Genomic DNA, 72,089 nt, shown 5'->3' on the forward strand with positions numbered 1-72,089 from the left:
GCCCTGGCCGCGGCGTTCTGCACCACTTGAAGGCGCTGCAGCAAGTACTCTGGAAGGCCCAGGTAGAGAATGTTGGAATAATCCAACCTGGACCCAATCAGAGCCTGAACTGTCAGCGTCCTATGTTCCACGGATAACAAAGGAAGGAACCTCCGCAGCATCCTGAGGATGCCAAAGCACATACCCGACACCCCCAGGATCTGAGATTTCAGGGTTAACCTGTTATCCAACTTCACCCCTAAATTCTTTGCAACCTGAGAGGAGCAGGATGGAGGGAACATATCCCGTGGCCACCAAGTCTGCCAGTCAGGTTCGATGTCACACCCAAAGAAAAGTACTTCGGACTTGTCGGAATTGCACTTAAGGCTGTTTAGATGGAACCAATGAAAAACAGCCCCAAGGCAATCCCGAATACTCTCCCCATCAAAGTCGCCTCCTCTCGTACAAGAGAAGAGGAGCTGGGTGTCATCCGCATAAGATACGATCTGGGCACCATGCGACTCCACCAGTGCCGCCAACGGGGTCATAATGATGTTAAAGAGGGTCGGGCTCAAAATAGAGCCCTGAGGGACCCCGACTCCCAGAGGCGGCATCACGGCGGAATCAGGCGGGGCCCAGATCGTTTGCCGGCGGTCGGCAAGAAAGGAGGAAAACCAGTCGAACACCGTCCCCCGTATGCCTTGCGAGAAGACCATCATGGGGAACGGTGTCGAAAGCCGCCGACAGGTCTAACATCACCAGCATGACTTTGCCCCCAGAGTCCAGAACCCCCTTAATGGTTTCCGAAACCTCCAGGAGCGCAGTCTCCGTGCTAAGATGGGGACGAAAGCCCGATTGGGTGGCGTGCAAGATCTCATTAGATTCAAGGAAATTGGAAAGCACGCCTTGAACGTGCTTTTCCAGAATCTTCATGAGGGCCGGCAGCAGGGAGATGGGCCTATAATTGACTGGGGCCTTCGGGTCTAGGCCAGATTTTTTTAGCAAGGGAATCACCATCGCCTGCTTCCAGGTTTGCGGGACCTCACCTAGCCTCAACGAAAGATTCAAAAGCGGATTAGCCAACGGGTTGATCACATCCGCGACTTTCGCTAGAAATTTAGCCGGGCATGGGTCAAGGGGAGAACCCGATTTTAAATTGCCCATTAGAGCCAGGGAGTCCGGAGCAGAGATTGGAGGAAACACACTCAACGTCGCCCTAGGCCCCGCCTGTGGCAGTGTGATGATGTCACGTTCAATTTGACCCACAGACGTTGGTACCAGGAATGACTCCTGGATGCGTTGGATTTTGCTCGTAAAGAAGTCAGCAAGATCCGCAGCCCAGGTACCAGATGGTTTTTGGTCCGAAGTGTTCGACCAAGGTGAGGTGAATTCTCTCACGATGGAGAATATCTCCTTGCAGGAGTTGGAAGCAGCGTCAATTCTCCTGGCTAAATACGCTTTTTTTTCCAGGCGAATGTCCCGGTGATAAGCCTTTACCACCGTTTTATAGGTCAGCTTGGCAACAGTGTCATATTGTGCCCGCCAAGCTCTTTCGGCTACCTTGCACTGCTGCCTTGAATCTGCACTCACAAACTGCACTCTGCACTCACAAACTGCACTCTGCACTCACAAACTGCACTCTGCACTCACAAACTGCACTCTGCACTCTGAATCTGCACTCTGCACTCTGAATCTGCACTCACAAACTGCAATCTGCAATCTACCCTCTGAATCTGCAATTTTCCCTATGAATCTGCACTCTTCCCTCTGAATATGCACTCTTCCCTCTGAATCTGCACTCTTCCCTCTGAATCTGCACTCTTCCCTCTGAATCTGCCCTCTTCCCTCTGAATCTGCCCTCTGCAATCTGCACTCTGCACTCTGAATCTGCACTCTGAATCTGCACTCTGCACTCTGAATCTGCACTCTGCACTCACCACTCACAATCTGCACTCTGCACTCTCAATCTGCACTCTGCACTCTCAATCTGCACTCTGCACTCTGAATCTGCACTCTGAATCTGCACTCTGAATCTGAACTCTGCACTCACAATCTGCACTCTGCACTCTCAATCTGCACTCTGCACTCTCAAACTGCACTCTGCACTCTGAATCTGCACTCTGAATCTGCACTCACAAACTGCACTCTGCACTCGCAAACTGCACTCTGCACTCACAAACTGCACTCTGCACTCACAAACTGCACTCTGCACTCTGAATCTGCACTCTGCACTCTGAATCTGCACTCACAAACTGCAATCTGCAATCTACCCTCTGAATCTGCAATTTTCCCTATGAATCTGCACTCTTCCCTCTGAATATGCACTCTTCCCTCTGAATCTGCACTCTTCCCTCTGAATCTGCACTCTTCCCTCTGAATCTGCCCTCTTCCCTCTGAATCTGCCCTCTGCAATCTGCACTCTGCACTCTGAATCTGCACTCTGAATCTGCACTCTGCACTCTGAATCTGCACTCTGCACTCTGAATTTGCACTCTGCACTCTGAATCTGCACTCTTCCCTCTGAATCTGCACTCTTCCCTCTAAAACAGCACTCTTCCCTCTGAATCTGCACTCTTCCCTCTGAATCTGCACTCTTCCCTCTGCACTCTGCACTCTACCCTCTGAATTTACACTCTTCCCTGCACTCTTCCCTCTGAATCTGCACTCTTCCCTCTGAATCTGCACTCTTCCCTCTGAATCTGCACTCTTCCCTCTTCCCTCTTCCCTCTTCCCTCTGCACTCACATTCTCCGGTTGATGCCATCATTGATATCATCAAGGATGTCACTTGAGATGTCATTAGTGATGTCATTGACGGGGGGCATCTTGTCACTAGGTGCAAGATGGCCACCACCTAGTGAGGCTCTGCTGGCTGGACGGATCATCCACCATTTATCCTGCAGATCGGGCCACTGACAGCACCTGAAAAAGACAGGAAATGTAATTGACCTGTCAGTGAAGCGGCTGATAGCAGGTTTGTCGATGGTGGCGGACTGAGGAGGGCAGAATTCACAGGAGAGCTGAACAGCGAGTGTGGCCTCTGGCACCAAGATGGCGGACTGGAGTGCCTAAGCTGAATGGGGGATACTGCACTGTCTGCGGATCGGTGAAGTGTGCAGTGAGCCTGCTGGATGGCGGTTCAGAGAGGAGCGAAAGGACATGTATGGCGGCCAGGGATCCGACCCACCTGGCCCGTGGGGAGCAGCCGCGGCCATGCTCTGCGCTGGGCCCCCGGTGGAACTGTGAGCCGCAGTGAGCCCTGAGAAGTGGGAGGACTGTGGCCGAGAGTCACGCCAGATGATGTGGTGTGGTGTGGTGTGCCTCCCTGCGAGACAGGGGTGAGGGTGAGTGAGTGTCTGCCTGGCTGAGAGGATTTCGTGGGAGGCCGTTGTTAGACGGGGTTATCTCAGAGGGCCAGGTTGTGCTCACCCAACCACCCCGGGACCCACCTCTCCCACAGATCTTGCCGAGTCTTATCGTGAGGTCCTCACCGGGGAGGACTTCGGGTCTAGGATCGTACACACTGAGCTCACACCACACTTACGAATGGACACCACACTGATGGATTTCAGTAACAAGTTCTTTATAAGTAGTAAAAAGAAAGTAGCACTTTTATGTACAAAAGTATCGAGGGATCACCAAGTCTTTGTGGATTCAGGAAGAGGGAAGCGGGACAGTCTTTAGCCTTTGGGCCAGTACGAGACGTACCCTGCGCACAGCTCTCAATCCTCGAGCCGGGGGATACGGGAGGTGATGGTCGTACTGGCTGCTTCACTCACGTCGGGTCGACTCGGTCGTGATGGTGATCTCGATGGTCCAGCCGGACCAGAGTACTCCTCGAGCCGCGACGAGGTCAGCAGGGCTCGATCCGGAGAAGTTCTTGAGGAGCCGCGACAGCGTCAGCAGGGCTCAGGTGGTCACAAGTTCAAGCTCGAGCCGCGACAGCGTCAGCAGGGCTCCGATGGTTACAAGTTCAGCTCCAGCCGCGACGGCGTCAGCAGGGATCTGAGGTCTTAGAGAGGACGAGCCCCAACAGCGTCAGCAGGGCTCCGATAGTTCCGAGTTCAGCTCGAGCCGCGACAGCGTCAGCAGGGCTCCGAGGTCTTAGAGAGGATGGGCCGCGACAGCGTCAGCAGGGCTCCGATGGTTACGAGTTCAGCTCGAGCCGCGACAGCGTCAGCAGGGCTCCGAGGTCTTAGAGAGGACGAGCCGCGACAGAGTCAGCAGGGCTTCGATGGTTACGAGTTCAGCTCGAGCCGCGACAGCGTCAGCAGGGCTCAGGTGGTTCAGTTCCTTGTTGCGAAGAGGGAGCCGCCACAGCGTCAGCAGGGGTCAGCGATGCGAGGTTGAGTTCTTCTCAGGGTCAGCCGCGATCAGATCAGCAGGCTTCAGGTCCAAGATACAACTGCCCGCTAGTTGTCGGGCGATCCCAGATATAGTCCATTGGCACTTTAATGTCCGGACCCTCGCAGGCGGAGGTCTCATGCCTTGGGGGCTGGTCATTGGCGAGGTCTGGCGGTTGGCTCTTTGATCTCTTTGAAAGTTGGGTCTGGGAATCCCCAGACGCCCAGCGGGTCTGGAGCCAGCACTCGGGGAGGCCAGAGGTGCGATCGAAACTGGCCCACAGGGGGAGGCCAAAGGTGTGACTGAAACCAGTCTCTCAGGGGAGGCTGGAGGTGCCATCGAAACTCCCTGGCTTATCTCACTCGGGGAGCCCTTTACCCCCCAGCCGGGACTGGCGCACCTTTGTAGTCTGGGTTTCGCTGGGGCCGGGGTCACGCTAGGCCCAGGGAGACAGGGTTCTCGGGACAGGAAAATGGCTGCCGGGCCTTGTGGGGCATGCCAGGTTAGGCGCTCGGAGCCGGGAGTGGAACGGGATAGGCTGGCCTGGTCGTTGGTTACGGGGGTCTGGGCTTATCGGGAGTGGGACGACCAGGCCTCGGGGTGCAGGCTACACTAACGTGGATGCTGCGCAGGGGACTCAGGGTGCAGGCCTACGCTCACAGGGGCCGGAGGGACGGAGGCGAACCACGCCACGAGGCCGGGTCCAACACGCGTCCCCCCCAGCTGAAGGCGGGGAGAACTACCCATCCTCTTGGGGGTTCTCTTCGCTGAGGCGGAAGAATTGGGACAGGCCGTCTGCGTTGGCGTGGTCAACACCGGGCCGGTGCTCCACAGTGAAATCCATCCCCTGGAGGGAGATGGACCAGCGCAACAGTTTGGGGTTCTCCCCCCGCATCTGCATTAGCCACCGGAGGGGTCGGTGGTCGGTGTGAGAAGTTGGCCTGATGTGCAGTGCTCACTATTCTAGTGATCACTATATATCAGTCCAAACAACCCTTATTGATGATTGGTTGTAAGTCAACCTTATAGACCAGCTATCCTAGTAGCATGGATACGAGCAGTCTAAGGCTAAGACTCTAGAGGGCGTGTTAAGCCAGCTGTTTTACCATCACATTACCCCTTGAACACCCAGTGAAAGGACACCACACAAGTTGTTATGAAAATAAACAGTGTATTTATTTATAACAAGACTACCCTGGCTTTTTATGAGACAGGGAGCTAAGCACACAACAAAACTCTTATAAAAATACTTCAAGTCGCACAATTTACACAAATGCCCGAGGGGCACGAAAAACCATATACTACAAAAGTGGAATGCGAATTACTAGCAGGTAAGTAACGATTCTCAGAGGCTTTGGGATCGCTAGGACTGGACTACTGAACCTTTAGATTACTAGCAGGAGGCCTAGGGAACTCGGGTGCAGAGTGTGCACTCTCACGCGTGATGCGGGACAAAGTCTATGGAAACTAGAATTCACAAAGTTACTGTTCTCGGGCGAACCCGACTAGCTGGGACAAAAACGGGAGTGGATCCGAACACTTGGAGTGTTGGACTATGCTGGGGCACCGGAGTGCTGGATTTACCTAGCCCAGGGGCTGCGGCTGCATAGGGTTCAAGTTGCGTCGGAAACCCACGTTGACGGACCAGGAGCCTGAAGAAGAAGTTGCTGGCAGGCGGCCAGTGAAGAAAAGTTCGAAGAGATCCAAGCCTGGATCAGGGAAGAAGAAAACCTGAAAGCAGAGGGGACCAAGTTCTGAATCACTAGCCAGTGATTAAGTGGGCACCAGGATGGCACCGGGCGAAGTCACCGCAGTCAGGTGAGTGGGCGCTGCTGGGCTCTGCAGTCTCTCGGACCAGGAGGCGTTGTCGGCGACCAGGATGGAGGTGCGAGCTGTCCCACGAAGGTTCTTGCTGTCGACGTCGCTGGACCCAGGATTGGGCAACAAGTCTTGGCAAATGCAAGGCCCACGCGGTGGACCTAAAATGGCGTCTTGAGTGGATCAGGAGGGTCCAGGGTGCTCCTGTTTTGGAGGGGAGCATGGGCTAGTCTGGAGCAACCAGACCAGCAGTGTTAGTTGTCGTGGAGCGTCGTGAGGGGGCCACTAGCCAACGGGCAAGCGACCTGGACAACGTGGTGAGCAGCAAAAAGCAGAAGGGCCCCACGCCGATCTCGTGGATGCAGGGGGGCTGGACTTCGGTGCTGGAGCTGCTCAGGGTCGGGGCTTCTCTTACCCCAAGGCACTCAGTCGAGGGTTACTCAGGCGTCGTGCTGGACAAGCGTCGTGCAGTTCTGAAGATGGCCGGTCCCTCGAGGTCTCGTCACACCCACGGATCACAGCTGGGCTGATGATGTAGGTTGAGGTCAGAGGTGCCAGGGAAGCCGGTTCTCGTCGTGCTGGATCAGTCTTGATCCGAAGGAGAGACTGGCAACAAACCGCGATGCTTGGTTGGTACCTGCTGCTGCAGGGTGACTACTCCTTAGTCACAAGGGAGAAATCTTAGGAAGAGTCTTGAGTTCCTTCTTGAAGAAAGTAGTTTCAGGATTCAAAGATGATCTGATTTGGAAGGGGGCCAGGTCCTACCTTTATCCTGCAAAAAGGGGCTGGCACGCGACTAAGTCCTGCCCTATGGGTGGGACTAGGAGGGGGGTGGTTACACCCCTCTCCTTTGGCGGGCTTTCCCCAGGCCAGGGGCTGGAGTGCCCCTGGAACTGGTTTCAGCCGGCCTATGCACAGTGAACACCGGGGTGCCACTTGCAGTCACCTTCCTCTGAAGCCCTGCCTACCTAGGATACACAAAATCCTGTCTGGGACGGTGCTAGCACCGCCCCTGGCCTCCTGCTCTGGGAGGACTCCCAGCAGCAGGGGGCAGACTTGTGTCTCGGTGGCAGCATCCATTTTGTGGAGCTAAGGCTCTGTTTGACTTTAACCGGGGTTACAGGTTACATCCATGTCGTGTCCCTTTAGAAGGGTGGAATGCTAACCCCGTCGCCAGAATTGGCGAGGGGTTAGTATTCCAATTCGTATGACACCTTACTCGACATGTTTTGATAAAGCGATACCAGAGTTGGCATATAACCGCGAGGATTATAATGCACTTAAGAGTATATGGTATGCGATATCATGGAAACGGCTAAGGGATGGATCCCGAAAGCCGCAGACAGGCTCAGCTCATGCCAGAGCACTATCTCACACGATTCCAAGCACTCTGCCTTCAGGATTGTTAAGGCCTGCCATAGGAGTGACTGATAGGAGATCTGTGTGTCCATTTAGGTTTAGATATAGGAATACTATATCTACAGCAAAGGGTGATTACACCACCTTGCCCCAGCTGTCGTGCAGCCAGTTGTGTCAGATTTAGTTAGTCAGTCCAGGGGTGGCATAATACATGCTGCAGCCCCTGGGAGACTTCTGGGTGCACCTCAGCCCTGGGTACAGGGACTTGAGAGGGCCCAGTGCCAATTCAGTACCTGGGTACAATTTGGATTAGAGAGAACAGCTAGGCTGTGGGTCTGATTAGCAGGCCCACAGCCAGGGAATGTCGTAAACCAGTGAAGCAAAAAGCAAAAATCTGGGTGATCATAGGATTGCAGACCCTACTCTCCTACATGACCCCCCCCCCAAACTTTGGGACAATAAACTAACCTTGACCAGGTGAGTCTTCTTGCTCTAAGTGGAAATACCTGGAGAGCCCATCAGCATTGCTGTGATCAGTACCAGGTCTATGCTCCACTGTAAAATCCATCCCCTGTAGGGAAATGGACCACCTAAGCAGTTTGGGGTTTTCACCCTTCATCTGATTTAGCCACAAGAGGGGCTTATGGTCGGTCTGAATGGTGAAGTGAGTGCCAAACAAGTAGGCCCTCAGCTTCTTCAGGGCCCAAACCACAGCAAAGGCCTCCCTCTCAATAGCTGACCAATTTACCTCTCTGGGGGTCAGCCTCCTGCTAATGAAAGCAATAGGCTGGTCATTACCATCAAAATTCAGCTGAGACAGAACAGCTCCCACACCCAACTCAGAAGCATCTGTTTGGACAATGAATGGCTTGGAGTAATCTGGACTCTTAAGGATAGGTGCTGTGCACATGGCCTGTTTTAGGTCATTGAATGCTTTTTGACAGCTTGCTGTCCACTGAACTTTCTTTGGCATCTTCTTGCTTGTCAGGTCATTAAGAGGGGTCACTATGGACCCATAATTTCTGACAAACTTTCTGTAATAACCAGTCAGGCCCAAGAAAGCTCGAACCTGAGTCTGGGTGATTGGAGGAGCCCAGTCCTGGATGGCCTGTATTTTACTCTCCAATGGCTGAACCTGGCCTCCACCTACAAGGTGGCCCAGGTATACAACCTGTGTCTGCCCTATCTGGCACTTAGTGGCCTTGATAGTGAGGCCTGCCTTTTGCAGGGCCTCTAACACTTTCCTCAGGTGGACCAGGTGATCCTCCCAGGTGGAGCTAAAGACAGCAATATCGTCAAGATATGCTGCACAGAAGTCATCCAGCCCAGTGAGGACTTGATTCACCAACCTTTGGAAGGTGGCAGGTGCATTTTTCAAACCAAAGGGCATTACCACTAATTGATAAATCCCACCAGGGGTAGAAAATGCTGTCTTGGGTTTGGCCTCCTCAGCTAACCTGATTTGCCAATACCCAGCTGTCAAATCAAATGTACTTAAGAATTTGGCAGAAGCCAATCTATCTATAAGTTCATCTGCTCTTGGTATTGGGTGGGCATCAGTCTTAGTGACTGCATTGAGGCCTCTGTAGTCTACGCAAAACCTCATCTCTTTCTTACCACCCTGGGTGTGAGGCTTTGGCACTAGAACTACTGGGCTAGCCCAAGGGCTATCTGAGGGCTCAATGACTCCCAGCTCCAACATTTTCTGCACTTCTGTTTTGATGCAGTCTCTAACATGATCAGGCTGTCTGTAGATTTTACTCTTGACAGGCAGACTGTCTCCAGTGTCAACATCATGGGTACACCAATCAGTTTGGCTGGGTGTCAGAGAGAACATATGTCTGAAGGATTGCAGAACTTGCCTGCAATCCTGTTGCTGATGCTCAGTGAGGCTGCCACAAAAGACAACACCCTCTACTGATCCATCATCAGGATTCTGAGTGAGCAGGTCTGGGAGAGGGTCACTCTCTTCCTCCTGTCCCTCATCTGTGGCCATGAGCAAGCTCATGTCCTTCCTGTCAACATATGCCTTGAGCCTGTTTACATGGAGCACTCTGAGAGGGCTCCTGGGAGTTCCAAGGTCCACCAAGTAGGTAACCTCTCCCTTTTGCTCAATGATGGTGTGGGGCCCAGACCATTTGTCTTTGAGAGCTGCTGGGGCCACTGGCTCCAGCACCCACACCTTCTGTCCAGGCTTGTACACAGTCAGGACAGCCTTTTGGTCATGCCAAGCTTTTTGAAGTTCTTGGCTGGCCTCCAGGTTTTTAGATGCCTTTTCCATATACTCAGCCATCCTGGAGCGGAGACCAAGTACATAGTCCACTATGTTGGTTGCAGGCTTTTTGAGAGGTCTCTCCCATCCTTCCTTCACCAAACACAGGGGTCCTCTTACAGGATGCCCATACAGAAGCTCAAAGGGGCTGTAGCCAACCCCCTTCTGTGGGACCTCTCTGTAAGCAAACAAGAGGCAGGGGATCAGGACATCCCATTTTCTCCTAAGAGTTTCAGGTGGTCCATGAATCATCCCTTTGAGGGTCCTGTTGAATCTCTCAACAAGCCCATTGCATTGTGGGTGGTAGGGTGTGGTGAACTTGTAGTTCACACCACACTCCTTCCACATTGCAGTCAGATATCCTGACATGAAGTTTGTACCTCTGTCAGAAACGACCTCCTTAGCGAAGCCCACTCTGGAGAACACTCCAACTAGGGCCCTTGCCACTACAGGTGCTGTAGTGGTCCTAAGTGGAATAGCTTCAGGATACCTGGTGGCATGGTCCACCACCCCCAGTATAAACTTGTGCCCTGATGCTGTCTGGGGTTCCATTGGACCAACAATGTCAATCCCCACTCTTTCAAAGGGAACCCCCACCACAGGTAGTGGTATGAGGGGGGCCTTTGTTGTGCCACCTGACTTACCACTGGCTTGGCAAGTGACACAGGAGCGACAAAACTCCTTGGTATTCTCATTCATGTGGGGCCAGTGAAAGTGTGAGACAAGCCTGTCCCACGTCTTTGTCTGACCTAAATGACCTGCAAGGGGAATCTCATGGGCCAAGGTGAGAAGGAAACCTCTCAGAGACAAGGGGATGACCAGCCTCCTGGTTGCACCAGGCTTGGGGTCTCTTGACTCAGAGTACAGGAGTCCATCTTCCCAGTGTACCCTGTGGGCACCTGTGGCATTCCCTGCAGCCTCAGCAGCAGCCTGCTGTCTGATGGGTTCAAGGGAAGGGCAGTCTAACTGTGCCTTCCCCAGGTCTTCTCTGGAGGGTCCCCCTGAGCCCAGAAACTCAACTTGATCAAGTTCAAGCTCTTTAGGCTCAGTTTCCCTCAGCTCTCTCGGATCAGCCTCCTCAGAGACTTGATCCTCAACCTGGGGCAAGGGGGAAGGCAAAGCCTTAACCCTACTGCTCTTCTTCTTGGAAGGTGTCTGGTCCATTCTTTCAGGATCCAGCACCTGTTCAGTGGGGCATCTTCTGCCCTGTGACCTAGTCACAGCAAGCACATGTGCTGGCAACCCTAACATTTCCATGTGAGTCCTCTGCTCCACTTCTGACCATAGTGATGACTCCAAATCATTGCCCAACAAACAATCAACTGGGAGGTCTGAACTGACTACAACTTTCTTTTGACCCTTCACTCCACCCCAGGAGAAAGCCACAATCGCCATACTATGACTGGTAGTGACGTTGCTGGCATTGGTCACCAGGAAATCTGTACCTGGCATGATCTGTCCAGGGTCCACAAAGTTAGGTGTCACCATGGTGACACTGGCACAAGTGTCCCTATAGGCCTGAGCCATCTTGCCATTAATCAAAGGTGTCTGCCTGTATTTGCCCAAAGTATTGGGACTTATATCAGGGGATATATCCATATCCCCTGTACAGACAAGGACAGCCTGAGTGAGTGTGCCAACTAAGTTGTCAGACCCCTCAGTTCCCAAGGTTAACCCAACTAATGCCTTGGGAGGTACACTACCACTACTGACTGTACTAGGGGGTGCAGTTGCCTTAGGGGCTGTAGTGGTAGGAGTTTGTCCTCCTCTTTTGGTGCACTCACTAAACCAGTGAGACTTACTTTTACAGTACTGGCACCACCTTTTTGACTGGCCTTCTTGAGTCTTCTTCTTCTGGGAAGCCTGACCCCCACCCTCTTTGGTTTGTTGGGGACCTGGTGAAGACTTCTGGTCATTATGTTCACTCTTAGCATTACCCTTCTGGTCTGCTTTCTTCTGACCACCCTGGTTCTGGTTCTGGTTCTGCTTGATCCTTGTTCTGACCCATTTGTCTGCCTTCTTTCCCAATTCTTGGGGAGAGGTCAGATCTGAATCAACAAGGTGCTGGTGCAACAACTGGTTCTGACAATTATTTAAAATTTGTTCTCTCATCATGAGATTGTACAACCCTGTGTAATCAGTAACCTTGCTACCCAGCAACCAGCCCTCCAAAGCCTTAGTGGCACTATCCACAAAGTCAGACCAGTCCTGAGACTGAGTTTTCTGGGTGTCTCCGAACAGCAACCTGTACTGCTCAGTGGTTAAACCAAACCCATCAACAGTGTATTTTTCAGGACCTGGTAATCATTAGCATCCTCCACTCTTGTAGTGAGGAGCTTATCTCTACCTTTACCATCAAAGGAGAGCCACAGTATAGCTGCCCACTGACTCTGGGGAATGCACTGCACAGTGCAGGCCCTCTCCAAAGCAGCCATCCATTTCTGGATGTCATCCCCTTGCTTAAAGGGGGGCACTATCTTAGTCAGGTGTTTAGTATCTAAACCCTTCTCTCTATCTCTTGGGAGATTGCTGCCACCAGTGGGAGCTAACCCACTCATCTGCTGCTCTCTAGCAAAGGCAAGCTTCTCTTTGGCCAGGGCAAGTTCTTCCCTTTCAATCCTCAGAGTAGCCTGTCTCATCCTAGCTTCATGCTCTATTCTCTGGGGGGAAGTCAATCTCCTCTGGGGAGAGTTCCTTCTCCTCTGAGAAGAGGCATTAGAGTGCAGAGATCTATTGGAGTCCCTAGAAAGAGATCTATCTCTCCTAACTCCAAGGTTAGGCCTACTCAGGGTCAGTACTGGGGGTCCCCCAGATCCTAGCCCAAGCAAGTCTAAGTTGGCCCTAGTTAGCCTTCTGACTACCTCAAGACCTTTGTCTACCTCGTCCCCAGAGAGTTCCTCTTGATCCTCCTCCTCAACTGCATTGGCAGTGTTGGGGAGGTCTGGATCCCCAGAGGTACCCTCTAAGGCTGGCATATTCCCATCTGGTTGAGAAATCTTTCTCGCATCATAAGTCTCTAAGAGACCTATTAAAAAGGGAATGGTGGGGTTAGACCCCTGTTTCATTTTCCTGGAGGTACACACTTGTCTCATCTCCTGGAAACTGAGAGCTGCATATCTTGATTTGACCTGTGGGGGGTCAATATCCACAAGGGGAGTCTCAGTAGATTCTCCTTGGGTAGACATGCTTTTCTAGTGAGGTGTAAGTGGTGCACTTACCTACACTATATGTTTGCCTACTGATCCCTTGCTAGAGTTGTAGTTTAGGGTGTGCTAGGCCCTAGGAGCTACAACAGCTGGTTCAGTAGAACTCAGAGTATTCTAAGCTAAGTTATATGTACCTTAGTACTTATGTGATCTTTCACAAGATATTCTTAGGATATGTGTGGTAAAACAACAGCAAGCTCAAATCCCAACCGCTGCTCACCAATGTGAGAAGTTGGCCTGATGTGCAGTGCTCACTATTCTAGTGATCACTATATATCAGTCCAAACAACCCTTATTGATGATTGGTTGTAAGTCAACCTTATAGACCAGCTATCCTAGTAGCATGGATACGAGCAGTCTAAGGCTAAGACTCTAGAGGGCGTGTTAAGCCAGCTGTTTTACCATCACATTACCACTTGAACACCCAGTGAAAGGACACCACACAAGTTGTTATGAAAATAAACAGTGTATTTATTTATAACAAGACTACCCTGGCTCTTTATGAGACAGGGAGCTAAGCACACAACAAAACTCTTATAAAAATACTTCAAGTCGCACAATTTACACAAATGCCCGAGGGGCACGAAAAACCATATACTACAAAAGTGGAATGCGAATTACTAGCAGGTAAGTAACGATTCTCAGAGGCTTCGGGATCGCTAGGACTGGACTACTGAACCTTTAGATTACTAGCAGGAGGCCTAGGGAACTCGGGTGCAGAGTGTGCACTCTCACGCGGGATGCGGGACAAAGTCTATGGAAACTAGAATTCACAAAGTTACTGTTCTCGGGCGAACCCGACTAGCTGGGACGAAAACGGGAGTTGATCCGAACACTGGAGTGTTGGACTATGCTGGGGCACCGGAGTGCTGGATTTACCTAGCCCAGGGGCTGCTGCTGCATAGGGTTCAAGTTGCGTAGGAAACCCACGTTGACGGACCAGGAGCCTGAAGAAGAAGTTGCTGGCAGACGGCCAGTGAAGAAAAGTTCGAAGAGATCCAAGCCTGGATCAGGGAAGAAGAAAACCTGAAAGCAGAGGGGACCAAGTTCTGAATCACTAGCCAGTGATTAAGTGGGCACCAGGATGGCACCGGGCGAAGTCACCGCAGTCAGGTGAGTGGGCGCTGCTGGGCTCTGCAGTCTCTCGGACCAGGAGGCGTTGTCGGCGACCAGGATGGAGGTGCGAGCTGTCCCACGAAGGTTCTTGCTGTCGACGGCGCTGGACCCAGGATTGGGCAACAAGTCTTGGCAAATGCAAGGCCCACGCGGTGGACCTAAAATGGCGTCTTGAGTGGACCAGGAGGGTCCAGGGTGCTCCTCTTTTGGAGGGGAGCACGGGCTAGTCTGGAGCAACCAGACCAGCAGTGTTAGTTGTCGTGGAGCGTCGTGAGGGGGCCACTAGCCAACGGGCAAGCGACCTGGACAACGCGGTGAGCAGCAAAAAGCAGAAGGGCCCCACGCCGATCTCGTGGATGCAGGGGGGCTGGACTTCGGTGCTGGAGCTGCTCAGGGTCGGGGCTTCTCTTACCCCAAGGCACTCAGTCGAGGGTTACTCAGGCGTCGTGCTGGACAAGCGTCGTGCAGTTCTGAAGATGGCCGGTCCCTCGAGGTCTCGTCACACCCACGGATCACAGCTGGGCTGATGATGTAGGTTGAGGTCAGAGGTGCCAGGGAAGCCGGTTCTCGTCGTGCTGGAGCAGTCTTGATCCGAAGGAGAGACTGGCAACAAACTGCGATGCTTGGTTGGTGCCTGCTGCTGCAGGGTGACTACTCCTTAGTCACAAGGGAGAAATCTTAGGAAGAGTCTTGAGTTCCTTCTTGAAGAAAGTAGTTTCAGGATTCAAAGATGATCTGATTTGGAAGGGGGCCAGGTCCTACCTTTATCCTGCAAAAAGGGGCTGGCACGCGACTAAGTCCTGCCCTATGGGTGGGACTAGGAGGGGGGTGGTTACACCCCTCTCCTTTGGCGGGCTTTCCCCAGGCCAGGGGCTGGAGTGCCCCTGGAACTGGTTTCAGCCGGCCTATGCACAGTGAGCACCGGGGTGCCACTTGCAGTCACATTCCTCTGAAGCCCTGCCTACCTAGGATACACAAAATCCTGTCTGGGACGGTGCTAGCACCGCCCCTGGCAGGAAACCCTTTGTCCTTGCCTCCTGCTCTGGGAGGACTCCCAGCAGCAGGAGGGCAGACTTGTGTCTCGGTGGCAGCATCCATTTTGTGGAGCTAAGGCTCTGTTTGACTTTAACCGGGGTTACAGGTTACATCCATGTCGTGTCCCTCTAGAAGGGTGGAATGCTAACCCCGTCGCCAGAATTGGTGAGGGGTTAGTATTCCAATTCGTATGACACCTTACTCGACATGTTTTGATAAAGCGATACCAGAGTTGGCATATAACCGCGAGGATTATAATGCACTTAAGAGTATATGGTATGCGATATCATGGAAACGGCTAAGGGATGGATCCCGAAAGCCGCAGACAGGCTCAGCTCATGCCAGAGCACTATCTCACACGATTCCAAGCACTCTGCCTTCAGGATTGTTAAGGCCTGCCATAGGAGTGACTGATAGGAGATCTGTGTGTCCATTTAGGTTTAGATATAGGAATACTATATCTACAGCAAAGGGTGATTACACCACCTTGCCCCAGCTGTCGTGCAGCCAGTTGTGTCAGATTTAGTTAGTCAGTCCAGGGGTGGCATAATACATGCTGCAGCCCCTGGGAGACTTCTGGGTGCACCTCAGCCCTGGGTACAGGGACTTGAGAGGGCCCAGTGCCAATTCAGTACCTGGGTACAATTTGGATTAGAGAGAACAGCTAGGCTATGGGTCTGATTAGCAGGCCCACAGCCAGGGAAAGTCGTAAACCAGTGAAGCAAAAAGCAAAAAATCTGGGTGATCATAGGATTGCAGACCCTACTCTCCTACAGTCGGTCTGGACCCGGAAGTGAGTACCGAACAGGTAGGGTGTTGGAAAGGCGATCCCAGGGGAGACAGAAGATGTCTGACTGCCCACCCCGAGACCCACCTCTCTGTATGTAATAGGCCGAGCGACGTAGGGAGGCCTCCTTGGTGAGGCTCCTCTCCTACAATCGTAACAGCGGAGTAATCACACTACTACAGATGGACACCACACGAAGGAATATTCTCAAGAATCTTTATATAAGCAATGAAGGCACGGTTCTCATAGCAGCATAACACAGGGATCGAGGGATCCGTAAAGTCTTGGTTTCGGGGGAAAAGGGGGTAGCGGGACAGTCTTGGCACCAACTGGTGCGGGGATAGTTCAAGGGTTCAGGCCGCGACCGCGTCAGCAGGGCCTCGAGATAGTTCAGCGTTGAGCAGGCCGCGACAGCGTCAGCAGGGCCTCGAAGATGGTTCAGTTCGGTCAGGCCGCGACAGCGTCAGCAGGGCCTCAAAGGTGGTTCAGCTTGGTCAGGCCGCGACAGCGTCAGCAGGGCCTCGAAGGTGGTTCAGCTTGGTCAGGCGTCGACAGCGTCAGCAGGGCCTCGAAGGTGGTTCAGCTTGGTCAGGCGTCGACAGCATCAGCAGGGCCTCGAAGGTGGTTCAGCTTGGTCAGGCCGCGACAGCGTCAGCAGGGCCTCGAAGGTTCCAGGTGCAAGAGTTCGGATCAGGATCAGCCGCGACGAGGTCAGCAGGGCTTCGACTCCAAGATACAACTGCCGCCCTAATCTAGGGCTGGCCCAGATATAGGACTGGAGGCCTTTGATGTCCGGACCCTCGCGCCTGGGGGTCAGAGGGGCCGGGATGAAGGTGTCCAGACACCCCGCAGGGGGGTGGAGCCAGCGCCCAGGGAGGCTGGAGGGCGATTGATACCAGGCGTCCGGGGACGGCTGGAGGGCCATCGAAACTCCCCTCCTCCGGGATCCGCCAAGTGGCCACTCTACCACCTGGGAGGATCTTGGTGCCTCGATGTCGGGGCTTCGCTGGGGCCGGGGCCAGGGGCGGCTGCGGCCACGTGCTCGTGACGTGATGGGCCCAAGATGGAGTCGGGCCGGAGATGGTGGCCTGGCATGGTCGCCAGACCGGCAGCGTTGGCGAGCCGGGTCCGCCGGGGTACCAGGAAGGGGGAGAGCCATAGGTTGCCAGGGGGGCTGCTCTCATCGAGGGTTCGTGAATGTTCATGTCAGGTGGGTCGACAGCAGGTCGATGGAGGGCCGATGTCGTCCTGGGCCCGCCATGCGGGAGGGGTCGGACCACGCCACGAGGCCGTGTCCAACACACGTCCCCTCCAGCTGAAGGCGGGGAGAGTCACCCATCTTCCTGGGGACTCTCTTCGTCGAGGCGGAAGAACCGGGACAGGCCATCAGCGTTGGCGTGGTCATTGCCAGGGCGATGCTCCACAGTGAAGTCCATCCCTTGGAGGGAGATGGACCATCGCAGCAGCTTTGGGTTCTCGCCACGCATGTGCATCAGCCACCGCAGTGGCCGGTGGTCGGTCTGTACCCGGAAGTGGGTGCCGAAGAGGTAGGGCCTGAGTTTCTTGAGGGCCCACACGACTGCGAAGGCTTCTCTCTCAATGGTGCTCCATCGCTGCTCTCTGGCCAGTAGCCGCCGGCTGATGAAGGCCACTGGATGGTCAATCCCCTCGGGGTCAACCTGAGATAGGACCGCCCCGATGCCGTGCTCCGAGGCATCCGTCTGGACTACAAACTCTTGGCTGTAGTCAGGGGCTCGGAGCACAGGGGCGGCGCACATGGCTGATTTCAATGTCTCGAAGGCCACCTGACACGCGGGTGTCCATTGCACTTTCTGTGGCCGGTTCTTCGAGGTCAGTTCTGTGAGGGGCCCCACAATACTCCCATAGTTCTTGATGAAGCGCCGATAGTACCCAGTGAGCCCCAGGAAGGCGCGGACGGCGGTCTGGGTGACTGGGGGCTCCCAGGCTATGATGGCGTCAATCTTTGGTTGGAGGGGAGCCACTTGGCCGCTCCCCACTTGGTGACCCAGATAGGTCACGGACCCCTGGCCGATCTAACATTTGCTGGCTTTCACAGTTAGTCCGGCCCGTCGGAGGGCCGTCAGTGTAGGAGAGTAGGGTCTGCAATCCTATGATCACCCAGATTTTTGCTTTTTGTTTCACTGGTTTACGACTTCCCTGGCTGTGGGCCTGCTAATCAGACCCACAGCCTAGCTGTTCTCTCTATTCCAAATTGTACCCAGGTACTGAATTGGCACTGGGCCCTCTCTAAGTCCCTGTACCCAGGGCTGAGGTGTACCCAGAAGTCTCCCAGGGGCTGCAGCATGTATTATGCCACCCCTGGGCTGACTAACCAAACAGACACAACTGGCTGCTTGACAGCTGGGGCAAAGTGGTGTACTCACCCTTTGCTTTAGATATAGTATACCTATATCTAAACCTAAATGAACACACAGATCTCCTATCAGTCACTCCTATGGCAGGCCTTGACAATCCTGAAGGCAGAGTGCTTGGAATCGTGTGAGATGGTGCTCTGGCATGAGCTGAGCCTGTCTGCGGCTTTCGGGATCTATCCCTTAGCCGTTTCCATGATAACGCATACCATATACTCTTAAGTGCATTATAATCCTCGCGGTTATATGCCAACTCTGGTATCGCTTTATCAGAACATGTCGAGTAAGGTGTCATACGAATTGGAATACTAACCCCTAACCAATTCTGGTGACGGGGTTAGCATTCCACCCTTCTAGAGGGACATGACATGTTGGTAACCTGTAACCCCGGTTAAAGTCAGACAAAGCCTTAGCTCCACAAAATGGATGCTGCCACCGAGACACAAGTCTGCCCTCCTGTTGCTGGGAGTCCTCCCAGCGCAGGAGGCAAGGACAAAGGGTTTCCTGTCAGGGGCGGTGCCAGCACCGTCCCAGACAGGATTTTGTGTATCCTAGGTAGGCAGGGCTTTAGAGGAAGGTGACTGCAAGTGGCACCCCGGTGCTCACTGTGCATAGGCCGGCTTGAACCAGTTCCAGGGGCACACCAGACCCTGAGCTGTGGAAAGCTCGCCAAAGGAGAGGGGTGTAACCACCCCCCTCCTGGTCCCACCCATAGGGCAGGACTTAGTCGCGTGCCAGCCCCTTTTTGCAGGATAAAGGTAGGAGCGGGCCCCCTTCCAAATTAGATCAATCTTTGAATCCTGAACCGACCTTCTACACGAAGAACTCAAGACTCTTCTCAAGATTTCTCCCTTGTGACTAAGGAGTAGTCACCCTGCAGCAGCAGGCACCAACCAAGCATCGCGGTTTGCTGCAAGTCTCTCCTCCGGATCAAGACTGCTCCAGCACGACGAGAACCGGCTTCCCTGGCACCTCTGACCTCTACCTACCTCGTCAGTTACGCTGAGATTCGTGGGTGTGACGAGACCTCGAGGGACCGGCCATCTTCAGAACTGCACGACGCTTGTCCAGCACGACCACCGAGTGACCCTCGACTGAGTGCTTTGGGGTAAGAGAAGCCCTGACCCTGAGCAGCTCCAGCACCGAAGTTCAGCCCCCCTGCATCCACGAGATCTGCGTGGGGCCCTTCTGCTCTTTGCTGCTCACCACGTTGTCCCGGTCACTTGCCCGTTGGCTAGTGGCCCTCTGACGACGAACTTCGACGACAAACACCGCTGGTCTGGTTGCTCCAGACTGGCCCTTGCTCCCCTCCAACAGAGGAGCACCCCGGACCCTCCTGGTCCACTCCAGACTCCATTTTAGGTCCACCGCGTGGGCTTGAATTTGCCAAGACTTGTTGCCCCAATCCTGGGTCCAGCGACGTCGACAGCAGACACCTTCGTGGGACAGCTCGCACCTCCATCCTGGTCGCCGACAACGCCTCCTGGTCCGCGAGACTGCAGAGCCCAGCAGCGCCCACTCACCTGGTCGAGGTGACTCCATCCGGTGCCACTCTGGTGCCCACTTAATCACTGGCTAGTGATTCAGAACTTGGTCCCCTCTGCTTACAGGTCTTCTTCTTCCCTGATCCAGGCTTGGATCTCCACGAACTTCTTCACTGGCCGCCTGCCAGCAACTTCTTTTCTTCAGGCTCCTGGTTCGACAACGAGGGTTTCCGACGCAACTTGAACCCTATGCAGCCGCAGCCCCTGGGCTAGGTAAACTGAGTACTCTGGTGCTCCAGCATAGTCCAACACTCTAAGTGTTCGGATCCACTCTTGTTTTCGACCCACCTAGTCGGGTTCGCCCGAGAACAGTAACTTTGCAATTGCTAGCCTCCATAGACTTTTTCCCGCCTTACGCATGAGAGTTCCCACTCTGCACATGACGTCCTCAGGCCTCCTGCTCCTAATCTAAGGCCTAGATGTATCAAGATTCCATTTTGCGAATCTTAAATAGCGATTTTTAGCGAATCGCTATTTAGAATTCGCAAAATGGAATGTATGTAAAAAATCGCTTTTTTTTAGAGAATCCTTATTATTCCTTATTTGCGAATTCGCATTTTGCGAATTCGCAAATAAGGAATAATTTCCCATGCATTCCTATGAGCCAGGAGGCCCATAGGAATGATTGTTAAGTAATTCTCAAATTGCGAATTCGCAATTTGCTAATCGCAATTTGAGAATTATTTCAAGGGTGCAGGGGTGTCTCATGGACACCCTGCTGCACCCCTGAAACTTACATGTGTGTGCATATGGCACACATACATGCCCTTTGGGCATGTATGTGTGTCACATGCCACCTTCAAAATTGTCATATTTTGGTTTTTGAAAGGATATCGCAAATTAACACAAACCTCAAATTGGTGTTAATTTGCGATTCCTTAACCTGAATTCGCAATGTAAAAATGTTTCATACATGGCATTTAAGAAATCGCAAAATAGCGATTCCTTAAATGCTTATGCAAAATAAGGAATCGCAATTTTTTGCGATTCCTTATTTTGCTAATTTCTCATACATCCCAAAAGATGCAAAATGTCCGTTTGCAATTCGTTATGGCCGAAATTCTGCGAATTTCGGCCATAACGAATCGCAAAAAGCTTGATACATCTAGGCCTAAGTGTTTAGTATTGTAGGCCTAGCGATTCTAAAGTCTATGAGAATAGTTACTTACCTGCTAGTAATTCGCATTCGACTTCTTGTGTATATGGTTTTTCGTGTCCCTCTGGCATTTGTGTAAATTGTGCGACTTTCAGTAATTCTTTAAGAATTTTGTTGTGTGCTTAGCTCCCTGTCTCATAAAGAGCCAGGGTAGTCCTGTTATAAATAAATATACTTTATTTTTTATAACAACTTGTGTGGTGTCCTTTCACTTGGTGTTCAAGGGGTAATGTGATGGTAAAACAGCTGGCTTAACACGCCCTCTAGAGTCTTAGCCTTAGACTGCTCGTATCCATGCTACTAGGATAGCTGGTCTATAAGGTTGACTTACAACCAATCATCAATAAGAGTTGTTTGGACTGATACATAGTGATCACTAGAATAGTGAGTACTGCATATCAGGCCAACTTCTCACAGTCAGGACCTCCCAGAGGTACTTCAGGTGCTCGGCCCATTGGAGGCTGTAGACTGCAATGTCGTCTAGATAGGCGGCACTGAATTCTTCTAGCCCCGCCAGCACTTTATTCACTAGTCTCTGGAAGGTGGCCGGGGCGTTTTTCATGCCGAAGGGCATCACCTTGAATTGAAAGTGACCATCGGGTGTTGAGAAGGCCGATCACTCCTGGGCGCCGGGGGTGAGGCCGATCTGCCAATACCCGGCTGTGAGGTCGACGGTACTGAGGTACTTGGCGGCTCCCAGGCGGTCGATGAGTTCGTCGGCCCGGGGGATGGGATGTGCGTCGGTTCGGGTAACAGCATTCAGTCCCCTGTAGTCGACGCAAAACCGGAGTTCTGGAGGGGTGCCAGGTGTGGCGGCCTTGGGGACCAGGACAACTGGGCTGGCCCAGGGACTGTTAGAGGGTTCGATCACCCCCAGGGTCAGCATTTTGGTCACTTCCATCTGGATGCATGCCCGAACTCGGTCGGGGACCCGGTAGGCCCGGTGTCGCACTGGCTGGCTGTCCCCGGTGTCGACATCGTGGACGCACCACTGGGTAACCCCGGGAGGGAGGGAGAACAGGTCTGTGAATTGCCCCAGCAGCTCTTGGCAGTCTCTGCGCTGTGCGGGGATTAGGTCGGGGGAGAGAGAGATCCCCTCGACGGAGCCGTCCTTCTCAGCGCACTTTAGGAGGTCGGGCAAGGGCTCGGAGTCGTCTTCCGCTCCATCGTCGGTAGCTAGCAGCAGGCTCAGTTCGGTGTGAGCAAAATGGTGTTTGAGCCGATTGGCGTGCAGAACCCGGAGGGGGTTCCGTGGGGACTCCAGGTCCACGAGGTAGGTGACGGGGCTCTTGCGCTCAATCACTTTGAAGGGGCCCGACCATTTGTCCTGGAGGGCACAAGGTTCGACCGGGGACATGACCCAGACCTGCTGGCCCGGCTCGAACTCGATGGATGAAGAGTTCTGGTCATACCAGCGTTTCATGTGCTCCTGACTGGCCTCCAGGTTGGCCTCATCAAGGGCCCGGAACTTCCGAGTCTGGTTTCGGAGGGTCAGGAGATACGGGTAGACATCCGGCGGTGCGTTTTGGACTGTAGTTTCCCAGCCTTCTTTGACCAGGCTGAGAGGGCCTCGGACAGGGTGCCCGTACAAGAGTTCGAAGGGGCTGAACCCCAGGGACTTCTGGGGCACCTCTCGATAGGCAAACAGGAGGCAGGGCAGCAGGACATCCCATTTGCGGCGGAGGGGCTCTTCTAGGCCCTGGATCATCCCCTTGAGTGTTCGGTTAAAACGCTCCACAAGTCCATTCCCTTGGGGGTGATACGGGGTGGTAGTTTATACGTGACCCCGCACTGTTGCCACAGGGACCGCATATACTTCGATATAAAGTTTGTGCCCCGGTCGCTCACGACTTCCCGGGGGAACCCCACTCTGGAGAAGATCCCCATCAGCGCCCGGCCCACCACGGAAGCCGTGATGGTTCGGAGGGGGATGGCTTCAGGATAGCGGGTGGCGTGGTCCACCAGGACAAGGATGAAGCGATGCCCTTGCGAGGTTTGGGGGTGGATCCCCACTTGCTCGAAGGGGGTGGTCACCACGGGAAAGGGTTGGAGCGAAGCCTTCACCTTCCCCCCGCTCTTTCCGCTGGCTTGGCATGTCGGGCAGGTGCGGCAGTGGTTGTGCACATCGTTGCGCATCTTTGGCCAATAGAAGTGGGTCACCAGGCAGCTGTACGTTTTGTCCTGCCCCAGGTGCCCGGCGAGGGGCACTGTGAGAAGTTGGCCTGATGTGCAGTGTTCACTATTCTAGTGATCACTATATATCAGTCCAAACAACCCTTATTGATGATTGGTTGTAAGTCAACCTTATAGACCAGCTATCCTAGTAGCATGGATACGAGCAGTCTAAGGCTAAGACTCTAGAGGGCGTGTTAAGCCAGCTGTTTTACCATCACATTACCCCTTGAACACCCAGTGAAAGAACACCACACAAGTTGTTATGAAAATAAACAGTGTATTTATTAATAACAAGACTACCCTGGCTCTTTATGAGACAGGGAGCTAAGCACACAACAAAACTCTTATAAAAATACTTCAAGTCGCACAATTTACACAAATGCCCGAGGGGCACGAAAAACCATATACTCTAAGGGGCAGATTTATGTTAACTGGCGCATCCCCAGGGATGCGCCAGTTAATGTGCGCCACAGTGCGCCACAGCTCCGCCACCCATGGTGCGCCGCATTTATAATGCGGCGCACCATGGGGCAAAAACGGCACAGATGCGTGACGCATCTGTGCCGTAAAGGTGGCGCATTGCTGGAGTTGCGTCGCAAGTGCGACGCAGCTCCAGCAAGGCTCGGGGGTGCCCCATCTTAACAATGCTGCGTCAAGACCTACGCCTGCTTCAAGCAGGCGCAGGCTTTTGACGCAGCATTGGCCTGAAAGTGACTGAGTGAAATCTTATAGATTTCACTCAGCCACTTTTGCGAGGCGCACCTGCCCCGGAACGCCCACCCTGCGCCGGAACGCCCACAAGAGGCGCAGGGCTTTACAACATGACGCATCTGCCTAGATGCGTCACGTTGTAAATCTTTCGTAGGGATGCGCCACGTTTACGCCGCCTTGCGTGACGCAACAGCGGCGTAAACGTGGCGCAAGTGCCTCATAAATCTGCCCCTAAAAGTGGAATGCGAATTACTAGCAGGTAAGTAACGATTCTCAGAGGCTTTAGAAACGTTAGGCCTACAATACTGAACACTCAGGTTAGGAGCAGGAGGCCTAGGGACACCACGTGCAGAGTGGGAACTCTCACGCGTAAGGCGGGAAAAAGCCTATGGAAGCTAGTGTTCACAAAGTTAGTGTTCTCGGGCGAACCCGACTAGGTAGGTCAAAAACGAAAGTGGATCTGGACCCTTGGATAGTGAGGCTATGCTGGGGCACCGAAATGCCGAAGTTACCTAGCCCAGGGGCTGCAGCTGCATAGGTCTGAAAAGACGTCGGGATTCTTCGTTGACGAACCAGGAGCCTGAAGGAAAGAAGTTGCTGGCAGGCGACCAGTGAAGATTGTTCGAGTGATCCAAGCCTGGATCGAAGATGGATGACACCTGAAAGCAGAGGGGACCAAGTTCGTGACTACTAGCCAGTAGTCAGGTGGCACCAGGAGGGCACCGGATGGTAGTCACCTCGACTAGGTGAGTGGGCGACGCTGTGCTCTGTAGTCTCACGGACCAGGAGGCGTTGTCGGCGACCAGGATGGAGGTACGAGCTGTCCCACGATGGATGATGCTGTCGACGTTGCTGGACCCAGGATTGGGGCAACAAGTCTTGGCAAATTCAAGCCCATGCGGTGGACCTAAAATGGCGTCTGGAGTAGACCAGGAGGGTCCGGGGTGCTCCTCTTCTGGAAGGGAGCAAGGGCCAGTCTGGAGCAACCAGACCAGCAGCAGTGATGTCGTCGGGCGTCGTTAAGAAGGCCACAAGCCAGCGGGCTAGTAGCCAAACAACGCGGTGAGCAGCAAAAAGCAGAAGGGCCCCACGCAGATCGTGGAGATGCTGGGAGGCTGAACTTCGGTGCTGGAGCTGCTCAGGGTCGGGGCTTCTCGGACCCCAAAGCACTCACCAGAGGATCCCTCGGCGGTCGTGCTAGAAAGAAGTCATGCAGTCTTGAAGATGGCCGGTCCCTCGAGGTCTCGTCGCACCCACGGTTCTCCGCTTAGCTGTAGAGGTGGGTAGAGGTCAGAGGTGCCAGGGAAGCCGGCTCTCGTCGAGCTGGGCAGTCGGATTCCGGAGGAAGGACTTGCAGCAGACCGCAGTGTTCTTAAGATGGTGCCTGCGGATGCAGGGTGACTACTCCTTAGTCACAAGGGAGAATCTTGAAGAAGAAATCTTGATGTCCTTTCGTAGAAAGTCGTGTCTTGATTCCAAAGATGATATAATTTGGAAGGGGGCCTGCTCCTACCTTTATCTGGGAAAAGGGGGCTGGCACGCGACTAAGTCCTGCCCTATGGGTGGGACCAGGAGGGGGGTGGTTACACCCCTCTCCTTTGGCGGGCTTTCTCCAGCCCAGGGTCTGGTGTGCCCCTGGAACTGGTTCAAGCCGGCCTATGCACAGTGAGCACCGGGGTGCCACTTGCAGTCACCTTCCTCTGAAGCCCTGCCTACCTAGGATACACAAAATCCTGTCTGGGACGGTGCTGGCACCGCCCCTGACAGGAAAACCTTTGTCCTTGCCTCCTGCTCTGGGAGGACTCCCAGCAGCAGGAGGGCAGACTTGTGTCTCGGTGGCAGCATCCATTTTGTGGAGCTAAGGCTCTGTTTGACTTTAACCGGGGTTACAGGTTACATACATGTCGTGTCCCTCTAGAAGGGTGGAATGCTAACCCCGTCACCAGAATTGGCGAGGGGTTAGTATTCCAATTCGTATGACACCTTACTCGACATGTTTTGATAAAGCGATACCAGAGTTGGCATATAACCGCGAGGATTATAATGCACTTAAGAGTATATGGTATGCGATATCATGGAAACGGCTAAGGGATAGATCCCGAAAGCCGCAGACAGGCTCAGCTCATGCCAGAGCACTATCTCACACGATTCCAAGCACTCTGCCTTCAGGATTGTTAAGGCCTGCCATAGGAGTGACTGATAGGAGATCTGTGTGTCCATTTTTAGGGTTAGATATAGGTATACTATATCTAAAGCAAAGGGTGATTACACCACCTTGCCCCAGCTGTCGTGCAGCCAGTTGTGTCAGATTTGGATGGCCAGCCAGGGGTGGCATAATACATGCTGCAGCCCCTGGTAGGCCCTGGGTACACCTATGCCCTGGGTACCTAAGGTACACTGTACAGGGACTGATAAGGTGACTCAGCATCCAATGAGATATGTACCTAAGGTACATGGAATCCATTTTAAAGAGAGAGCAGTAGGCCTGGGGTCCTGAATAGCAGGGCCACAGGTCAACTAAGTCAGAAAACCAGCAAAACACCAGGCAAAAAGTTGGGGGCAACCATAGTCAGGGATCTACCTTCCTACATAACCCCCCCCCCCCCCCCCCCCAAACGAAAGGAGATAAGGCTATCCTTGCCAGGTAAGCCTATATTGCCTGAGTGGCCATATAAGGAAGTACCAGCACTGGCATGGTTACCCCCTATCTCATGGTCCACTAAGCAATCCCTCACCCTAAGGGTGTCTGAGGGTCTTCACCATAGGGAATCTCTACCTGTGGTGTGCTTTGGCAAAGTAAAAGGCTGGTGCTGAAATGGAGTACTGAAGTGAGGCTCCACTAATTTTGGGCTCAGCTTCCTCCAATCATTTTCCACCATAGAGGCCTTTCTTTCAAAGACTGAGTTGTTTTGGGCTCTCAGGGTCAACCTCTGGCTACCTACAGCTGGAGGTTGGGTCCCTCTGTTTGGCTTACTGGAGGGACAGGTCAGGTTTGGGGCCCTCAGGTCCCAGGTTTGGCTGTGCCCAACAGTGTCCATCTGTGGGAGGTCCCTAACTAAATTTAAGGGGGATCCCTCAGGAGTCTGTTTTATTTTCACTTGGCTAGGATTACTAGCTTCAGTGCCCTTAATCTGTTGATTGGGAAGTTCTTTTGGACAGGGGGCCCTTTGGGGTCCACCACTGGCCTCCCTGACCTCTACAGCCCTGGGCTGACTGAGGCAGGGTAGAGAGGGGCAGGTTACCTGCTCCAGACTGGGTCCCACCTTGGAAGGGTCCACTGACATCAGGGGTTCTGCCAGGCTAGGCTTGACTACCTCTGTGGCAGTTTCTTCACAAGGGGTCAGATCAGTTCCCTGAGGAGGCTGATCCTTTCCTAAAGTCTGGTGGGAGGGAGATTTCTCTTCCTCCTCCATGCTCTCTGTCTGAGTGGAGTGATCCATAGTTTCAGGCTTCACAACACTATCATCTGTCTGAGTTTGAGCTGTGGCCATCACAACTCTCCCAACCTTTTCAGGAGGGGGCTCAGTTTGGGTGTGGGCTGTTACCATTACAGCCTTGACAACCTGTTCTGGAAAGGAAGTTGTCTGAGATTGGGTTGTGACTGGCACAACCCTCCTGACCTGTTCAGGGAGGACATCTTGGACTGGGGCTGTGGCTATCACTGCCCCACTACCCTTACCATGGAGGTTTACCATTTTAGAATGGGGTTCTTGCTCTACTTCAGCCCAGGCTGAGAGCTCTAAATCATTCCCCAGTAGGCAATCTACAGGCAAGTTTGGTGACACTGCCACTCTCTTCTGGCCAGTGACACCTCCCCAGCTGAGATTGACCACTGCCATGGGATGATCTCTCTGTACTCCATCAATATTGGTCACCTGGTATGTGGCACCAGGTAAAAGTTGCCTTGAGGGGACTAGACTCTCAGTCACCATAGTGATGCTAGCCCCTGTATCTCTATAGGCCTCAACTTTTATACCATTGATGAGGGGCTCTTGTCTGTACTTGCCCAAAGTGTTGGGACATGTTGTGAAGTTGGCAAACCCCATGCCAGTCTCACAGACAAGAGTATCTAAGGTTGGGGACCTGGTTAGGCCAGAGTCCCCAGGAACTCCCAAAGTAAATGCACCCAAATTCTTGGGGGCACTCCCACCACCTGGGGGATTACTACTAGTAGTAACAGGAGGCTTGGGAATGTTACTTGGGGGTATGTTCTCCTTGTTGTTATTCTTTGGGCAACTGCTGTCAGTTTTCAAATGACCCACCTGTTTACAGGGATAACAATAAGGTTTCTTCTGGTTATTAGAAGGATTCTGGGACCCACCCCCCTCAGAGGATTTTTGGGGCCCTGATGTGGTTTGATCTGGAGATTTATTCCCACCCTTCTCTTGAGGCTTGGTTGATTCCTTTTTCTGGTCACCACCTTGGTTCTTGGGCCTAATCCTGGTTCTGACCCATTTGTCTGCCCTCTTACCCAATTCTTGTGGAGAGGTCAGATCAGAGTCTACCAGGTGCTGGTGTAATAACTGGTTCTGACAATTATTTAAGACTTGCTCTCTCATAATAAGATTATACAATCCTGTGAAGTCAGTAACCTTCCTACCCAGTAGCCAGCCTTCCAAAGCCTTAGTGGCACAATCAACAAAGTCAGACCAGTCCTGAGACTGAGTTTTCTGGGTGTCTCTGAACAGCAACCTGTACTGCTCAGTGGTTAAGCCAAACCCATCAACCAGTGCATTTTTCAGGACCTGGTAATTGTTAGCATCCTCTACTCTAGTAGTGAGGAGCTTATCTCTACCTTTACCATCAAAGGAGAGCCACAGTATAGCTGCCCACTGACTTTGGGGGATGCACTGTACAGTGCAGGCCCTCTCCAAAGCAGCCATCCATTTCTGGATGTCATCCCCTTGTTTAAAGGGGGCACTATCTTTGTCAGGTGTTTAGTATCTAAACCCTTCTCTTTTTCTCTTGGGAGATTGCTGCCACCAGTGGGAGCTAACCCACTCATCTGCTGCTCTCTAGCAAATGCAAGCTTTTCTTTGGCCAGGGCAAATTCTTCCCTTTCAATCCTCAGTCTAGCTTGTCTCATCCTTGCTTCATGCTCTCTTCTCTGAGGGGAAGTCAATCTCCTCTGGGGAGAGTTCCTTCTCCCCTGAGAAGAGGCATTAGAGTGCAGAGATCTAATGGAGTCCCTAGAAAGAGATCTATCTCTCCTAACTCCAAGGTTAGGCCTACTTAGGGTCAGTACTTGGGGTCCCCCAGATCCTAGCCCAAGCAAGTCTAAGTTGGCCCTAGTTAGCCTTCTGACTACCTCAAGACCTTTGTCTACCTCATCCCCAGAGAGTTCCTCTTGATCCTCCTCCTCAACTGCATTGGCAGTGTTGGGGAGGTCTGGATCACCAAGGTGCCCTTCTAAGGCTGGCATATTCCCATCTCCCTGAGATGCTTTCCTAGCATCATAAGTCTCTAAGAGACCTAACAGAAAGGGAGTGGTGGGGTTAGACCCCTGTTTCAATTTCCTGGAGGTACACAAGTGTCTCAACTCCTGGAAATTGAGAGCTGCATATCTTGAGCTGACCTGTGGAGGGTCAATAACCACAAGGGGAGTCTCTGAAGACTCTCCATGAGTAGACATGCTTTTCTAGTGAGGTGTAAGTGGTGCACTTACCTACACTATATGTTTACCTACTGATCCCTTGCTAGAGTTGTAGTTTAGGGTGTGCTAGGCCCTAGGAGCTACAACAGCTGGTTCAGTAGTACTCAGAGTATTCTAAGCTAAGTTATATGTACCTTTAGTACTTATGTGATCTTTCACAAGATATTCTTAGGATATGTGTGGTAAAACAACAGCAAGCTCAAATCCCAACCGCTGCTCACCAATGTGAGAAGTTGGCCTGATGTGCAGTGTTCACTATTCTAGTGATCACTATATATCAGTCCAAACAACCCTTATTGATGATTGGTTGTAAGTCAACCTTATAGACCAGCTATCCTAGTAGCATGGATACGAGCAGTCTAAGGCTAAGACTCTAGAGGGCGTGTTAAGCCAGCTGTTTTACCATCACATTACCCCTTGAACACCCAGTGAAAGGACACCACACAAGTTGTTATGAAAATAAACAGTGTATTTATTTATAACAAGACTACCCTGGCTCTTTATGAGACAGGGAGCTAAGCACACAACAAAACTCTTATAAAAATACTTCAAGTCGCACAATTTACACAAATGCCCGAGGGGCACGAAAAACCATATACTCTAAAAGTGGAATGCGAATTACTAGCAGGTAAGTAACGATTCTCAGAGGCTTTAGAAACGCTAGGCCTACAATACTGAACACTCAGGTTAGGAGCAGGAGGCCTAGGGACACCACGTGCAGAGTGGGAACTCTCACGCGTAAGGCGGGAAAAAGCCTATGGAAGCTAGTGTTCACAAAGTTAGTGTTCTCGGGCGAACCCGACTAGGTAGGTCAAAAACGAAAGTGGATCTGGACCCTTGGATAGTGAGGCTATGCTGGGGCACCGAAATGCCGAAGTTACCTAGCCCAGGGGCTGCAGCTGCATAGGTCTGAAAAGACGTCGGGATTCTTCGTTGACGAACCAGGAGCCTGAAGGAATGAAGTTGCTGGCAGGCGACCAGTGAAGATTGTTCGAGTGATCCAAGCCTGGATCGAAGATGGATGACACCTGAAAGCAGAGGGGACCAAGTTCGTGACTACTAGCCAGTAGTCAGGTGGCACCAGGAGGGCACCGGATGGTAGTCACCTCGACTAGGTGAGTGCGCGACGCTGTGCTCTGTAGTCTCACGGACCAGGAGGCGTTGTCGGCGACCAGGATGGAGGTACGAGCTGTCCCACGATGGATGATGCTGTCGACGTCGCTGGACCCAGGATTGGGGCAACAAGTCTTGGCAAATTCAAGCCCACGCGGTGGACCTAAAATGGCGTCTGGAGTGGACCAGGAGGGTCCGGGGTGCTCCTCTTCTGGAAGGGAGCAAGGGCCAGTCTGGAGCAACCAGACCAGCAGCAGTGATGTCGTCGGGCGTCGTTAAGAAGGCCACAAGCCAGCGGGCTAGTAGCCAAACAACGCGGTGAGCAGCAAAAAGCAGAAGGGCCCCACGCAGATCGTGGAGATGCTGGGAGGCTGAACTTCGGTGCTGGAGCTGCTCAGGGTCGGGGCTTCTCGGACCCCAAAGCACTCACCAGAGGATCCCTCGGCGGTCGTGCTGGAAAGAAGTCGTGCAGTCTTGAAGATGGCCGGTCCCTCGAGGTCTCGTCGCACCCACGGTTCTCCGCTTGGCTGTAGAGGTGGGTAGAGGTCAGAGGTGCCAGGGAAGCCAGCTCTCGTCGAGCTGGGCAGTCGGATTCCGGAGGAAGGACTTGCAGCAGACCGCAGTGTTCTTAAGATGGTGCCTGCGGACGCAGGGTGACTACTCCTTAGTCACAAGGGAGAATCTTGAAGAAGAAATCTTGATGTCCTTTCGTAGAAAGTCGTGTCTTGATTCCAAAGATGATCTAATTTGGAAGGGGGCCTGCTCCTACCTTTATCTGGGAAAAGGGGGCTGGCACGCGACTAAGTCCTGCCCTATGGGTGGGACCAGGAGGGGGGTGGTTACACCCCTCTCCTTTGGCGGGCTTTCTCCAGCCCAGGGTCTGGTGTGCCCCTGGAACTGGTTCAAGCCGGCCTATGCACAGTGAGCACCGGGGTGCCACTTGCAGTCACCTTCCTCTGAAGCCCTGCCTACCTAGGATACACAAAATCCTGTCTGGGACGGTGCTTGCACCGCCCCTGACAGGAAACCCTTTGTCCTTGCCTCCTGCTCTGGGAAGACTCCCAGCAGCAGGAGGGCAGACTTGTGTCTCGGTGGCAGCATCCATTTTGTGGAGCTAAGGCTCTGTTTGACTTTAACCGGGGTTACAGGTTACATACATGTCGTGTCCCTCTAGAAGGGTGGAATGCTAACCCCGTCACCAGAATTGGCGAGGGGTTAGTATTCCAATTCGTATGACACCTTACTCGACATGTTTTGATAAAGCGATACCAGAGTTGGCATATAACCGCGAGGATTATAATGCACTTAAGAGTATATGGTATGCGATATCATGGAAACGGCTAAGGGATAGATCCCGAAAGCCGCAGACAGGCTCAGCTCATGCCAGAGCACTATCTCACACGATTCCAAGCACTCTGCCTTCAGGATTGTTAAGGCCTGCCATAGGAGTGACTGATAGGAGATCTGTGTGTCCATTTTTAGGGTTAGATATAGGTATACTATATCTAAAGCAAAGGGTGATTACACCACCTTGCCCCAGCTGTCGTGCAGCCAGTTGTGTCAGATTTGGATGGCCAGCCAGGGGTGGCATAATACATGCTGCAGCCCCTGGTAGGCCCTGGGTACACCTATGCCCTGGGTACCTAAGGTACACTGTACAGGGACTGATAAGGTGACTCAGCATCCAATGAGATATGTACCTAAGGTACATGGAATCCATTTTACAGAGAGAGCAGTAGGCCTGGGGTCCTGAATAGCAGGGCCCCAGGTCAACTAAATCAGAAAACCAGCAAAACACCAGGCAAAAAGTTGGGGGCAACCATAGTCAGGGATCTACCTTCCTACAGGCACATCGTGTGCCAGGTTCAAAAGGAAGTCTCTGAATCGTAGGGGGACCACTAACACTCGGCTGGCCCCTAGCTCGGCAATTTTCTGTTCACTGTATAGGAGGCCGTGGTCCCAGTAGACCCAGTGGGACCCCGAGGCGTCCCCGGTAGCTTGGGCGGTGGCTTGCTGTCGGGTCCCCTCGAGGGAAGGGCAGGCCTTCTGCTCCTGCCGGAATTGTTCTCGGGTGGGACCACCCTCCTGGCGCCATTGGGCTAGTTCGGGTATGTCGCGGAGCTCGTGGCTGTCTTCGCGGTCGGGCTCCGATGGCCTGGGCTCGGAGTCGGAGTCTACATTGACTGCGGGTGGTGGTGGCTCGGGCCACTCTGGCTCTTCGGTCGGGGCGGCCTCGGTCGCCGCCGAGGCTCGGGCTGCCATAGATCGGGTCGTCGCGCAGACCCACTCGGGTAGTCCCATCATGCCGAGATGTTCTCTCCGCTCGACTTGGGCCCAGGGAGAACTCTCGAGGTCGTTTCCGAGGAGGCAGTCCACGGGGGCGTCGTCCCGGACGGTCACCTTGAGGGTACCCGACACCCCCCCCACTCGAAGGGGATTCGGGCCATCTGGCACAGGGTCTCGGAATTGTCGGCGGCCCTCACGGGGCATCGTACGTTTGGTATGATCTGTTCAGGGGTCACCAAGTGGCAGCGGACGGCCGTCACACTGGCTCCTGTGTCTCGGAGGGCTTCTGTCCGTCGTCCGTTGATGTGGATCCACTGACGGTATTTTCGAGTGTTGCTCGGTAGCGGGTCCTGGGGGACCATGTCTCTTTTGCCCAGGCAGGCTAGGGCCATGGCGGCCGGTTCATATTCGGTCTGATCTTCCTCGTAGACCTCTTCGTCTTCTTCTCCCCCATCCCCCAGGGCTGCAGCAGCGAACTGGCGGGTCGGAGGCCCAGTGGTGCCGGGGCGCTGGTTCATGGGGCAGAGGGGGTCACTGGCATAGTGACCTGGCCGCTGGCATCTGTGGCAAGTAATGTTTGGGCGGGGCCCCGGCCGTGCTGGGGGGGGTCCCTCTTCTGATCATGGAGGGCGAAGTGTTATTCAGGGGGGACCCCCGAGGTGGACTCCGGCCCGGCCCCGGCGGGAAGTCTCGGTTCCGGTTCTGGCCTCCTCCGCCGCCACGTTGGCGGGAATGCCCCTGGCCGTTCCGTCCCGTCTCTCCGATCGGGATCCGGGGGACCCGAGTGCTCACCCATCGATCGGCCTCGATGGCGAGTTTCCGTGGCTCGGTCAGCTTGCTGTCGAGGAGATGCTGTCTGAGCTCGACAAAGCAGTTGTTGGAGAGGTGCTCCCAAACTATGAGGTCAAACAGCTGCTCGTAGGTGGACACCTTGCTGCCCTTTATCCATCCTTCCAGGGCCCTGCTATAAAGTTCACGTACTCGACCCACGTGGTACCGGGGATTTTCTTGCAGTCTCTGAATCTCTGCCGGTACATCTCGGGGGTGAGGCCATACCGGATGAGCAGGGCGTCCTTCATGTGGTCATAGGAGGACATTACGTCGTCGGCCAGGTCCAGCAGGGTGTCTCTTCCTTCGCTGACAAATCTCCCCCATAAGCCGGCACCCCAGTCTTTTCGCGGGATGCGGTGCGCGGTCATGGCCACTTCGTACGCCTTGAACCATTGCTGGATGTCGTCATTCTTGTAGTACTCCTTGACGACATCCTTTGGGATGTGGACCTTCGGGTCGGCAGGAGATGGAGGGTTCCGGGTTACCGCGGCGCCCGCCTCTTCGATCTTGGCTTTGATCTCTAGCTCCTTGAGGCCACGCTCGTGTTCGTACGTGAGTTTTTTTTCTTCCAGTTCTCTTTGCCTTCGCCTCTCTTCCAGGTCACCCTCTAATCGCAGTTGTTCAAGGGCCATCTTCTTTTCTGCTAATTGAAGTTCCCCGTCCAGCCGGAGTCGGGCGAGCTCTAGTTCATGGAGCCGACTCCTTTCTCGCTCTCGGGCGTCTGCGTGCGAGAGACCCGGTTCTCTGTTGGCGGTTATTTCTTCCACGGGGACTATGACGGTACTCACGGGTACTTCTATGGCAATGTCATCATTAGTTTGGGGTGGTGTCTCTCTGGTCTCCACCCATGTTTGCAGCGCTTCTTTAAAATCGTCTTTTGTGCTTAGTCCGGTGGTAGCGATACCCAAGTCTTTGCAAAATTGTTTCAGTTCTTTATGGGTGTACTCCTCTAATAGGTCCTTCTGGAACTCTGTAGTCGTTCCGGCTTCCTTAGTACTCATGGTTGCTGTGTGCCTCTGTTAGTAGTGACGAGTTACTCGCTGTACGATTTGCGCGGGCTCGGATCCCGTCGCTTGCCACCAATGTTGGAAAGGCGATCCCAGGGGAGACAGAAGATGTCTGACTGCCCACCCCGAGACCCACCTCTCTGTATGGAATAGGCCGAGCGCCGTAGGGAGGCCTCCTTGGTGAGGCTCCTCTCCTACAATCGTAACAGCGGAGTAATCACACTACTACAGATGGACACCACACGAAGGAATATTCTCAAGAATATTTATATAAGCAATGAAGGCACGGTTCTCGTAGCAGCATAACACAGGGATCGAGGGATCCGTAAAGTCTTGGTTTCGGGGGAAAAGGGGGTAGCGGGACAGTCTTGGCACCAACTGGTGCGGGATAGTTCAAGGGTTCAGGCCGCGACTGCGTCAGCAGGGTCTCGAGATAGTTCAGCGTTGGGCAGGCCGCGACAGCGTCAGCAGGGCCTCGAAGATGGTTCAGTTCGGTCAGGCCGCGACAGCGTCAGCAGGGCCTCAAAGGTGGTTCAGCTTGGTCAGGCCGCGACAGCGTCGGCAGGGCCTCGAAGGTGGTTCAGCTTGGTCAGGCCGCAACAGCGTCAGCAGGGCCTCGAAGGTGGTTCAGCTTGGTCAGGCCGCGACAGCGTCAGCAGGGCCTCGAAGGTGGTTCAGCTTGGTCAGGCCGCGACAGCGTCAGCAGGGCCTCGAAGGTGGTTCAGCTTGGTCAGGCCGCGACAGCGTCAGCAGGGCCTCGAAGGTTCCAGGTGCAAGAGTTCGGATCAGGATCAGCCGCGACGAGGTCAGCAGGGCTTCGACTCCAAGATACAACTGCCGCCCTAATTCAGGGCTGGCCCAGATATAGGACTGGAGGCCTTTGATGTCCGGACCCTCGCGCCTGGGGGTCAGAGGGGCCGGGATGAAGGTGTCCAGACACCCAGCAGGGGGGTCGAGCCAGCGCCCAGGGAGGCTGGAGGGCGATTGATACCAGGCGTCCGGGGACGACTGGAGGACCATCGAAACTCCCCTCCTCCGGGATCCGCCAAGTGGCCACTCTACCACCTGGGAGGATCGTGGTGCCTCGATGTCGGGGCTTCGCTGGGGCCGGGGCCAGGGGCGGCTGCGGCCACGTGCTCGTGACGTGATGGGCCCAAGATGGAGTCGGGCCAGAGATGGTGGCCTGGCATGGTCGCCAGACCGGCAGCGTTGGCGAGCCGGGTCCGCCGGGGTACCAGGAAGGGGGAGAGCCGTAGGTTGCCAGGGGGGCTGCTCTCATCGAGGGTTCGTGAATGTTCATGTCAGGTGGGTCGACAGCAGGTCGATGGAGGGCCGATGTCATCCTGGGCCCGCCATGCGGGAGGGGTCGGACCACGCCACGAGGCCGTGTCCAACATAGGGCCTCAGCTTCTTCAGGGACCAAACCACCGCGAAGGCCTCCCGTTCGATGGTGCTCCACCTTTGTTCTCGAGGGAGTAGCCTCTGGCTAATGAATTCTACTGGTTGATCCAAGCCGCTCTCGTTCACCTGGGACAGGACTGCTCCGATGCCATGCTCGGACGTGTCCGTCTGGACTACAAACTCTCGGGAGTAGTCGGGGGCCTGGAGTACAGGAGCAGTGCACATGGCATCTTTTAAGGTTTCGAACGCCTCCTGGCAGGCGGGGGTCCAGCTGACCTTCTTCGGCTGGTTTTTGGAGGTTAACTCCGTGAGAGGGGCTACGATGCTGCCGTACCCTTTGATAAATCTCCGGTAGTACCCCGTGAGCCCTAGGAATGCCCGCACATCCGTCTGGGTCGTGGGGGCCTCCCAGGCCACTATTGCATCGATCTTGGGCTGGAGGGGGGCAACGAGGCCGCTTCCGACCTGGTGCCCGAGGTAGACTACGGACCCTTGTCCGATCTGGCACTTGCTTGCCTTAATGGTGAGACCAGCCCTCCTCAGGGCTGTCAGCACCGCCCAGAGGTGCTGGAGGTGCCCGGGCCAGTGGGAACTGTAAACTGCGATATCGTCCAGATACGCAGCACTGAACTCTTCCAACCCCGCCAGTACCTGGTTAACCAGCCTCTGGAAGGTGGCGGGGGCGTTCTTCATCCCGAAGGGCATCACCCGAAAATGGTAGTGACCATCCGGGGTGGAAAAGGCGGATCTCTCTCTGGCCCCTTCGGTGAGGGCGATCTGCCAGTATCTGCTGGTCAGGTCGAAAGTACTGAGGAAGCGAGCAGCCCCTAGGCGATCAATAAGCTCGTCTGCTCGGGGGATGGGATGTGCATCGGTCGTGGTGACGGCGTTGAGCCCGCGGTAGTCAACGCAGAACCTCAGCTCGGGAACAGCACCGGGGGCGGCTGCCTTCGGAACCAGGACCACGGGGCTAGCCCATGGGCTGTCAGAGGCTTCGACCACCCCGAGAGCTAGCATCTTTGATACCTCGGCCTTGATGCAGGCCCGGACTCAGTCAGGGACGCGGTAGGCTCTGTGCCGTACCGGGGGACTATCCCTGGTGTCCACGTCATGGACGCACCAGCTGGTGACGCCGGGGGTGAAAACTATCAGTAAAAATCCACTGTTAGTTTTAGCTTCAGGGCATGAGCTGGCCCACGGGAAGCAAAAAATGTATCAAAAGAGATGACCTAAATTGGTCTCTGTAAGAAAAGGAAGAAAAAAGGGGGGGAAAGAGAGGGAAGCACAAATCTTTACCAATTGTAACTGTGATTTGTCTATAGACACAACATTTTAGTAGCGCCACAAGTCCCACTAGTCATTCATGTTTTGCCCATTCACCACACTGGTGTTTTGACGCTATGGGCGCGGTTTTCTTTCCTTACAGATTACCGCGGTGAAACACCTACCGACTGTCAGCTCATGAGGCATATCCTATGCGCCTCAGCAGTATGTATGGCAATCTATATAATAATCTGTGTGTGCGTCATGGGGATTTTAATGACTGTTTCTAACATTACTACTGGTATTGAAATCCGAAAAAACGGGTCCCTCTCTTTTAACCCTGTGTGGTGCCTATGTGTGCATCGAGTTATGAATGTGTGTGTGAGTGTGGTGAATCCGCCTCAATTACGTGGGGCAACATGATGTTCGGCAGAGAAACGAACGTGCAGGGGATGGCAGATTGAACCATCACTCTGTCCATAAAGTCTTAAATATATTCTTTATGAAATGGGCAAAACATGAATGACTAGTGGGACTTGTGGCGCTACTAAAATGTTGTGTCTATAGACAAATCACAGTTACAATTGGTAAAGATTTGTGCTTCCCTCTCTTTCCCCCCCTTTTTTCTCCCTTTTCTTACAGAGACCAATTTAGGTCATCTCTTTTGATACATTTTTTGCTTCCCGTGGGCCAGCTCATGCCCTGAAGCTAAAACTAACAGTGGATTTTTACTGATAGTTTTTAGGACGACAGGCTTATTATATTTAGAAACTGAGCTAATTCCTAGTAGGGGCCACTAGAAGGTCCTGAGGAGTAAGCAGTAGGGGACTGCTTACGAAACATGTAGACCAGGTAGTAGCTATTTGCTCTACCCCAAAACCCCCTTCTTAACATCCCCAGCTAGGGAAGTGAATAAATTGGTTTTTTCCACTAGCAAGAGGATTTTTAGCTTTTTTATTCCCACACATTATTAGGTCCCTACACTTCACTGACACCATTCACCTTGCACTATCACATAGCCTTGTCACAATATCAGTGCTCCCGCGTAGTTCGTCCGGTCGTAGCACGCCCCGCCCCGTAGAGGGACGGGAAGACCCCAATGATGAAGCATGACACTATTGGATGTTTTTAGTGTGTGAGGGGTATTTTAACAAGCACATTGTGCTCTCATCTTTACCACCTTAAGAGAGAGTCAATTATCCCACTATCCACAAAACCAAAATATATCAAAAAAATTCCACTACACATTGATAGAATCTCTTTGTTTGCGCCGAACTTGTAGGTCACCCCTGTTAGAAAGGCGACCCCGGGGGAGGCAGAAGATGTCTGACTGACCACCCCTAGGTCCACCCCTCCGTCTAGAAGTAGCCGAGCGTTATCGAGAGGCCTCCTGGGTGAGGGTCCTCTCCTAGGATCGTACAGCAGAGTAACCACAACACTACAAATGGACACCACACCAGAGGTTGAGTTCGTAAGCTTTATCAGGAAATAAAGGTTGGTGGTTCTCAGCAATATGTACAGGCAGATCGAGGGATCTGTAGAGTCTCGTAAAAGGGTCAGGGTAGCGGGACAGTCTCGATAGGGGTGCAGGAAGGGATACCCTGCGCACAGCTCTCAATCTTCGAGCCGGGGGTTCCGAGAGGTCGAGCCGTGGCAGCGCCAGCAGGACTCGACAGGTGGTTGGAGTCGGAGAGGCCGCGGCAGCGCCAGCAGGCTTTCAAGATGGTTTGGCAAAGGTGGGCCGCGGCAGCGCCAGCAGGCTCCAGAGATGGTTCAGCAAAGGTGGGCCACGTCAGTGCCAGCAGGCTCTCAAGATGGGTCAGCACAGGTGGGCCGCGGCAGCGCCAGCAGGCTCTCAAGATGGTTCAGCACTGGTGGGCCGCGGCAGCACCAGCAGGCTCTCAGGGTATCTTCAGGTTACAGGGAAATGAGTTCTTCTGGTGTCGGCCGCGACAGCGTCAGCAGGGCTTTCCAGTCCAGGATAAAACTGGCGTCCTACTCCGGGGCTGGCCCAGATATAGGACTGGAGTCCTTTGATGTCCGGACTCTCGCGCCTGGGGGCCAAAGGGGCTGGGAAGATGGTGTCCAGACACCCAGCAGGGGGGTGGAGCCAGCACCCAGGGATGCCGGGGGGCGATCGATACCAGGCGTCCGGGGACGGCTGGAGGCCCATCGAAACTCCCCTTCCTCCGGGATCTGTCGAGTGGCCACTCGACCACCTGGGTAGATGTTGGCGCCTCGATGTCGGGGCTTCGCTGGGGCCTGGGCCGGGGCCGAGTCCACGTGTTCGTGACGTGGTGGGCCCAAGATGGAGTCGGGCGAGGCCTCGTCCTCAGGACGTGATGGGCCCACGATGGAGTCAGGCCGGTGTGGTGGGCCGCGATGGTAACCGGACCGGTAGTGTTGGTGCGTGCAGGGTCGGGCGGAAGGGGCCGCCCGAGGCTCTGTGGAGGCCCGATGTCGTCCGGGGCCTGCCATGCGGGAGGGGTAGGACCACGCCATGAGGCCGGGTCCAACAACCCCACATTGTTGCCAGAGGGACTTCATGTATTTCAAGATGAAGTTGGTCCCTCGGTCGCTGACGACTTCTCGGAGGAATCCCACCTGAGAGAAAATCCCCATGAGGGCCCGCCCCACTACGGGGGCCGTCACCGTTCGGAGGGGAATGACTTCGGGGTAGCGGGTGGCATGGTCCACGAAGACAAGGATAAAGCGGTGACCTAAGGAGGTCCTGGGGTCGAGAGGGCCCACGATGTCGATTCCCACCCTCTCAAAGGGGGTACTGACCACGGGGAAGGGTTGGAGGGGGGCCTTGCGCCTCCCGCCGCTCTTTCCGCTGGACTGACACATGGAGCAGGACTTGCAGTGGGCCTCCACATCGGAGCGCATGCCGGGCCAGTAGAAGTGGGTGACCAGGCGGTGATACGTTTTGGCTTGTCCCAAGTGTCCCGCCAGGGGAAAACTCTGCACTCACAATCTGCACTCTTCCCTCTGACTCTGCACTCCGCACTCTGAACTCTGCACTCTGAACTCTGCACTCACACTCTGCACTCACACTCTGCACTCACACTCTGCACTCTGCACTCAGAATCTGCACTCTTTACTCACACTATGCACTCAGAATCTGCACTCTGCTCTCACAATATGCACTCTGCACTCACAATCTGCACTCCGCACTCTGCACTCACACTCTGCACTCACACACTGCACTCACAATCTGCACTCACAATCTGCACTCACAATCTGCACTCACAATCTGCACTCTGCACTCACAAACTAAACTCACAAACTGCACTCACAATCTGCACTCTGCACTCACAATCTGCACTCTGAATCTGCACTCTGAATCTGCACTCTGCACTCTGAATCTGCACTCTGCACTCTGAATCTGCACTCTGCACTCTGAATCTGCACTCTGAATCTGCACTCCGCACTCTGAATCTGCACTCTGCACTCACAATCTGCACTCTGCACTCTGAATCTGCACTCTGCATTCTGAATCTGCACTCTTTACTCACACTTTGCACACAGAATCTGCACTCTGCACTCACAATCTGCACTCTGCACTCACAATCTGCACTCTGCACTCACACTCTACACTCTGAATTTGCACTCTGAATCTGAATCTGCACTCACGCTCTGCACTCTGAATCTGAATCTGCACTCACACTCTGAATCTGCACTATGCACTCACACTCTGCACTCTGAATCTGCACTCTGCACTCTGACTCTGCACTCTGTACTCACACTCTGCACTCACAATCTGCACTCACAATCTGCACTCTGAATCTGCACTCTGCACTCACAATCTGCACTCACAAACTGCACTCTGCACTCACAATCTGCACTCTGCACTCACAATCTGCACTCACACTCTACACTCTGAATCTTCACTCTGAATCTGAATCTGCACTCACACTCTGCACTCTGAATCTGCACTATGCACTCACACTCTGCACTCTGAATCTGCACTCTGAATCTGCACTCTGTACTCACACTCTGCACTCTGCACTCACAATCTGCACTCACAATCTGCACTCTGAATCTGCACTCACAAACTGCACTCTGCACTCACAATCTGCACTCTGCACTCACAATCTGCACTCTGCACTCACACTCTGCACTCTGAATCTGCACTATGCACTCTGAATCTGCACTCTGCACTCACAATCTGCACTCCGCACTCTGCACTCACCCACTGCACTCACAATCTGCACTCTGAATCTGCACTCTGCACTTACAAACTGCACTCACAAACTGCACTCACAAACTGCACTCACAATCTGCACTCTGCACTCACAATCTGCACTCTGAATCTGCACTCTGCACTCTGAATCTGCACTCTGAATCTGCACTCTGCACTCTGAATCTGCACTCTGCACTCTGAATCTGCACTCAGCACTCTGAATCTGCATTCTGCACTCTGAATCTGCACTCTGCACTCTGAATCTGCACTCTGCACTCACAATCTGCACTCTGCACTCTGAATCTGCACTCTGCACTCACAATCTGCAGTCTGCACTCACAATCTGCACTCTGCACTCTAAATCTGCACTCTGCACTATGAACTCTGCACTCTACATTCTGCACTCTGCACTCTGAATCTGCACTCTGCACTCTGAATCTGCACTCACAATCCGCACTCTTCCCTCTGAATTTGCACTCTGCACTATGAACTCTGTACTCTACATTCTGCACTCTGCACTCTCAATCTGTACTCTGCACTCACACTCTGCACTCTGAATCTGCACTCTGAATCTGCACTCTGCACTCTGAATCTGCACTCTGAACTCTGCACTCTACATTCTGCACTCTGCACTCACAATCTGCACTCTGCACTCACAATCTGCACTCTGCACTCACACTCTACACTCTGAATTTGCACTCTGAATCTGAATCTGCCCTCACACTCTGCACTCTGAATCTGAATCTGCACTCACACTCTGAATATGCACTATGCACTCACACTCTGCACTCTGAATCTGCACTCTGCACTCTGAATCTGCACTCTGTACTCACACTCTGCACTCACAATCTGCACTCACAATCTGCACTCTGAATCTGCACTCTGCACTCACAATCTGCACTCACAAACTGCACTCTGCACTCACAATCTGCGCTCTGCACTCACAATCTGCACTCACACTCTACACTCTGAATCTGCACTCTGAATCTGAATCTGCACTCACACTCTGCACTCTGAATCTGCACTATGCACTCACACTCTGCACTCTGAATCTGCACTGTTAGACGGGGACCTGGAGGGTCGGCCGAGCACAAGGGTAGAGGCCTCCGGTGAGGGCCGTCTCCAACGATCGCACAGACAGGTAACTTCCCCCCCACAGATGGACACCACACGAAGATCAGATTAACACCTTTTATAGGCAGTTCTTGAAGTGAGGCAGTACGATACAAGGAGATCAGGACACGATGGTCCTCTCAATTCTAGTCTCTAGTAGGGAAAGGGGGTAGCGGGACAGTCTTGGTACTTACGGGTACTGGGGTGGAAACGGCGGTAGCTCACAATCCTCGAGCTCGGCGTTCGGATGGATCGGACCGCGGCAGCGCCAACAGGTCCCGAAGAGATCGTAGGTGGCAACGGGCCGCGGCAGCGCCAGCAGGTCCCAACGAGGATGACGGTTACAACGGGCCGCGGCAGCACCAGCAGGTCCCACGAGGATGAAGGTTGCAACGGGCCCCGGCAGCGCCAGCAGGTCCCACGAGGATGACGGTTGGAACGGGCCGCGGCAGCGCCAGCAGGTCCCACGAGGATGAAGGTTGGAACGGGCCGCGGCAGCGCCAGCAGGTCCCACGAGGATGAAGGTTGCAGAAGGCCGCGGCAGCGCCAGCAGGCAGGACAATAGTTCACAAGGCAGGGCTGCGGCAGCGCCAGCAGTCCGTCAAGGATGAGTTCTTCTCGGTGTCTCTCGACTCCAGGATACAACTGCCTTCCTGTTCTGGGGCTGCCTCAGTTATAGGTCTGGCGCTCTTTGATGTCCGGACCCTCGCTCTTGGAGGTCGGGAGGTCCGGGATGAGGGAGTCCAGACACCCAGCAGGGGGGTGGAGCCAGCGCCCGAGGAGGCTGGGGGTGATCGGCACCTGGCGGGGGAGAGCCATCGACACTTCTTACTCCCATTGACCTGCCAAGTGGTCCGTTCACCTCCTGGGTGGATGGTGGTGCCGGAATGTCGGGGCCTGGCCAGGCCCAGGGTTGGGGTCGAGCTGAGGCCGCGCGGCCGCGTGGTGCTGTGTCCAAGATGGCGGCTGGGCCGGGCAATGGTGCTGACGGTGGCCCGGGCCCGTGACACAGGGACATCCGGGAGCAGGCGTCCCATAGGGGACGGGTTGCAGGTTGGTTCTGTGGGTAGCACCCGGAGAGCCGGTGTCTGGGCTCTGTCATGCGGGGAGGGAGCGAGCCCGTCATGGGGCCTGTCCAACATGCGTCCCCCCCAGCTGAAGGCGGGGAGAGTCACCCATCCTCCTGGGGACTCTCCTCGTCGAGGCGGAAAAAGCGGGACAGGCCATCCGCGTTGGCGTGGTCTTGGCCAGGGCGATGTTCCACAGTGAAGTCCATCCCCTGCAGGGAGATGGACCATCGCAATAGTTTGGGATTCTCCCCCCGCATTTGCATTAGCCAGTGCAGGGGCCGATGGTCTGTTTGTACCCGGAAGTGGGTTCCGAAGAGGTAAGGCCGGAGCTTCTTGAGGGCCCACACTACAGCGAAGGCCTCCCGTTCAATAGTGCTCCAGCGCTGCTCTCGGGGCAGTAGGCGTCTGCTGATGAAGGCCACTGGTTGGTCGACTCCCTTGGGGTTCAGTTGGGAGAGGACGGCCCCAATACCATGGTCGGAGGCATCGGTCTGAACGATGAACTCGCGGCTGTAGTCGGGGGCCTGGAGCACAGGAGCGGTGCACATGGCGGCCTTCAGCTTCTCGAAGGCCGCTTGACAGTCGGGCGTCCAGTTGACTCTTTTTGGGTGGTTCTTAGACGTGAGTTCCGTGAGGGGCCCCACAATGCTGCCATAGTCCTTCACGAACCGCCGGATCGCGCCGCTGGCCACCAATGTTAGACGGGGACCTGGAGGGTCGGCCGAGCACAAGGGGAGAGGCCTCCGGTGAGGGCCGTCTCCAACGATCGCACAGACAGGTAACTTCCCCCCCACAGATGGACACCACACGAAGATCAGATTAACACCTTTTATAGGCAGTTCTTGAAGTGAGGTAGTACGCTACAAGGAGATCAGGACACGATGGTCCTCTCAATTCTAGTCTCTAGTAGGGAAAGGGGGTAGCGGGACAGTCTTGGTACCTACGGGTACTGGGGTGGAAACGGCGGTAGCTCACAATCCTCGAGCTCGGCGTTCGGATGGATCGGACCGCGGCAGCGCCAACAGGTCCCGAAGAGATCGTAGGTGGCAACGGGCCGCGGCAGCGCCAGCAGGTCCTAACGAGGATGACGGTTACAACGGGCCGCGGCAGCGCCGGCAGGTCCCACGAGGATGAAGGTTGCAACGGGCCGCGGCAGCGCCAGCAGGTCCCACGAGGATGAAGGTTGGAACGGGCCGCGGCAGCGCCAGCAGGTCCCACGAGGATGAAGGTTGGAACGGGCCGCGGCAGCGCCAGCAGGTCCCACGAGGATGAAGGTTGCAGAAGGCCGCGGCAGCGCCAGCAGGCAGGACAATAGTTCACAAGGCAGGGCTGCGGCAGCGCCAGCAGTCCGTCAAGGATGAGTTCTTCTCGGTGTCTCTCGACTCCAGGATACAACTGCCTTCCTGTTCTGGGGCTGCCTCAGTTATAGGTCTGGCGCTCTTTGATGTCCGGACCCTCGCTCTTGAAGGTCGGGAGGTCCGGGATGAGGGAGTCCAGACACCCAGCAGGGGGGTGGAGCCAGCGCCCGAGGAGGCTGGGGGTGATCGGCACCTGGCGGGGGAGAGCCATCGACACTTCTTACTCCCATTGACCTGCCAAGTGGTCCGTTCACCTCCTGGGTGGATGGTGGTGCCGGAATGTCGGGGCCTGGCCAGGCCCAGGGTTGGGGTCGAGCTGAGGCCGCGCGGCCGCGTGGTGCCGTGTCCAAGATGGCGGCTGGGCCGGGCAATGGTGCTGACGGTGGCCCGGGCCCGTGACACAGGGACATCCGGGAGCAGGCGTCCCATAGGGGACGGGTTGCGGGTTGGTTCTGTGGGTAGCACCCGGAGAGCCGGTGTCTGGGCTCTGTCATGCGGGGAGGGAGCGAGCCCGTCATGGGGCCTGTCCAACATGCACTCTGAATCTGCACTCTGTACTCACACTCTGCACTCTGCACTCACAATCTGCACTCACAATCTGCACTCTGCACTCACAATCTGCACTCTGCACTCACACTCTGCACTCTGAATCTGCACTATGCACTCTGAATCTGCACTCTGCACTCACAATCTGCACTCCGCACTCTGCACTCACACACTGCACTCACAATCTGCACTCTGAATCTGCACTCTGCACTCACAATCTGCACTCTGAATCTGCACTCTGCACTCTGAATCTGCACTCTGAATCTGCAATCTGCACTCTGAATCTGCACTCTGCACTCTGAATCTGCACTCAGCACTCTGAATCTGCATTCTGCACTCTGAATCTGCACTCTGCACTCTGAATTTGCACTCTGCACTCACAATCTGCACTCTGCACTCTGAATCTGCACTCTGCACTCACAATCTGCACTCTGCACTCACAATCTGCACTCTGCACTCACAATCTGCACTCTGCACTATGAACTCTGCACTCTACATTCTGCACTCTGCACTCTGAATCTGCACTCTGCACTCTGAATCTGCACTCACAATCCGCACTCTTCCCTCTGAATCTGCACTCTGCACTGTGAACTCTGTACTCTACATTCTGCACTCTGCACTCTCAATCTGTACTCTGCACTCACACTCTGCACTCTGCACTCTGAATCTGCACTCTGAATCTGCACTCTGCACTCTGAATCTGCACTCTGAACTCTGCACTCTACATTCTGCACGCTGCACTCTCAATCTGCACTCTGCACTCAAACTCTGCACTCACACTCTGCACTCACACTCTGCACTCTGAATCTGCACTCTGCACTCTGAATCTGCACTCTGAATCTGCACTCTGCACTCTGAATCTGCACTCTGGATCTGCACTCAGCACTCACAATCTGCACTCCGCACTCTGCACTCACACTCTGCACTCACACACTGCACTCACAATCTGCACTCACAATCTGCACTCACAATCTGCACTCTGCACTCACAAACTGCACTCACAAACTGCACTCACAATCTGCACTCTGCACTCACAATCTACACTCTGAATCTGCACTCTGCACTCTGAATCTGCACTTTGCACTCTGAATCTGCACTCTGCACTCTGAATCTGCACTCCGCTCTCTGAATCTGCACTCTGCACTCACAATCTGCACTCTGCACTCTGAATCTGCACTCTGAATCTGCACTCTTTACTCACACTATGCACTCAGAATCTGCACTCTGCACTCACAATCTGCACTCTGCACTCACAATCTGCACTCTGCACTAACACTCTACACTCTGAATTTGCACTCTGAATCTGAATCTGCACTCACACTCTGCACTCTGAATCTGAATCTGCACTCACACTCTGAATCTGCACTATGCACTCACACTCTGCACTCTGAATCTGCACTCTGCACTCTGAATCTGCACTCTGTACTCACACTCTGCACTCACAATCTGCACTCACAATCTGCACTCTGCACTCACAATCTGCGCTCTGCACTCACAATCTGCACTCTGTACTCACACTCTGCACTCACAATCTGCACTCACAATCTGCACTCTGCACTCACAATCTGCGCTCTGCACTCACAATCTGCACTTACACTCTACACTCTGAATCTGCATTCTGAATCTGAATCTGCACTCACACTCTGCACTCTGAATCTGCACTATGCACTCACACTCTGCACTCTGAATCTGCACTCTGTACTCACACTCTGCACTCTGCACTCACAATCTGCACTCACAATCTGCACTCTGAATCTGCACTCACAAACTGCACTCTGCACTCACAATCTGCACTCTGCACTCACAATCTGCACTCTGCACTCACACTCTGCACTCTGAATCTGCACTATGCACTCTGAATCTGCACTATGCACTCACAATCTGCACTCCGCACTCTGCACTCACACACTGCACTCACAATCTGCACTCACAATCTGCACTCTGAATCTGCACTCTGCACTTACAAACTGCACTCACAAACTGCACTCACAAACTGCACCCACAAACTGCACTCACAATCTGCACTCTGCACTCACAATCTGCACTCTGAATCTGCACTCTGCACTCTGAATCTGCACTCTGAATCTGCACTCTGCACTCTGAATCTGCACTCTGCACACTGAATCTGCACTCAGCACTCTGAATCTGCATTCTGCACTCTGAATCTGCACTCTGCACTCTGAATCTGCACTCTGCACTCACAATCTGCACTCTGCACTCTGAATCTGCACTCTGCACTCACAATCTGCACTCTGCACTCACAATCTGCACTCTGCACTCTGAATCTGCACTCTGCACTATGAACTCTGCACTCTACATTCTGCACTCTGCACTCTGAATCTGCACTCACAATCCGCACTCTTCCCTCTGAATCTGCACTCTGCACTATGAACTCTGTACTCTACATTCTGCACTCTGCACTCTCAATCTGCACTCTGCACTCACACTCTGCACTCTGCACTCTGAATCTGCACTCTGCACTCTGAATCTGCACTCTGAACTCTACATTCTGCACGCTGCACTCTCAATCTGCACTCTGCACTCAAACTCTGCACTCACACTCTGCACTCACACTCTGCACTCACACTCTGCACTCTGAATCTGCACTCTGCACTCTGAATCTGCACTCTGAATCTGCACTCTGCACTCTGAATCTGCACTCTGCACTCTGAATCTGCACTCAGCACTCTGAATCTGCACTCAGCCCTCTGAATTCTGCACTCTGAATCTGCACTTCGCACTCTGAATCTGCACTCTGCACTCACAATCTGCACTCTGCACTCTGAATCTGCACTCTGCACTCTGAATCTGCACTCTTTACTCACACTATGCACTCAGAATCTGCACTCTGCACTCACAATCTGCACTCTGCACTCACAATCTGCACTCTGCACTCACACTCTACACTCTGAATTTGCTCTCTGAATCCGAATCTGCACTCACACTCTGCACTCTGAATCTGCACTCTGAATCTGCACTCTGCACTCTGAATCTGCACTCTGAACTCTGCACTCTGAATCTGCACTCTGCACTCTGAATCTTCACTCTGCACTCTGAATCTCTCACAATCTGCACTCACAATCTGCACTCTGAATCTGCACTCTGAATCTGCACTCTGAATCTGCACTCTGAATCTGCACTCTGCACTCTGAATCTGCACTCTGCACTCTGAATCGGCACTCTGCACTCTAAATCTGCACTCAGCACTCTGAATCTGCACTCTGCACTCTGAATCTGCACTCTGCACTCTGAATCTGCACTCTGCACTCACAATCTGCACTCTGAATCTGCACTCTGCACTATGAACTCTGCACTCTACATTCTGCACTCTGCACTCTGAGTTTGCACTCTGCACTCAGAATCTGCACTCTGTACTCACAATCTGCACTCTGCACTCACAATCCGCACTTTTCACTCTGAATCTGCACTCTGCACTATGAACTCTGCACTCTACATTCTGCACTCTGCACTCTGAACTCTACATTCTGCACGTTGCACTCTCAATCTGCACTCTGCACTCACACTCTGCACTCACACTCTGCACTCTGAATCTGCACTCTGCACTCTGAATCTGCACTCTGCACTCTGAATCTGCACTCTGAATCTGCACTCTGCACTCTGAATCTGCACTCTGCACTCTGAATCTGCACTCAGCACTCTGCACTCTGAATCTGCACTCTGCACTCTGAATCTGCAGTCTGCACTCACACTCTGCACTCAGAATCTGCACTCTGGACTCACACTCTGCACTCTGAATCTGCACTCTGCACTCACAATCTGCACTCTGAATCTGCACTCTGAATCTGCACTCTGAACTCTGCACTCTGAATCTGCACTCTGAATCTGCACTCTGCACTCACAATCTGCACTCTGCACTCTGAATATAAATCTGCACTGACACTCTGCACTCTGACTCTGCACTATGCACTCACACTCTGCACTCTGAATCTGCACTCGGCACTCTGAATCTGCACTCTGTACTCACACTCTGCACTCTGAATCTGCACTCTGAACTCACAATCTGCATTCTGCACTCACACTCTACACTCTGAATCTGCACTCTGTACTCACACTCTGCACTCACAATCTGCACTCTGCACTCACAATCTGCATTCTGCACTCACACTCTGCACTCTGAATCTGCACTCTGAATCTGATTCTGCACTCACACTATGCACTCTAAATCTGCACTATGCACTCACATTCTGCACTCTGAATCTGCACTCTGCACTCTGAATCTGCACTCTGCACACTGAATCTGCACTCTGTACTCACACTCTGCACTCGGAACTCTGCACTCTGAATCTGCACTCTGCACTCTGAATCTGCACTCTGCATTCTGAATCTGCACTCTGTACTCACACTCTGCACTCTGAATCTGCACTCTGAACTCTGCACTCTGAATCTGCACTCTGCACTCTGACTCTGCACTCACACTCTGCACTCAGAATCTGCACTCTGTACTCACACTCTGCCCTCTGAATCTGCACTCTGCACTCACAATCTGCACTCACAATCTGCACTCTGCACTCTGAATCTGCACTCTGTACTCTGAATCTGCACTCAGCACTCTGAATCTGCACTCAGCACTCTGAATCTGCACTCTGAACTCTGCACTCTGAATCTGCACTCTGAATCTGCACACTGAATATGAATCTGCACTCACACTCTGCACTCTGAATCTGCACTATGCACTCACACTCTGCACTCTGAATCCGTGCTCTGCACTCACACTCTGCATCTGCACTCTGTACTCAAACTCTGCACTCTGAATCTGCACTCTGCACTCACAATCTGCACTCTGCACTCACAAACTGCACTCACAATCTGCACTCACAATCTGCACTCTGCACTCACACTCTACACTCTGAATCTGCACTCTGAATATGAATCTGCACTCATACTCTGCACTCTGAATCTGCACTATGCACTCACACTCTGCACTCTGAATCTGTGCTCTGCACTCACACTCTGCACTCTGAATCTGCACTCTGTACTCACACTCTGCACTCTGAATCTGCACTCTGCACTCACAATCTGCACTCTGAATCTGCACTCTGCACTCACAAACTGCACTCACAATCTGCACTCACAATCTGCACTCTGCACTCACACTCTACACTCTGAATCTGCACTCTGAATCTGAATCTCTGCACTCACAAACTGCACTCACAATCTGCACTCACAATCCGCACTCTGCACTCACACTCTGCACTCTGAATCTGCACTATGCACTCACAATCTGCACTCACAATCTGCATTCTGCACTCACAATCTGCACTCTGCACTCACAATCTGCACTCTTCCTTCTGACTCTGCACTACGCACTCTGAACTCTGCACTCTGAACTCTGCACTCACAATCTGCACTCTGCACTCACACTCTGCACTCTGCACTCACACTCTGCACTCACACTCTGCACTCACACTCTGCACTCACACTCTGCACTCTGCACTCAGAATCTGCACTCTTTACTCACACTCTGCATTCAGAATCTGCACTCTGCACTCACAATCTGCACTCTGCACTGACAATCTGCACTCTGCACTTACACTCTACACTCTGAATTTGCACTCAGAATCTGAATCTGCACTCACACTCTGCACTCTGAATCTGCACTCACACTCTAAATCTGCACTATGCACTCACACTCTGCACTCTGAATCTGCACTCACACTCTGCACTCTGTACTCACACTCTGCACTCACAATCTGCACTCACAATCTGCACTCTGAATCTGCACTCTGCACTCACAATCTGCACTCACAAATTGCACTCTGCACTCACAATCTGCACTCTGCACTCACAATCTGCACTCTGCACTCACACTCTACACTCTGAATCTGCACTCTGAATCTGAATCTGCACTCACACTCTGCACTCTGAATCTGAATCTGCACTCACACTCTGCACTCTGAATCTGCACTATGCACTCACACTCTGCACTCTGAATCTGCACTCTGAATCTGTACTCACACTCTGCACTCACAATCTGCACTCACAATCTGCACTCTGAATCTGCACTCTGCACTCACAATCTGCACTCACAAACTGCACTCTGCACTCACAATCTGCACTCTGCACTCACAATCTGCACTCTGCACTGACACTCTGCACTCTGAATCTGCACTATGCACTCTGAATTTGCACTCTGCACTCACAATCTGCACTCCGCACTCTGCACTCACACTCTGCACTCACACACTACACTCACAATCTGCACTCACAATCTGCACTCACAATCTGCACTCTGCACTCACAAACTGTACTCACAATCTGCACTCTGCACTCTCAATCTGCACTCTGCACTCTCCATCTGCACTCTGCGCTCACAATCTGCACTCTGAATCTGAACTCTGCACTCTGAATCTGCACTCCGAATCTGCACTCTGCCCTCTCAATCTGCACTCTGCACTCTCAATCTGCACTCTGCACTCTCAATCTGCACTCTGCACTCTGAATCTGCATTCTGCACTCACAATCTGCACTCTGCACTCACAATCTGCACTCTGCACTCACAATCTGCACTCTTCCCTCTGAATCTGCACTCTGCACTCACAATCTGCACTCTTCCCTCTGAATCTGCACTCCGCACTCTGAACTCTGCACTCTGAACTCTTCACTCACATTCTCCGGATGATGCCATCATTGATATCATCAAGGATGTCACTTGAGATGTCATTAGTGATGTCGTTAAGGATGTCATTGACCGGGGGGGGGGGGTCTTGTCACTAGGTGCAAGATGGCCACCACCTAGTGAGGCTCTGCTGGCTGGACGGATCATCCACCATTTATCCTGCAGATTGGGCCACTGGCAGCACCTGAAAAAGACAGGAAATGTAATTGACCTGTCAGTGAAGCGGCTGATAGCAGTTTTTTCGATGGTAGCGGACTGAGGAGGGCGAAATTCACAGGAGAGCTGAACAGCGAGTGTGGCCTCTTGGCACCAAGATGGTGGGCTGGAGTGCCTAAGCTGAATGGGGGATACTGCACTGTCTGCGGATTGGTGAAGTGTGCAGTGAGCCTGCTGGATGGCTGTTCAGAGAGGAGCGGAAAGGACATGTATGGCGGCCAGGGATCCGACCCACCTGGCCCGTGGGGAGCAGCCGCGGCCATGCTCTGAGCTGGGCCCCCGGTGCCACGGAGGAACTGTGAGCCGCAGTGAGCCCTGAGAAGTGGGAGGACCTCCCTGCGAGACAGGGGCGAAGGTGAGTGAGTGTCTGCCTGGCTGAGGGGATTTCGTCCGGGAGGCCGTCCAGCAGGGAGGAGTCGTGGTCCGGCTTCGAATTCCAGCGGTGGGGGCTGAAAGGACGAGCAGGCGGGGAGAAGCGATGTCAGAGGCTTCTGTGAGCTCCCAGCCTGTCGTTTCCAGTGGTGGGGGCTGCAGTGAGGAGCAGGCTTGGAGAGGCGATGTCAGAGGCCTCTGCGCGCCCGGCATCTGGCTTCAATTACCACGGGCCCACAAGCTTTGGCAGGGAGCCAGCATGCGCTCACACACAGCTGAAAAAAAAACGTAACTGGAAGGAGGTGAATGCGCGGCGGCCCCTGACAGCTGGTAATTGATGAATTATAGCCTTCTGCTGCGCGTGTCCGAACGGAATATGCAGGAAGTGGAGCAACTCTACAGACTATGGCCTATTGCGTGCTGCCTTGTAAAAACACAGCCATGCGAGGGCCAATTGCCATGCAGCTGCCATAAATAACGAACACAATTCACGTGCCTCTCTGGAATTCGTAGGTTAGATTTTTGAAGTCCTCTCAAAAGGACTCTGAAGCCACACCCACTTCATGTAGGCACATGCTGGCTCCCTGCCAAAGCTTGTAGGCCCGTGGTAATTGAAGCCAGATGCCGGGCGCGCATAGGCCTCTGACATCGCCTCTCCCAGCCTGCTCCTCACTGCAGCCCCCACCACTCGAAACGACAGGCTGGGAGCTCACAGAAGCCTCTGACATCGCCTCTCCCCGCCTGCTCGTCCTTTCAGCCCCCACCGCTGGAATTTGAAGCCGGACCACAACTCCTCCCTGCTGGACGGCCACCCAGACGAAATCCCCTCAGCCAGGCAGACACTCACTCACCTTCGCCCCTGTCTCGCAGGGAGGCACACCACACCACACCACATCATCTGGCGTGACTCTCGGCCACAGTCCTCCCACTTCTCAGGGCTCACTGTGGCTCACAGTTCCTCCGTGGCACCGGGGGCCCAGAGCATGGCCGTGGCTGCTCCCCACGGGCCAGGTGGGTCGGATCCCTGGCCGGTATACATGTCCTTTCCGCTCCTCTCTGAACCGCCATCCAGCAGGCTCACTGCACACTTCACCGATCCGCAGACAGTGCAGTATCCCCATTCAGCTTAGGCACTCCAGACCACCATCCTGGTGCCAGAGGCCACACTCGCTGTTCAGCTCTCCTGTGAAATTCGCCCTCCTCAGTCCGCCACTGTTAGAAAGGTGATCCCAGGGGGGGGGCAGACGCTGTCGGACTGACCACCCCGAGACCCACCTCTCCTTCTGGCGTTGGCCGAGCGCCGTCCAGAGGCCTCCTGGGCGAGGCTCCCCTCCTAGAATCGTAACAGCCGAGCAATCACACCACTACAAAGGGACACCACACAAGAGGGTAGATTCTTAGAATCTTTATCAGCAATAACGGTAGGTTCTCTCAGCAATATGTACAAGGGGATTGCAGGGTCCTTAATGTCTCGGTAACTGTGGGAAGGGGGTAGTGGGACAGTCTCAGTACCAGCCTGGCACGGGGATTCCCTACACACAGCTCTCAATCCTCGAGCTGGGGGGAAATGGTTCAGCGAGGTCGGGCCGCGACAGTGTCAGCAGGGCCCTGAGGATGGTTCAGCGAGGTCGGGCCGCGACAGCGTCAGCAGGGCTCCGAGGATGGTTCAGCGAGGTCGGGCCGCGACAGTGTCAGCAGGGCTCCGAGGATGGTTCAGCGAGACCGGGCCGCGACAGCGTCAGCAGGGCTCCGAGGATGGTTCAGCGAGGTCGGGCCGCGACAGTGTCAGCAGGGCTCCGAGGATGGTTCAGCGAGATCGGGCCGCGACAGCGTCAGCAGGGCTCCGAGGTTCCAGGGTTCAAAGTAGCGAGTTCTTCTCAGGGTCAGCCGCGATTCAATCGGCAGGGCTCTCGACTCCAGGATACAACTGCCGACCCATTCCAGAGCTGCCCCAGATATGGGTCTGGAGTCCTTTGATGTCCGGACCCTCGCGCCTGGGGGTCAGAGGGGCCGGGAGGAGAGTGTCCAGACACCCAGCAGGGGGGTGGAGCCAGCGCCCAGGGAGGCTGGAGGCGATCGAAACCAGACGTCTGGGGGATGGCTGGAGGGCCATCGAAACTCCCCTCCTCCTTGATCCGTCAAGTGGCCGCTTTACCACCTGGTCGGACCTTGGTGCCTCGATGTCGGGGCTTCGCTGGGGCCGCGGCCGAGGTCGGGCCGAGGCCACTTGGTCCGGACGTGGGGGGCCCACGATCGAGTCGGTGCCTGAGATGGCGGCCCGGGGTAGGGGCCGTACCAGCCGTGTGGGGGGCGAGTTGGGGTCGCCAGGAGTGGCGGCTCTCGTTGAAGGTTGGAGAGGGTAGTTTCGGGGGGGAGGACAGGAGTCGATGCCGTCCAGGGCCGCCATGCGGAAGGAGTGGGATCCCGCCGCGAGGCCGGGTCCAACACACGTCCCCCCCAGCTGAAGGCAGGGAGAGTCACCCATCTTCTTGGGGGTTCTCTTCGCCGAGGCGGAAGAAGCGGGACAGGCCGTCGGCGTTGGCGTGGTCGCTGCCGGGGCGGTGTTCCACTGTGAAGTCCAACCCCTGTAGGGAGATGGACCATCGCAGCAACTTGGGTTCTCTCCTCGCATCTGCATCAACCACCGCAAAGGCCGGTGGTCAGTTTGCACCCGGAAGTGGGTGCCGAAGAGATAGGGTCGGAGTTTCTTGAGGGCCCACACCACGGCGAAGGCCTCTCGTTCAATGGTGCTCCAGCGTTGCTCTCGGGCCAGCAGACGTCGGCTGATGAAGGCCACAGGTTGATCAACTCCTTCGGGGTTGACTTGGGAAAGGACCGCCCCGACACCGTGCTCCGAGGCATCGGTCTGGACTATGAATTCCCGGCTGTAGTCAGGGGCTTGGAGCACGGGGGCGGTACACATCGCTGTCTTCAGAGTCTCAAAGGCGGCCTGACACTCGGGGGTCCAGTGCACCTTCTGGGGCTGCTTCTTGGAAGTGAGTTCGGTGAGGTGGCCCACAATGCTCCCATAATTCTTCACGAAGCGCCGGTAATACCCAGTGAGACCTAGGAAGGCTCTGACTGCTGTCTGGGTGACCGGGGACTCCCAGGCCATGATGGCGTCGATCTTGGGTTGAAGGGGAGCCATATGGCCGCCCCCCACTTGGTGTCCCAGATAGGTCACGGACCCTTGGCCGATCTGGCACTTGCTTGCTTTTATGGTCAGTCCAGCCCGTCTGAGAGCCGTCAGGACCTCCCAGAGGTGCTTGAGGTGCTCGGCCCAGTGGAGGCTGTATACTGCAATATCGTCCAGATAGGCGGCGCTGAACTCTTCTAGCCCTGCCAGTACCTTGTTCACCAGCCTCTGGAAGGTTGCGGGGGCGTTTTTCATCCCGAAGGGCATCACCCTGAAGTGGTAGTGGCCATCGGGGGTTGAGAAAGCGGAGCGCTCTTGGGCGCCCGGGGTGATTCCGATCTGCCAGTAGCCGGAGGTTAGGTCGAATGTACTCAGGTAGCGGGCCGCCCCCAGGCGGTCGATCAGTTCATCGGCCCGGGGGATGGGGTGGGCATCGGTCCGGGTGACGGCGTTCAGCTCCCGGTAGTCTACACAAAATCGCAGTTCGGGAGTGGCGCCAGGGGCGGCGACCTTTGGGACCAGGACAACGGGACTGGCCCATGGACTGTCAGAGGGTTCGACCACCCCCAGGGCCAGCATCTTGGAGACCTCCGATTGAATGCAGGTCCGAACTCGGTCGGGAACTCGGTAGGCCCGGTGTCGCCTAGGCGGGCTTTCCCCGGTGTCGACATCGTGGACGCACCACCGGGTGACTCCGGGGATGAGAGAAAACAAGTCTGTGAATTGTTCCCAACAGCTTTTGGCAGTCCTGGCGCTGATCTGGGCTCAGGGCGGAGGAGAGGGTGACCCCCTCTATGGAGCCGTCTTTCTCGGAGGTGCTCAGGAGGTCCGGTAGGGGCTCGGAGTCGTCTTCAGCCCCGCCATCAGTAGCCATCAGCAGGCTAAGTTCCGTTCGGACAAAGTGAGGCTTGAGCCTGTTGGTGTGGAGGACCCGGAGGGGGTTCCTGGGGGACGCCATGTCCACCAGGTAGGTGACGGGGCTCTTGCGCTCCACCACTCTGAAGGGTCCAGTCCACTTGTTTTGGAGGGCACAGGGTTCGACCGGGGACATGACCCAGACCTGTTGGCCCGGCTCGAACTCAATGGAGGAGGCGTTCTGTTCATACCAGCCTTTCATCTCCTCTTGGCTGGCCGCGAGGTTGGCCTTGGCAAGTTCCCGGAACTTCCGAGTCTGGTTTCGGAGGGTCAGGAGGTACCGGTAGACGTCGGGGGGAGCACCTCGGACGGCAACCTCCCAGCCTTCTTTGACCAGGCTGAGGGGACCCCGGACGGGGTGTCCGTACAATAGTTCGAAGTGGCTGAACCCCAGTGACTTCTGAGGGACCTCCCGATAGGCGAAGAGGAGGCAGGGCAGCAACACGTCCCATTGGCGTTGCAAGGGCTCTTCCAGGCCCATGATCATCCCCTTGAGGGTTCGATGGAAACGTTCCACCAGTCCATTCCCTTGGGGGTGGTAGGGGGTCGTAAACTTGTACGTGACCCCGCACTGTTGCCACAGGGACTTCATGTATCGGCAAATGAAGTTCGTACCTCGGTCACTGACGACCTCTCGGGGGAAGCCCACCCGGGAGAAGATCCCCATCAGCGCCCGGCCCACCACGGGTGCCGTCGCGGTCCGGAGAGGGATGGCTTCGGGATAGCGGGTGGCATGGTCCACCAGAACGAGAATAAAACGGTGCCTTTGAGAGGTTCGGGGCTCCAGAGGCCCCACAATGTCGATCCCCACCCGCTCGAATGGGGTGTTGACGACTGGGAAGGGTTGAAGGGGGGCCTTGTGCTTCCCTCCGCTCTTCCCGCTGGCTTGGCAGGTTGGGCAAGTCCGGCAGTGATTGTTCACATCATTTCTCATTTTTGGCCAGTAGAAAAGGGTCACCAGGCGGCTGTAGGTTTTATCCTGCCCCAGGTGCCCGGCGAGGGGCACATCGTGTGCCAGGTTCAGGAGGAAGTCTCTGAATCGGAGGGGGACCACGAGCACCTGTCTGGCCCCCAGTTTGGCAATCTTCTGTTCGCTGTAGAGGAGATCGTTGTCCCAATAGACCCAGTGGGACCCCGAGGGTTCTCTGGCGGCTTGAGCGGCGGCTTGCTGTCGGGTTTCCTCGAGGGAGGGACACGCTTTCTGTTCTTGACAGAATTGCTCTCGTGTGGGGCCACCTTCTTGGCGCCATTGGGCTAGTTCCGGGAGGTCGCCGAGCTCGGCAATTTCTTCCCGGGTGGGCCCCAGTGGGCCGGACTCAGGGTCGGCGTCTTCGGGGACGGAGGGCGGTGGAGGCGCAGGCCACTCCGGCTCTTCGGTCGGGGTGGATCCAGTCGGGGCGGTGGCCCGGGCGGCCATGGATCGGGTGGTCGCACAGACCCACTCGGGAAGGCCTAGCATCCCCAGATGCTCTCTCCGCTCGACGTGGGCCCAGGGGGAACTTTCTAGGCCGTTCCCGAGGAGGCTGTCCACGGGGGCATCGTCCCGGACGGTCACTTTCAGCATGCCCGACACTCCCTCCCACTCGAAGGGGATTCGGGCCATCTGGCACAGGCTCTCTGAATTGTCCGCCGACCGTACTGGGCACAGCACATTGGGCAGGATCTGGTCAGGGGTTACCAAGTGGCAACGGACGGCCGTCACGCTGGCTCCGGTGTCGCGGAGGGCTTCGGCCCGGTGACCATTAATGGTGACCCACTGGCGGTACTTCTGAGTGTTGCCCGGGATCGGGGCCCGGGGGATCATGTCTCTTTCGCCTAGACATACCAGGGACATGGCGGCGGCCTCCCACTCAGTCTGGTCTTCGTCATAGTTCTCTTCTTCGCCCCTTTCTTCTCCCAGGGCGGCGGCAGGGATCTGGCGGTTTGGGGGACCGGTGGTGCCGGGTCGTTGGTTCATCGGGCAGTGGGGGTCACTGGCATAGTGACCGGGCCGCTGGCATTTGTAGCAGGTAGCGTTCGAGCGGGGCCCCGGCCGTGCTGGGGGGGGGGCCTCTTCTGGCCAGGGATGGCGAAGTGTGGGTCGAGGGCGCCCCCCGGGGTGGACTCCGGGGCGGCACCGCGGGGGAGTCTCGGTTCCTGTTCTGGCCTCCTCCGCTGCCTCGCTGGCGGGGGGGCCCCTGGGGGTTTCGGCCGTAATCTCCCATAGAGTTCCGGGGGACCCGGGTGCTCACCCATCGATCGGCATCGACGGCGAGTTTATGTGGCTCGGTCAGCTTGCTGTCGAGGAGGTGCTGTCTGAGTTCGATAAAACAGTTGTTGGAGAGGTGCTCCCATACAATGAGGTTGAACAGCTGCTCGTAGGTGGTGACCTGGCTGCCTTTGATCCACCCCTCTAGGGCTCTGCTAAAGAAGTTCACGTACTCCACCCATGTAGTACTGGGGATTTTCTTACAGTCTCGGAATCGCTGCCTGTACATCTCGGGGGTGAGTCCATAGCGAGTAAGTAGGGCGACTTTCATATGTTCGTACGAGGTCATCTCAGCGTCTGGGAGCTCTAGCAGGGTGTCTCTCCCCTCGCTGACGAACTTCCCCCACAAGCCGGCACCCCAGTCTTTTTGGGGTATTCGATGAGAGGCCATGGCTACCTCGTAGGCCTTAAACCATTGTTGGATGTCGTCGTTTTTATAGTATTCTTTGATGACATCTTTGGGGATGTGGACCTTCGTGTCCGCAGGAGGAGGTGGGCTTCGGTTCCCGGAGGTGCTGGCCTCACCATGTTTGGCCTTGATCTCAAGTTCTTTTAAGCCACGCTCGTGCTCGAACGTGAGCTTCTTCTCCTCTAAGTCCCTCTGTCTTCGTTACTCCTCCAGGTCTCCTTGCAGCCGTAGTTGCTCAAGGGCTATCTTTTTCTCGGCCATCTGTAGTTCTCCGTCCAGACGGAGTCGGGCGAGCTCTTATTCGTGGAGCTGGCTCCTTTCTCGCTCTCGGCGTCTTCGTGGGAGAGGCCCGTGTCTACGTTGGTATTTCTTTGCTCCGCTGGGGTTGCGAGGGTTTCCGGGTGCATGTCTGGGACCGTGTCATCTTCGATCTGGGGTGGCGTCGCTCCTGCCTCCACCCATGTTTGTAGGGCCTGCTGGAAATCGACCTTGGTGCTTAGTCCAGTGGTAGCGATGCCCAGGTCCTTGCAGAATTGTTTCAATTCTTTGTGGGTATATTCTTCCAACCGTTCCTTCTGGAACTCCGCGGTCGGTCTGGTTTCTTTAGTACTCATGGTTGTGGTGTGTTTCTGTCAGCAGTGGGCGAGTTACTCTCTGTACGATTTGCGTCGGCTCGGATCGCACCGCCTGCCACCAATTAATTAATTGTGGGTTTCTAACGCGCTAGAATCGACTCCCGAAGGAGTATCTCTGCGCTATAGACCACTGGGGAACCCGTCCTGGTTTTCCTTGTGAGATGGTCCCTACTGGATATCTCCAAGGTGAAACCAGGCATCCCCGGCGTATGTGGGGGACCGTTGTGGAGATGAGGCAAGCTAATGCCCAGAGTTGCCGAGTGTGATCCCTGGTTAGAGTAGGCACCGAGGCGAGAATTATCGAGTCCGCTGACCCTGGTCCACGACCCTGCTGCGTCAGGAATTGAACCCTGGTCCCGGGCCGTCCTCTGCTTCCGGGTCTGCCGCCTCTAACCAGTGAGCCACACTACTCCACTCCAATGTTAGAAAGGTGATCCCAGGGGGGAGGGGGGGGGGGGGGGGACAGACGCTGTCGGACTGACCACCCCGAAACCCACCTCTCCTTCTGGCGTTGGCCGAGCGCCGTCGAGAGGCCTCCTGGGCGAGGCTCCCCTCCTAGAATCGTAACAGCCGAGCAATCACACCACTACAAAGGGACACCACACAAGAGGGTAGATTCTTAGAGTCTTTATCAGCAATAACGGTAGGTTCTCTCAGCAATATGTACAAGCGGATCGCGGGATCCTTAATGTCTCGGTAACTGTGGGAAGGGGGTAGTGGGACAGTCTCAGTACCAGCCTGGCACGGGGATTCCCTACGCACAGCTCTCAATCCTGGAGCTGGGGGGAAATGGTTCAGCGAGGTCGGGCCGCGACAGTGTCAGCAGGGCCCCGAGGATGGTTCAGCGAGGTCGGGCCGCGACAGCGTCAGCAGGGCTCCGAGGATGGTTCAGCGAGGTCGGGCCGCGACAGCGTCAGCAGGCCTCCTAGGATGGTTCAGCAAGGTCGGGCCGCGACAGCGTCAGCAGGGCTCCGAGGATGGTTCAGCGAGGTCGGGCCGCGACAGCGTCAGCAGGGCTCCGAGGTTCCAGGGTTCAAAGTAGCGAGTTCTTCTCAGGGTCAGCCGAGATTCAATCAGCAGGGCTCTCGACTCCAGGATACAACTGCCGACCCATTTCCAGAGCTGCCCCAGATATGGGTCTGTAGTCCTTTGATGTCCGGACCCTCGTGCCTGGGGGTCAGAGGGGCCGGGAGGAGAGTGTCCAGACACCCAGCAGGGGGGTGGAGCCAGCGCCCAGGGAGGCCGGAGGCAATCGAAACCAGGCGTCCGGGGGACGGCTGGAGGGCCATCGAAACTCCCCTCCTCCTTGATCCGTCAAGTGGCCGCTTTACCACCTGGTCGGACCTTGGTGCCTCGATGTCGGGGCTTTGCTGGGGCCGCGGCTGAGGCCACGTGGTCCGGACGTGGAGGGCCCACGATGGAGTCGGGGCCTGAGATGGCGGCTCGGGGTAGGGGCCGGACCAGCCGTGTGGGGGGTGAGTAGAGGTCGCCAAGAGTTGCGGCTCTCGTTGAAGGTTGGAGAGGGTAGTTTCGGGGGGGGGGGACAGGGGTCAATGCCGTCCATGGCCCGCCATGCGGGAGGAGTGGGACCACGCCGCGAGGCCAGGTCCAACAGCCACCATCGACAAAACTGCTATCAGCCGCTTCACTGACAGGTCAATTACATTTCCTGTCTTTTTCAGGTGCTGTCAATGGCCCGATCTGCAGGATAAATGGTGGATGATCCATCCAGCCAGCAGAGCCTCGCTAGGTGGTGGCCATCTTGCACCTAGTGACAAGATGCCCCTCCCCACCCCCCGCCCGGTCAATGACATCCTTAATGACATCACTAATGACATCTCAAGTGACATCCTTGATGATATCAATGATGGCATCATCCGGAGAATGAGAATGTGAGTGCAGAGTGCAGAATTCAGAGTGCGTAGTGCAGATTGTGAGTGCAGAGTGCAGATTGTGAGTGCAGAGTGCAGATTGTGAGTGCAGAGTGCAGTTTCAGAGTGCAGAGTGCAGATTCAGAGTGCAGATTCAGAGTGCAGATTCAGAGTGCAGAGTGTGAGTGCAGAGTGTGAGTGCAGAGTGCAGAGTGTGAGTGCATAGTGCAGATTCAGAGTGCAGAGTGTGAGTGCAGATTCAGATTGCAGATTCTGAGTGCAGAGTGTGAGTGCAGAGTGCAGATTGTGATTGCAGAGTGCAGATTGTGAGTGCAGATTGTGAGTGCAGATTGTGAGTGCAGATTCAGAGTGCAGAGTGTGAGTACAGAGTACAGAGTGCAGATTCAGAGTGCGGATTCTGAGTGCAGAGTGCAGATTCAGAGTGCAGATTCTGATTCCAGAGTGCAGATTCTGAATGCAGATTCTGAGTGCAGAGTGCAGAGTGTGAGTGCATTGTGTGAGTGCAGAGTGCAGTGTTAGTGCAGAGTGCAGATTGTGAGTGCAGATTGTGAGTGCAGTTTGTGAGTGCAGAGTGCAGATTCAGAGTGCAGATTCAAAGTGCAGATTCAGAGTGCAGAGTGCAGATTCAGAGTTCAGAGTGTGAGTACAGAGTGCAGAGTGCAGATTCAGAGTGCAGAGTGCAGATTCAGAGTGCAGAGTGTGAGTGCATAGTGCAGACTCAGAGTGCAGAGTGTGAGTGCATAGTGCAGAGTATGAGTGCACGTTCAGATTGTTAGTGCAGATTGTGAGTGCAGATTGTGAGTGCAGATTGTGAGTGCAGAGTGTGAGTACAGAGTGCAGATTCAGAGTGCAGAGTGTGAGTGCAGAGTGCAGATTCAGAGTGCAGAGTGTAAGTGCATAGTGCAGATTCAGAGTGCAGAGTGTGAGTGCAGAGTGTGAGTACAGAGTGCAGATTCAAAGTGCAGAGTGTGAGTGCAGATTCAGAGTGCAGAGTGCAGATTGTGAGTGCAGAGTGCAGATTGTGAGTGCATACTGCAGATTGTGAGTGCAGAGTGCAGATTGTGAGTGCAGTTTGTGAGTGCAGAGTGCAGATTGTGAGTGCAGATTGTGAGTGCAGAGTGCAGATTGTGAGTGCAATTGCAGATTGTGAGTGCAGAGTGCAGATTGTGAGTGCAGTTTGTGAGTGCAGAGTGCAGATTCAGAGTGCAGATTGTGAGTGCAGAGTGCAGATTGTGAGTGCAGAGTGCAGATTCAGAGTGCAGAGTGTGAGTGAAGAGTGCATTTGTGAGTGCAGAGTGCAGATTCAGAGTGCAGAGTGTGAGTGAAGAGTGCATTTGTGAGTGCAGAGAGCAGATTCAGAGTGCAGAGTGTGAGTGAAGAGTGCATTTGTGAGTGCAGAGTGCAGATTCAGAGAGAAGAGTGTGAGTGAAGAGTGCATTTGTGAGTGCAGAGTGCAGATTCAGAGTGCAGAGTGTGAGTGAAGAGTGCAGAGTGACTGCAGAGTGATAGTGACTGCAGAGTGACAGTGACTGCAGTGTATGAGTGTGCAGGGTAAACACATGGATAAAACACATTGCCATTTACAATGCCATTACCTCTAACTCAAAAAAATCCGAGACCTATTGCATTTCCAATGCTTGTTTGGATCGTTTGGGCACGCTGTTACTAGAATATAGAGGGTGAAACATCAAATAAGTTCTCAGGATGCTAGATATTGTCTTCCTGCCCCCTAGATGTCTAAGACTACTGGGGGCAGCTTTTAAGATAGACTAGCACACATTGCTATAGAAATGAAGCCAAGTACTCATGCCAACTACTCACAGTCAAAGTTAATTCTCAACTTCTCAGCTGGTTCTTCCACAACTATGTCCTTCTTCCCAATCACAGACATGGTGATCTGCTGCCCCCAGCAGGCCACCATACCTGATATGGTGCAAATGCCTAATGGATTGCAACTTGTGAACCTACCTCATTAATATTCATGAGGTAGGTTGATTTGTGATTTTTTTTGGCAATAAAAATCTCATACATTAGGAATACCGATTTCCTAATTGCGATTCGGAAATAATCAAAACTAGGCAATCCCTATTACCAATGCTTGTGCATCTGCCCAAAGTGTTTTATTGTAGGGTTCATGCTCCCTCAGTTTGTACACTGTGGGCATTCCTGCACCTTTGTTTTGTTTGCTCTTTCCTTTGTGTTCGCTATCTTTAAATATTCCATCAGTCTCCCTAGTGTTACCTCTGGCATCGTCCTGCAGTGGGTCACCCAGCTGCATCCCGCGCACCGGACTCGGACAGGGTCAGCTGCTGCTGTCCACGTTAGTCACAGCTCGTAACCTGGAGCAGAGGGTAAGTCTGCTGCCTTATGAGAGCTCATGGTTGTTGATTCTTACTGACCTGTTACTGAAATCTGTTTTCTGCTGTTTCAGGAGTATACCTTCCTGAGAGGAAAGCATATTACATCTTAGTGGTCTCTTTAACTGCCAATGTTCCACAGACGGGTGTTTACAACAGAGGTGTTTTCTCTCTCTCTGTCTCTTCTTATTTACCCTCTTCTCCCACATTTGAGGCTGTGGTTTTGACTCTGTGTGTTAGAAAGGCGATCCCGGGGGAGGCAGAAGATGTCTGACTGACCACCCCTAGGTCCACCCCTCCGTCTAGAAGTAGCCGAGCGTTAGCGAGAGGCCTCCTGGATGAGGGTCCTCTCCTAGAATCGTACAGCAGAGTAATCACACCACTACAAATGGACACCACACAAGAGGATAAGTTCTTAGGCTTTATCAAGAATAAAGGTTGCTTGTCTTCAGCGCTATGGACAGGCAGATCGGGGGATCTGTAAAGTCTCGTAATTAAGGGACAGGGTAGCGGGACAGTCTTAGTACTGGTGACAAAAGGGATACCCTGCGCGCAGCTCTCAATCCTCGAGCCGGGGGGTTTCCGAGAGGTCGAGCCGCGGCAGCGCCAGCAGGTCTCGAAGTGGTGACTGCGAGGATGGGCCGCAGCAGCGCCAGCAGGCTCCAAATATGGTTCAGCGAAAATGGACCGCGGCAGCGCCAGCAGGCTCCAAAGATGGTTCAGCGAATATGGACCGCGGCAGCGCCAGCAGGCTCCAAAGATGGTTCAACGAATATGGACCGCGGCAGCGCCAGCAGGCTCCAAAGATGGTTCAGCGAAGATGGACCGCGGCAGCGCCAGCAGGCTCCAAAGATGGTTCAGCAAAGATGGACCGCGGCAGCACCAGCAGGCTCCAGAGGTGGTTGAAGGTTTCAGGGTAATGAGTTCTTCTCGGGGTCAGCCGCGACAGCGTCAGCAGGGCTCTCGACTCCAGGATACAACTGGCGTCCTACTCCAGGGCTGGCCCAGATATAGGACTGGAGTCCTTTGATGTCCGGACCCTCGCGCCTGGGGGTCAGAGGGGCCGGGATGATGGTGTTCAGACACCCAGCAGGGGGGTGGAGCCAGCGCCCAGGGAGGCCGGAGGGTGATCGATACCAGGCGTCCGGGGACGGCTGGAGGACCATCGAAACTCCCTTCCTCTTGGATCCGTTGAGTGGCCACTCTACCACCCGGGGGGATCTTGGTGCCTCGATGTCGGGGTTTCGCTGGGACCTTGGCCGGGGCCGAGGCCACGTGCTCGAGACGCGATGGGCCCAAGATGGAGTCGGGCGAGGCCTCGTGCTCGGTACGTGATGGGCCCAAGATGGAGTTGGGCCTGTAGGGGTGGTCCGGAGTGGTAGCCGACCGGCAGGGTTGGGGCGTGCAGGGTCCGCCATGTTCCAGGGTGGAGAGCCGTGGTTTGCCAGGGTGGTGGCTCTCGCCGGTAGTTCGTGTAGGGTCGGGCCAAGGGGGTGCCCGTGGCCCGGTGGAGGGCCGATGTCGTCCTGGGCCCGCCATGCGGAAGGGGTAGGACCACGCCATGAGGCCGGGTCCAACAGACGTCCCCTCCAGCTGAAGGCAAGGGAGAGTCACCCATCTTCTTGGGGGTTCTCCTCGCCGAGGCGGAAAAATCGGGACAGGCCATCAGCATTGGCGTGGTCGTTGCCAGGGCGATGCTCCACAGTAAAGTCCATCCCTTGGAGGGAGATGGACCGTCAGAGTAGCTTCGGGTTCTCACTCGCATCTGCGTCAGCCCCCGCAGGGGCCGGTGGTCGGTCTGTACCCAGAAGTGGGTGCCGAAGAGGTAGGGCCTGTTGGACAGGCCCCATGAAGGGCTCGCTCCCTCCCCGCAGGACAGGGCCCGGGCCACCGTCAGCACCATTGCCCGGCCCAGCCGCCATCTTGGACACGGCACCACGCGGCCGCGCGGCCTCAGCCCGACCCCGACCCTGGGCCTGGCCAGGCCCCGACATCCCGGCACCACCATCCACCCAGGAGGTGAACGGACCACTTGGCAGGTCAATGGGAGTAAGAAGTGTCGATGGCTCTCCCCCGCCAGGTGCCGAGCACCCCCAGCCCCCTCAGGCGCTGGCTCCACCCCCCTGCTGGGTGTCTGGACTCCCTCATCCCAGACCTCCCGACCTCCAAGAGCGAGGGTCCGGACATCAAAGGGCGCCAGACCTATAACTGAGGCAGCCCCAGGACAGGAAGGCAGTTGTATCCTGGAGTCGAGAGACACCGCGACGAACTCATCCTTGACGGACTGCTGGCGCTGCCACAGCCCTGCCTTGTGAACTATTGTCCTGCCTGCTGGCGCTGCCGCGGCCCTCTGCAACCTTCATCCTCGTGGGACCTGCTGGCGCTGCCGCGGCCCTCTGCAACCTTCATCCTCGTGGGACCTGCTGGCGCTGCCGCGGCCCTCTGCAACCTTCATCCTCGTGGGACCTGCTGGCGCTGCCGCGGCCCGTTGCAACCTGCATTCTCGTGGGACCTGCTGGCGCTGCCGCGGCCCGTTGTAACCTTCATCCTCGTTGGGACCTGCTGGCGCTGCCGCGGCCCGTTGCCACCTACGACCTCTTCGGGACCTGCCGGCGCTGCCGCGGTCTGACCCGTCCGAACACCGAGCTCGAGGATTGTGAGCTATCACCGTTACTCCTCAGTACCCGTGGGTACCAAGACTGTCCCGCTACCCCCTTCCCTTCCTAGAGACTAGAATTGAGAGGATCATCGTGTCCTGATCGCCTTGTATCGTACCACTCCACTCCAAGAATTGCCTATAAAAAGTGTTACCCTGATCTTTGTGTGGTGTCCATCTGTGGGGGGGAAGTTACCTGTCTGTGCGATCGCTAGAGACGGTCCTCACCGGAGGCCTCTCCCTTGTGCTCGGCCGACCCTCCAGGTCCCCGTCTAACATTGGTGGCCAGCGGCGCGATCCGAACCAACGCGTACCGTACAGACAGTAACTCACCCTACGACTAAAACCACAATGACGACCAAAGAGAGCGGATCGGCGGAGAAGTTCCAGATGGAAAGGCTGGAAGAATACAACCACCGAGAGCTCAAACAATTTTGCATGGACTTAGGCATTGCTACCACTGGGCTAAGCACAAAAGAAGACTTCAAAAACGCCCTAGAGGCCTGGACAGAGACAAATACCGCAACCCCCCGGGACCCCGCAGCCCCGGAAGTCAACACCACCCTGACGGAAGAACGGAGAACAGGCCCCTCCCGAGAAGAGATCCAAGAGCGGGAAAAAAATAGATTACACGAGTTAGACTTGGCACGACTCAGATTAGACGGAGAATTGAAGCTGGCGGAACAAAAAATAAACTTAGAACACTTACGGCTCAGAGAAGAGCGAGAGGAAAAACAGAGACAGAGGGATCTCGAAGAAAAAAGACTGGCATACGAGCACGAGTGCAAACTAGCGGAGATAGAAATACGCAAACTGAACAAAAACCTAGGGGTGCCCGAGCAACCGCACTCCCCGGGTCCTACCGAGCAGAAGGTCCACATCCCCAAGGATGTGGTCCGAGAATATCACCGGAACGACGACATACAGCAGTGGTTCAAGGCCTATGAGATCGCCATGACCGCCCACCGGGTCGCTCGAAGTGACTGGGGAGCCGGTCTATGGGGGAGATTCGTCAACGAGGGTCGTGATGCCCTGCTGCAGCTTCCGGACCATCAAATGACGTCCTATGACCATATGAAGGCCGCCCTCCTCAGTCGATATGGGCTTACACCCGAAATGTACCGCCAGAGGTTCCGCAACTGCACCCGGATCCCAGGTACAACGTGGTTGGAATACGTGAACTATTTCAGCCGGGCCTTCGAGGGATGGATCAAGGGTAACAACGTAACCACTTACGAACAACTCTTCAACCTCATTGTGTGGGAGCACCTCTCCAACAACTGCTTCGTCGAGCTCAGGCAGCACCTCCTCGACAGTAAATTGACTGAACCACGGCAGCTCGCCACCGAGGCTGACCGGTGGGAGAGCACCCGAGTGGCCCGGAGTGGGCCGAATGAGCAGAACAGAACCAACCAAGGTCATCATCGTCCCCGAGGAGGAGGAGGAGGCCCGGGCCGGGGCAGAGACGCCGTCCCGGCCACTCCCGCTAACGCCACCCCGCCCCCAGCAGGCCGGGGAAACCCCCCGATGCGCCCGGGGTTCCGAGCCAACGTGACGTGTCATCGATGCCAGCGAGTCGGCCACTATGCCAGTGACCCGACCTGCCCGAAGAACCAGGTTCCCGGGCCCCGCCAGGTGGCGGCCGCCGCCCTGGGAGAAGAACAAGTCTCCGAAGACGCTGAGACCTATGAGTCGGAGCAGTTCGAGTGGGAACCCGCCGCCATGACCCTGGCATGCCTGGGAGGAAGAGACATGGTCCCGCGGACTCCCCTGCCCGCCAACACTCGGAAGTACAGCCAATGGGTGAGCATAAATGGGTGCAAGGCCGAGGCCCTGCGTGACACCGGGGCCAGTGTGACGGCCGTCCGTTGTCACCTGGTGACCCCAGAACAAATCCTACCAAACGTACTTTGCCCCGTCCGATCGGCAGATAACTCGGAGAGCCTGTGTCGGATGGCCTGCGTCCCCTTCGAATGGGGAGGAGTGTCCGGCATGCTGAAAGTAACTGTCCGCGACGATGCCCCCGTGGACTGCCTCCTGGGGAACGATCTCGAGAGCTCCCCGTGGGCAGCTGTGGAAAGAAGAGAGCATCTGGGGATGTTGGGTCTCCCGGACTGGGCGTGCGTGACCACCCGGTCCATGGCCACCCGCACCATCCCTAGACCAGAAGAACCAGAATGGGCAGCACCTCCGCCCTCGATCGCTCCAGAAGAAGACTTCCTCCAGACCGACCACCCGGACCCCACCACAGAGGGGTCCACACAGCCCCCCGAGCTTCCCGACCTGGCTCAGTGGCGTCAAGAGGGGGGGCCCACCCAGGAACAATTCCGGCAGGAGCAAAACACCTGCCCCTCCCTCGAGGGATTGCGACAGCAAGCGCTCGCCCAGAGCCAAGGAGACACCACCGGGGCCCACAGGGTTTATTGGGACAATGATCTCTTGTACAGCGAGCAGAGAATCGCAGAACTGGGGGCCGGGCGAGTGCTGGTGGTGCCCCTCCACTTCAGAGACTTCCTGTTGAACCTGGCCCATGATGTCCCCCTGGACGAGCACCTGGGCCAAGACAAGACCTACCACCGCCTGGTGACTCACTTTTTTTGGCCCAAAATGAGAAATGACGTCTCCAACCATTGCCGGTCCTGCCCGACCTGCCAGGCCAACGGGAAGAGCGGCCGCAAACTCAAGGCACCCCTACAACCATTCCCCGTGGTGACCACCCCGTTCGAAAGGGTGGGAATAGACATTGTGGGGCCCCTGGACCCCCGAACAGCACAGGGGCATCGCTTCATCCTGGTCCTGGTGGACCACGCTACCCGCTATCCTGAGGCGGTCCCCCTTCGTACTATAACAGCCCCAGTAGTGGGTCGAGCCTTGATGGGGATCTTCTCTCGAGTGGGCTTCCCCCGGGAAGTCGTCAGCGACAGGGGTACGAACTTTATTTCAAAGTATATGAAATCCCTCTGGCAGTAGTGCGGAGTCACTTACCGATTCACAACCCCCTATCACCCCCAGGGGAACGGACTGGTCGAGCGGTTCAACCGCACCCTCAAGGGGATGATCATGGGGCTGGAAGAACCCCTACGCCGCCAGTGGGACGTGCTACTACCGTGCCTCCTCTTCGCCTACCGAGAAGTCCCCCAGAAGTCCCTCGGCTTCAGCCCCTTCGAACTCCTGTACGGACACCCCGTTCGCGGGCCTCTCAGCCTAGTGAAGGAGGAATGGGAAATGGCCCCCCTAAAGACCCCTCCGGACGTCTACAAATACCTCCTGACCCTCCGCAATCAGACCCGGAAATTCAGGGAGATCGCTAAAGCCAATCTGGAGGCCAGTCAAGAGGACATGAAGAAGTGGTACGACCAACATGCCTCCTCCATCGAGTTTGAACCGGGTCAGCAGGTATGGGTGATGTCCCCCATCGAACCGTGTGCCTTGCAGGACAAATGGACGGGGCCCTTCAAGGTGATCGAGCGCAGGAGTCCCGTCACCTATCTCATCGACCTGGAGTCCCCCTGGAACCCCCTCCGGGTCCTCCACGCCAACAGACTCAAACCCCACTTCATGCGCTCAGAGCTCAGCCTGCTGATGGCTACCGACAGTGGCACAGAAGGAGACTCCGAGCCCCTCCCTGACCTACTGAGGACTCGGGAAAGAGATGGTTCGGTGGACGGGGTCCGACTCTCCGAGGCCCTGACCCCAGAGCAGCGTCAAGATTGCCGGGCCCTCCTGCTGCCGTTCGCAAACCTGTTCTCCCTCGCACCTGGAGTCACCTCCTGGTGCCTGCACGACGTGGACACGGGGGACAGTCCTCCTGTCCGACACCGGGCGTACCGAGTACCGGATCAGGTACGTACATGCATCCAAGAAGAAGTCTCCAAGATGCTCGCCCTCGGGGTCATCGAACCTTCGGACAGTCCCTGGGCCATCCCGGTCGTCCTGGTCCCCAAGGCCGCGGCACCGGGCACTACGCCGGAGCTCCGATTCTGCATCGACTATCGGGGGCTGAACGCGGTCACCCGAACCGACGCTCACCCTATCCCCCGAGCAGATGAACTAGTCGACCGCATGGGGGCAGCCCGCTACCTAAGCATCTTCGACCTGACAGCGGGCTACTGGCAGATCGGCCTCACCCCCAGGGCCCAAGAACGTTCCGCTTTCTCCACCCCGGACGGGCACTACCATTTCAGAGTGATGCCCTTCGGCATGAAGAACGCTCCAGCCACTTTTCAAAGACTGGTGAACCAGGTATTGGCGGGCCTCGAAGAATTCAGCGCAGCCTACCTGGACGACATCGCGGTATACAGCCGCCACTGGACAGACCACCTCCACCACCTCAGAGCGGTCCTACAGGCCCTCCAACAAGCCGGCCTCACCATAAAGGCCAGCAAGTGCCAAATCGGCCAGGGGTCCGTGACCTACCTCGGACACCAAGTGGGGAGCGGTCTGGTGGCCCCCCTCCAACTCAAGGTAGCTGCCATCCAGTCCTGGCAACCCCCCGAAACACAAACCGAGGTCCGAGCCTTCCTGGGGCTCACCGGATACTGCCGGCGGTTTGTGAGGGACTATGGCAGCATTGTGGGGCCCCTCACGGAACTCACGTCTAAGAACCACCCAAAAAGAGTCAACTGGACTACCGACTGTCAAGCGGCCTTCGAGACGCTGAAGGCCGCCATGTGCACCGCTCCTGTGCTCCAGGCCCCCGACTACAGCCGCGAGTTCATCGTGCAGACCGATGCCTCCGACCATGGTATTGGGGCCGTCCTCTCCCAACTGAACCCCGAAGGAGTGGACCAACCAGTGGCCTTCATCAGCAGACGCCTACTGCCCCGGGAACAGCGCTGGAGCACCATTGAGCGAGAGGCCTTCGCAGTGGTATGGGCCCTCAAGAAGCTCCGGCC

Source organism: Lissotriton helveticus, chromosome 1_1 (genome assembly GCF_964261635.1).
Source record: "Lissotriton helveticus chromosome 1_1, aLisHel1.1, whole genome shotgun sequence".
In the NCBI taxonomy this organism is placed as follows: Eukaryota; Metazoa; Chordata; class Amphibia; order Caudata; family Salamandridae; genus Lissotriton; species Lissotriton helveticus.